This window comes from Humulus lupulus, chromosome 3 (genome assembly GCF_963169125.1).
Source record: "Humulus lupulus chromosome 3, drHumLupu1.1, whole genome shotgun sequence".
Lineage (NCBI taxonomy): Eukaryota > Viridiplantae > Streptophyta > Magnoliopsida > Rosales > Cannabaceae > Humulus > Humulus lupulus.
In genome coordinates, this window is record NC_084795.1 from 208,078,915 (window position 1) to 208,151,003 (window position 72,089).

The 72,089-nt window shown below is 39.9% G+C and overlaps 3 protein-coding genes and 1 long non-coding RNA gene across 4 annotated transcripts; 1 reads left to right on the forward strand and 3 right to left on the reverse strand.

Annotated features, from left to right (window-relative positions):
- Positions 1-34,648: 34,648 nt before the first annotated feature.
- LOC133825353 (uncharacterized mitochondrial protein AtMg00310-like) lies at positions 34,649-35,269 on the reverse strand. The gene has a single exon (XM_062258310.1). The coding sequence runs from the start codon at positions 35,267-35,269 to the stop codon at positions 34,649-34,651; it is 621 nt and encodes a 206-aa protein (XP_062114294.1).
- Positions 35,270-40,386: 5,117 nt separating this feature from the next.
- On the reverse strand, positions 40,387-43,853 carry LOC133821509 (uncharacterized). The gene is made up of 4 exons (XR_009887632.1): positions 43,685-43,853; positions 43,139-43,221; positions 41,967-42,001; positions 40,387-40,516 (listed from the first exon to the last, which is right to left on the reverse strand). It is a non-coding gene; the product is annotated as an uncharacterized LOC133821509 (long non-coding RNA).
- A 1,493-nt stretch (positions 43,854-45,346) lies between these two features.
- LOC133823386 (uncharacterized) lies at positions 45,347-49,850 on the forward strand. Its single transcript, XM_062256159.1, has 9 exons — positions 45,347-45,920; positions 46,422-46,562; positions 46,769-47,149; positions 47,563-47,667; positions 47,891-48,031; positions 48,414-48,617; positions 48,803-48,895; positions 49,041-49,152; positions 49,425-49,850. Exons 1-9 carry the CDS (start codon positions 45,438-45,440, stop codon positions 49,466-49,468), a joined length of 1,704 nt encoding a protein of 567 aa, XP_062112143.1. The 5' UTR covers positions 45,347-45,437; the 3' UTR covers positions 49,469-49,850.
- Positions 49,851-50,342: 492 nt separating this feature from the next.
- LOC133823387 (rhodanese-like domain-containing protein 9, chloroplastic) lies at positions 50,343-52,547 on the reverse strand. The gene is made up of 6 exons (XM_062256160.1): positions 52,464-52,547; positions 51,711-51,964; positions 51,455-51,605; positions 50,922-51,007; positions 50,729-50,833; positions 50,343-50,622 (listed from the first exon to the last, which is right to left on the reverse strand). The coding sequence occupies exons 1-6, from the start codon at positions 52,505-52,507 to the stop codon at positions 50,558-50,560; spliced, it is 705 nt and encodes a 234-aa protein (XP_062112144.1). The 5' UTR covers positions 52,508-52,547; the 3' UTR covers positions 50,343-50,557.
- Positions 52,548-72,089: the final 19,542 nt, after the last annotated feature.

Sequence of the window (72,089 nt, forward strand, 5' to 3'; positions counted from 1 at the left end):
TTTATACAAAGTACCTACACTAAGATGTCCTACTACATTACTAATCTGGATCTAGATTACATGTATTCATAATACTAGTGAATTGTACTGACAGTATTTATTCTAAAGATTCCATATACCTTTGTTTTACTATGAATTATTTAAATTTGTTCCCTACAATCTTAATCCTTCCGTATCATTACAAGATTGTAGTCACAATAACGAATTTAGGAATTTTCTATTCAAATAATGATAATAAACAATCAAAATATGCAAAAATTCATTTTAATTATTTACTATAAAACATTGTCCAATACATATGCTTTCAAGGGCACTATTCCTATCAAAAACACATGTCTGTACGGACACGTCAGGCGACGTGTCACCTACTAGCAAGCGAAGCATCGCCTGTTGGGCATCGCCAAAACCATAGGGTTTTAGGCGATGCAATGCCTCCAAGGAGGTGACACAACGCCACCTAGGCAGGTCAAAATTATCAAAATTGACCTTAAACACCTCCAAATATTCCCAAACTTTTTTGGCATCCTTAGATACCTCAATGTATCACTTTGGACCCAAAAAAACAATTTCTAAATGCCTATAAACAAAACTCAAATATCAAATCTTCACCATATAAACGAATTTAGTGTTTTACACCTAGCTTGTGTAAAAACACTTGGACTTTGTATTTTAATCAATCCTAACATACAACGCCATGACTGGGAGGCCAATACTAGTAGATCTTCAAGCAATTACGTCCATATGGCATCTCGCCATGAAATTCCCAACAGACACAGAAATAGGATGCATTTTTTGGAATCAAAAGGAAGCAAGGGAGTGTTATAACTCCTCGATCATTAGAGCAAAGAAGGGTGGAAAAAGCACCAGTATCATTTATGCGAACAACCCTTTAATCAAAGATGGTAAGAAGAATGAACAACAAGAAGAAAGTCTTACAAGTGTCATATTTGACACTGGTATCACAAGGCTAAATGTCAATCAAGTGGTCAAATCACTAAATAGGATGTTGTCCAAAGTGAGGAAGGGGAGATAGATCATCGCTTCGGGTATTTTTTTGGAAGAGGTCGGATCGATGGAGGGTCTCGAGGAGATCCAGATTGAGAAGGAAGACCCGACCAGGATTGTCAAGGTCGGGAAAAATTTAGAGAAAAAGTACGAGAAGAACTAGTGGAGATTTTAAGAAAGAGACAAGACATCTTTACTTGGTCACATAAAGACATGGTTGGTATTAGCCCAACTGTGATTAGCCATGTCCTGGATATAGATAAAAAAAAAATCCCACTAGTACAACAAAAAAGAAGGCTACTCAATAAATATATGTCGAGAGCTTTAAAGGAGGAATTTGAGAAGTTGAAGGAGAATCGATTTATTCGAGTAGTGTTTTATCCATCGGGGGTTTCCAATCCAGTGCTTGTCCCCAAACCAAACGGTAAATGGCGAATCTGTATGGATTTTATAGACCTTAATAAAGCATGCCTGAAGGATTACTTTTCACTGCCAAAGATCGACCAGTTGGTGCAAAATCAGGGCACGAGACGTAATCTTTTATGGATGCCTATTCTAGGTACAACCAAATTAGCATGCATCCCCCAGATGAGTAACACACCAGCATTCGAACAGACACTGGATTGTAATGCTACAAGGTGATTCCATTTGGTTTAAAAAAACATTAGTGCTACATATCAACGACTAATAAATCATATGTTTAGAGACCGAATTGGCAGTAGCATGGAAGTGTATGTCAACGATATGCTCTTGAAATCAACGATATGCTCTTCTTAACATCTGTTAAGCTAGCCAAAATGTCCTCGACTGCACATTTCTTGAGTTGGAGTTGGTCATGCCATGGTACTAAAATAAGAGATGAAGTGACATACAAGCGAAAGAAGGGGTCGAACAGGAAAGACAAATGTAGTAGCAAAATACCCCCCAAGTGAAGGACAGGTTATCCACGACCAGATCTGTTTTGAGGAAGTATTGCTTCTAGCACTTCCCAATGTTGGACTTATACGTGGTATCTGTTAAAAAGGACTAGGAGTCCTAGTGGTAGAAATGGAAGAAGCTAGTGTTGTTATGCTTTGGATTTGGTTTGAGATCGAATAGGTAGTTGTTCTCATGAGGAGTCGGCACAAGTCATCTCGTTAAGTGACAACGGATATACAATCCAGAAAGCATCCTATATCTGTTGGGAGTGAATTGAAGGGGAGCAATCTCAAAGTATTTTTCCACTCCTCAGAAGTAGTCGTGAAGAGGAAAAATAGCCCCAACCTCTATACTATATCTCGACTAGATACTAAAGGCTTCCCCAGGGACATTAGCCCACTGGTCGAGTGTTGGTTTAACTAAAATAACCCCACGAAGATCATACTTCTTGGGGTAGCTATTGACCACCCTGCTCGATAGCTCACTAGGTGAGGTGACATACCTCTTAGGGTTTGTGCCCCAAAAGCATGTGAAAAGATATTTTATTGATTTAAATAAAAGTATATTTTTATTATATTTGAATGTTATACTTATTGTTTGAATAATTTATATAAATATCAGAAAATTTAATATTCATTTATGAGAATATGATCTTGTATGTGTACGAGAGAATTAAGATCATATATAATGAATAAAATAGTCAGTAACATATTAAAGTACAAAATCTTTAATGAATGGTTGCTAGTATGGCTTACCAAGCATATGAGATGTGAGTAGTCTAGATTCATATTACTGATGTGGATAGACATCTTGGTAAAGATACTTTGTATAATAGTGATTATATATGACAGGACCGATATGAATTAATTATCTTTATAAACTTACCGTTTTCCATAAAGATTTAATTCATATCTTAATAGATGGTCATTTGTAGATCAGTCTAAATCCTGAGTTATCGTGAACTCTAGTTTATGTTTATTGAATCTTTTGACTCATTCGTTAAGGTCTCTTCATATAATGAGGCTAGTGACATTTTTTTTGGAGATTCAATATCATGAATGGTTGGGAACATGATTTTACAATAATGGAATTTATGTTTTCCTAACGAATCGAATATTGGTTCCTTGAAGGGTTAATTCTAGAACTGAATAGTTATTGAGCTCAAATCTCTAATATGATCATAGATTAATTACTCACTAGTGAGTTAATGGTACTTAAGGAACAAAAGGTAATTAGAAGGGTAAAACGATAATGTTGACAAACTCTAATTAGCGAACCAATAAATAGAGGACATGACTACATTTATTGATTACATCAATGGACTACAAGAAAAAATTATGTAAATATAATTCTATAATCACTTAGAGTGCAATTCCATATTTATAGTGGAGTAATAAAAGAATTAATAAATGAGAATATTGAATTGAAGAGTTTAATTAATAATCTGGTATATTGGAGCTTTGTATTATAAATTCATGGTCCCTGGGTCGCCTCTGTCCTACACTGTCAATGGTAAGGATGTCACAATAAATATTAATAGAGAAAAATGACTAAATTGCAAAAGAATTAATTTTCTAGGGCAAAGAGATCATTATGTGATAATTATGTAAAATTAATTAATTAACTAATTAGTTTTTATTTGAAAAAATTTATATTAGTAAAAATAAACATTAATTAGTGGTTGAATTAATATTTGGGAGAGTTAATTTTTATCGTATTATAAGATAGTTATTCAAAGTGGTAGTTTTTTAAGATAAGGTTAATTTTGACTTAATTGATATTTATTTTAGGAATAAATATGTTGTCTTAAACTAATTAAACATAGAAATGAGAAAATTAAGGATGCCACAACAGTGGCGCCACTTTAGGTGTCACTTCATTTCTGGGATTTGAATTTTAAATTTTAAATTAATTAACTCATTTAATTGTTTAGTTATTGATTTTAAATTTGATTTAAATAAATAAATTAATTAAAAGTGATTGATCAGTTTTGAATTAATAAATTTAAAGAAAAATAAAATTATTTTATTTATCTTTATAAACCTAAAAGAAGCGATTCTTTTAAGTCAGTTGTCAATTTTGTTATCAGTCTCTCTCAGAAAAGTGTTAGTAGAATTTTCTAGGCCTGAAAATTCTAGAACTTTCTACAAGACTTCTCTCTTGTCCAAACTCTCTAGATTTCATGTGCTGACAATATCTAGGGAGCCTAAATAATGAACCTGTGAATCCTATGTGCTCACACACATCCTTGTGTGTTAGATGAACTACTTGGAAGGCTAAGATGTGAGTCTTCACTTGGATAGGAAGAACGTTGATTATACTAAAAGACTCGAGGAATCTTGAAATGCTCCAAGAGTTAATATCAATTTCCTTGTATGTGTTGATTTAATGTATATGTATATGTATTGATCCTGAGTAATATTAATGATTTATTTAAAATCCCCCCTCCCCACCTTCCACTACGTATTTGATTTTATTCTATTTAATATCAACAATACCAAGACACTTGATCTTTTTTGGTACCCAACTTTACTACAACATGAGGAAGGATAAGTTATGTGACATCATCGTCAACTTTAGATGCTTCTTTGTTATTATTGGTCACCTTGTGACCAATGTGAGGGTCCTTCTTCTTCCTTTGAGCCACTTGTTTAACTCTGGCCTTCGGAGGAGATACATGTGTTGGAGGAGTATGGAAAGCAAGATTTTGAGAAGGAATTGAAGAAGTGTTCTGCTTGGTATCTTCAAACAACAAAGCTAGTAGATCGTCGTCTATTGGCATGTCACTTCCCCAATAGTCTTGCATGAATATCTGAGAAAGAGAAGGGAATGTGAGAATCTAATTTGACCAATAGAGTATAAATTTAACAAGATTAAATATATGCTACTCGAGGATAAACATTATAGTTTATTTGACCAGCAACATTTAAGGAATACAAAATAATTTATTCAATCAGTAAAACATTCATATCAAAAAGTAAAAATGAAAAGGTTTTTAAGAAAACTTTTCATCTGTCCAAGAAGTCAAAAAAAAACAGGGTTTTTTTTCGAGAAAGAAAAAATTGAATTTTAACTTCGATTTTTAGGAGAAAACTACCATTCTTTACCAACAAAGCCTATTCAAAGTGTCTAAGTATCCTACAAACTACTTTTCTGGTCTCTAAGCCTAAGATTTCTCAACAAATTCAACAAGATTTCAAGAAAGAGTTAAGAACACCACATGGTTTTTTTTACAGTTTTTGAATAGCAAAACAGACATGATTTACTGGAAAAATTACATAGAAAATAAGAGATTGTAGTTATAAAACTTACTTGGATTGAAGAATTGAGAAAAATCGACTAAAAATTTATGGAAGAAAGCTCGGATTGATCGGCAACTTGACGATTTTTTCTTAGTGTTCTTGAGGAAATAGAAAATAAGGATGAAAATAAGGAGAAAGAGAAATGAGGTTTATATACTCAAAGAGGGTAAGTGAAAATGTACATTTTTGCACATTGAGATTCTTGTAGCCGTCAGTTTCCTTTTCAACAAAAGAGTAATTATGACGTTTATTTTTCCAGGCAATAAAAATTACAAGTGAAAGGACAAGTTATAAAGGCTATTCGTATAAAAAGCATGTGCAAGTAAGTTTTTTTATGCTGATCGCATGTATATCAATATGAAGCCTTTGAAAATGATACAATATTCATTACATTAGCTTCATTTATATCATCTTACTTAATTTTATTCTCGAACATTAGCAAAAATAATTGATGTTAAATATTTAACTATCAAACAAGGAATAAAAAAAAAAACACAGCTGATGAACGAATCAGAATACAAAATTCATATAAATCAACCAAAATATATACCACTTTTATTACTTTTTTTCCCATTTATGTTACTGAACAACTCAATTGAATTACATCAACACAAACAAACATTTATGAATCTAATTTCGAAAGTATGTTCCAACTTCTACCTACATTTACTTTAATGTCCTAACTTTCCTATTGTTTTAGTACATATAATTATATATATACCCCTCCATGTTTGTTGAAAAAATACAAAAAAAAGGTTGCACTAACTTGTTGTAACAGGTCTACTACAACATTACAATTTTGAAAAAAATTCCAAGTGGTATGTATCTTGTGGGATGACATCCTAAAAAAGAGTTGTGAGATATTAAAGAACTGAGCATATAAATATATATATATCTAACATCATTGAATGATTTCACATCTAACTTAGATTATGCATAAATATAACGGTTTTGTACTCAAATCAATTAATTAAGAAAAAAATTGAGTATTAGTAAAACTAAAACTTAATTAATAAAATTACAAAGCTCAATTAAATTGTACTACTAAAGAAATAAAAAAAATTACTGCCAAAATTTTGATTTTCTTTTAAGGTAAATAAAATTTCATTAATTTGTTAAAATGAAGTCAAGTCTATAAATCTTTCAAAAGTTCAAAGAGCGATTATAAATCTCATAAAGAAATGACTCAAATGCATATTAATAAACTTGATTACAATGAAAACACACATTAGTGATCCAGAAACTAGGTAAAATTAGATCTGCCCATAAACAAAGACAAGATAATAAGTAGTCTTTTAAATATATTACAATATAGAGGTGTTCATCAAACCGCCCACGCCGCACAAACTGCACCACAATTTACTGTTTGGAACCCTTTGCGATGCGGTTGCGGTTTGTATTTTGGCCAAACCATGCAATGTGGTGCGGTTTGCTATTTTGAATTTTATAAATGCAGTTCAAATTGCATCACACCGCATTGTTATATATATTTTTTTCAATTTTACTACATTTAAACTCACTGCATATATATTTATAGTATAACATACACTATCTAGAAAATTATTATGTTTCATAGGATGCTAACAAATATTCTACTTTAACCTAAAGATATTCCTCCTTAATTAAAATATTTACTTCTACATCACATTTTTTCTTTGTTATTAGTTTGTTGTATTTTTATTGTTTTGCTAAAATTTTATTAATTTATTGTATATATTTATTTTTTTTTGCTGAAGTGAGCCTTGCGTAAAGCAAGGCAACACAGAATGACATTAAAACAAAAGCACAATACAAAGAAAAGGGTACTTCCATACAAGCCACCCTAATTTGCAACACTAAAGAAAGGAAGCCACAAAGCCACCCACAAATACAAACAAAAAGAAATAAACTGAAGAAACTAACTCACAAAGACCACAAAATAAACTAATACCACTGAAAATTTAACCTTGGTAAAGAAACCAGCTAGAGTCTAAAAAAACAGAAACGACAAACCAGAAACGGAGTAAAGCACTACACGGAACCACTAGAACCCAGCCGGATACTCTAGGTGCTTCGGAAACAGAACAAGCACCAAGTTATGGGGGGTGCCAAGCTTTGCAATTGTTGGGTTTGAATCATCACATTACTTCCAATTAGTCTCACCTTCAACGCCACAGTGGAGGCATATTTCGCGACATTATGAGCCATAAAATTCACTCCCCTTTCTATCTTAAACAGTTCCCAATGACCGAAAATAGAGCACAACTGCATGAATTTCCTTCTAATTTCTTTGAGGATAGTCACCTCTGACTGATTCCTTTTGCATAGAGCCTTGATTGCAAACAAGTAGTCACTATGAAATATGTAGGAACCTGATGGTTGAGATGTTGGTATCAAAAGAGAAAATCAAAGATACGCGGTGGGGAATGAGTCCTTTTTAATAATTATTACTACCAGCCAAGATCACACACACACACGCACACACATATATATATATATATATTAAATCACATACAATCATATTAGAGACTACCTCTTGTAGCCTATCAAGTGTCATCGAATCTTTTTGTATAAAATCAACGATCTTCCTATCCAAGTTCTAAAGACTCACACATTGATCTTCCAAACCAATCCTCAAACACACAAGGATGTCTGTGGGTACGTATGATTCAAAATGTTGATTTATGACTCTCTAGATGTACTCAACACATGAGATCTAGAGAGGTTTGATATAGAGAAGAGGAATTGAATAGTTTTCAGGTTTAGGAAAACTATCGCTTCTATTTCTAAGAGAGAGTCTGTGTCTTCATAATAACCTTCTTTATAGGTTTATAAAGATAATTAACTTATTTAAATAATCTTTATTTTATTAAAATAAAATTAATCAGTTATAACCTTATTTAATAATTTGATTTAAAACATATTTAAAAAGAATAATTAAATAAACAAATTATTTCAAATTAAAAATTCAAATCCCAGGGATAGGAAATATTCTGTGTAGCGTCACATTAGGGTTTTTCCTAATTTTCTCATTTGTTTATTTAATTAATATTTAAGGTAATATATTTATCCCAAAATAAATATCAATTAATTCAAAATTAACTTTATCTTAAAATATTTGTTTTAAATAAATAAATATCTTATTCTAAATAAGATATTTATAAATCTATCTTTATATATTATTCCAAACAAGTAGTTTTTCAAAATAAAAAGTATATAGTTTAATAATTAATTAATTCATAATTAATCAATTGCCCATAACTATCACATAATTATTTCATTGCCCTGGAAAATTAATTCATTTGCAATTAAGTCATTCTTTCTACAAATCTTTCTTTTGACATCATTACCCTTGTCAATGTAGGACAGAGGTGATCTAGGGACCATAGACCTATAATACGAAGCTCCAATGAATCAGATTATTAAGTAAACTCTTTATCCAATATACTTTTTTATTAATTCCATGAATACTCCACTATAAATATGGAATTGCACTCTAAGTATTTATAGAATCATAATTACAGAGTTTTCTCTTGTAGTCCATTGATATAATCAATAAATGTAGTTTTGTCCTCCATTTATTGGTTCGTTAATTAGAGCTGGTAAAGATTGTCGTTTTACCCTTCTAATTACCTCTTGATCCTTAAGTACCATTAATTCACTAGTGAATAATTAATCTATAATCAAATTATAGATTTGAACTTAATAACTATTCAATTCCAGAATTAACCCTTAAGGGAACCAATATTCGAACTGTTAGGAAAATATGCATTCCATTATTATAAATCATGTTCCCAGCCATTCATGATATTGAATCTCCAAAACAAAAGTCATTAGCCTCATTATACTAAGAAACCTTGACGAGTGAATCCAAAGATCCAATAAACACAAACAGGAGTTCATGAATACTCAAGATTTAGACTAATCTATAAATGATCATCTATTATGATAAGAATCAAATCTTTATGTCAAACGACATGTTTATAAAGATAATTAATTCTTATCGGTCCTGTCATATATAATCTCTATTATATACAACACATTTACTAAGATGTCTATCCACATCAGTAATCTAAATTTAGATCACTTGCATCTCGTATGTTTAGTAAACCGCACTAGTAACCATTTATTAAACATTCCTTATTTTAATATACTACTGACTATTTTATTCATTATATATGATCTTGATTCTATTTTACTAATACAAGATCATATTCTCATGAATGAATAAGGAATTTTCTTGATATTATCAAATAATGAATTCAAACAATAATTATAATATTCAAATATAATAAAATTGTCATTTTTATTTAATTCAATAAAATGTCTTTACATGCTTTTATGGCATTAATCCTAACAATCTCCCACTTACCCTCAAAGAAAGTGAGGCATCTCCCTTAATCCCATGTTGCATACATGACCCATAAACGACTTTGCAGGAAGTGTCTTGGTAAACGGGTCAGCCAGGTTCTGTTCTGGCGCTATCATCATAACAGTCACGTCACCTCGGTGTACAATCTCTCTAACCAGATGGTATTTCCTTTCTATATGCTTTCCTCTCTTGTGGCTTCTTAGTTCCTTGGAGTTAGCTACTGCTCCACTCTTGTCACAGTATAGGATTAGTGGCTTATCCATATCCGGAACTACTTCCAGATCAGTGAACTTTCTCAACCAAACCGCCTCCTTAGCTATTTCACAAGCTGCTATGTATTCGACTTCCATGGTTGAATCTGCTATGCTGGATTGTTTACTTCTCCAGACCACAACTCCTCCATCAAGAGTGAACACTGACCCAAATGTCAATTTACGACTATCTTTGTCTGATAGCAAATCAGAATCAGTGTATTTAGTAGGGTTCAACTCACCCCCTTAATATATAATCTCTCGTTCTCCTAAGATACTTGAGAATGTGCTTTACTACAATCCAGTTTTCCAAACCAGGATTTGATTGATAATGACTCACAATCCCTACTGCATAACATATGTCGGGTCTAGTACACAACATGGCATACATTAGACTCCCAACTACTGAAGCATAGGGATACTTTCTCATATCCTCTTCCTCTTTGAGAGAGTAATTCCATGTCTAGTCGGTAACTGACCTTTCTTGGAATTCTCCATAAAGAATCTTTCAAGCACCTTATCGATATAATTAGCCTGAGAATGTGCCAAGAGCTTGTTCTTTCTATCCCTTAGGATTTGGATTCCCAGAACATAGCTCGCCTCGCCCAAATCTTTCATTTGGAACTTTTTGGATAACCACTTCTTCACGTTTGACAATGTCTCTACATTGTTTCCAATGAGGAGAATGCCATCCACGTAAAGAACTAGGAAAACCACTACTTTTCTTTTGATGTATTTGTACACACATGCTTTGTTGACATTCTGTTCGAAGCCATATGTTTTAATTATTTTATCAAAGGTGATATTCCAAGATCTAGATGCTTTCTTGAATCCATAAATGGATTTTAGCAACTTACATGCCTTTTGATCTTCCCCATTCTTGATGAACTCTTCTGGTTGTACCATATAGATATTGTAATGTCCCAAATTCCCTAATATGGCTTAATACTTGGATTAGGGGGCCAGGAAGGCCATAATTTACTTATTATGTAATTATGTGATTAATTGCATGCATGTGGGCCCACTTCTTATTAGAAGGGCATTTTCGTAATTTGGCCCATTGAGGGCATATCTGTATATTTATGTGCATGTTGGTGATTTATGGATGAGATCACATTATTATGTGGATATGTTCGAGCTATTCGACATGAGACGATCTTAGAATGCAAGTTTGCAGTTTGGTCATAACGGGATTAATTTCCAAGCTCAGGGTAAGACTTGGGGTAATTTGATGCTTAGTACATTACCGGGAATGAACGAGTAATGGGTTATAATTTAATTACTATTTAAGAATATTGGGAATAACGGGAATTGGAAGACGTTAATTATAATTAGAGGGATAAGTGGGAAATGACTATTTTGCCCTTGGGTGGTTGTATAGGAATTAAATGGGCTTAGGGGCATTTTGGTCTTTTTACCATGGGATATGCTTAAGTTAGAAAGTTGTAGAAGGAAGTAGGCTGGAAAAACAAAGTCCCTCATCTCACTCTCTCGATTCTATCTCTCTCTCGGATTGAACTTTTGAAGCCAAATATGGAGATTGAAGCTTAAGGTTCTTGAGGTTTTGGAGGCTTGGAGATTAGGGTTGTGTTATAGCAATTGGCAAGAGGCTAATTCGTAATTGGGGTAAGAATTTTAAGCCTTAGTTTCTGGTTATACTCTATTTTGAAGTTATTTATAAGCTTGATATTTTGGATTGTGTAATTAGAAATTTGATGAGGTTTCAAGTGGTTTAAAGCTTGGGGTTTTGCTATTTTAATGTTGGTTGTGTTGTGGTGATGATTGGTGTTGATTTTGGGATTGATTTGAGGTAGGTTTGGCTGTGTTTAGTTTGAGAAAAAATAGGGGGAAAATTTGGGTTCTAGGTCGAGTTGTAGCCATGTTCTTGGGCGTTGCGGCTCAAGCTGTGCGAAGGAGAAGATGGTGCTGCTGGGCTATTAGAGCTGCGACGCCAATTTGGAGCGTTGCAGCTCTAATGCTATCAGAGAGGGCTTTGGGCCCCTGACTTGAGCGGGGCTACGGCTCAAGTGCTTGGGGTCGCGGCTCGAAATGGGAATTTGGCCAAAATTGGTTTTAAGTGATAGAAACTCGAACCTAAGGGCTCGGGATCGAACATACTACCCTGTTTAGTAGAATTCGACATCCCAGACATTAGGACTTGGTCTGCAAACCTTTAATTGCTCATTTTATTGATGGGATTTTATATTGGTTATGACTAGGTTCCGCTAAGGAACTTAAGGAACGATCGTTCTCAAAGGTCGTTCTTTTATTATTTCACGCTCGAACCAGAAGTAAGAAAACTACACCCAGTATGTGACACGCATGGTTATTGATGAATCATGTTGAGTGCTCTATATATGGACATTGATTGCATAGTAAATGCATAGCAGCTTTGCTTATCTGTGTATGGTACTGACTTATTAGTCAGAGAACGACAATGGTGTTTGGTATTGATCCTAAAGCTATGACTTATCAGTCAAGTTCAATGGTGATATGAGCACTGGTCGTATGGTATTGGCTTAAGAGTCAAGAACGGCATTAATGTGTCTAATACAAGCCTAAATGATTAGATCTAATCACCATAAGCATGAAATGCTTGATCGACCCCAAGTTCGATGAAAACTAAAAGCGCTTGTATAGTCTAAAGGCTAGTTACGTAGAGTCAGGGCCAAAAGGCTCAGGTGAGTGAACGTCACATGGCTTAGGGTGCGGAGCCCTAAAGATAGATTTATTAGTCATCTATTTAGAGATAGACTTATTAGTCATCTATCCAGAGATAGACTTATTAGTCATCTATTCAAAGTATGACTTAATAGTCACTTATCTGATTAGGGTGTGGAGCCAAAGTGTGACTCACTATCTGATTAGAGTTGCAAGCCCCAGAATGATTACCAGAATCATTTATTGATATTACACACATGTAAGTTTTCTTGTTGAGCCTTGGCTCACGGGTGCTATGTGGTGCAGGTAAAGGGAAAGAAAAGCTCACCCAGCCTTGAGTGGAGAGCTTAGGTGGCAATGTGTACATATGCGGCCGCTTGACCACCACGACCAAGGTGTTTCTCAGAGGAACTAAGGGTTAACCCTATTTTTGCCGCTTAGGTCAGCGGGTTGTAACTTTTATACTGTAATGACCATTTTGGATTGTAAATAACTTTGTAAACACTTTTATGGGCCCGTGTACATTTTTATGTTTTAAATAAAATATATCCATTCCTTTTGATCGAGATTTTTCACCTTAGCCTATTAATGACACCTATATGCACGTTTATAACCAAATGACCGATTTAGCAAGTTAAGCACTGTTTAAAGTTCACAATAACGCTCTTGGAGTAACCAGGACATTACAGATACTTTCATCAAGACAGCCATTCAGAAAAGTTGTCTTGACGTCCATTTGTCATATCTCATAGTCGTAGGTGGCAGCTATGGATAAGAGGATGCGAATGGACTTAAGCATGGCCACAGGGGAAAATGTTTCTTCATAATCAACACCTTCTTTCTGAGTGTAGCCTTTGGCTACCACCCTTGCTTTGAAAGTCTCTACTTTCTCATCTACACCTATTTTCTTCTTGTATATCCATTTGCACCCAATGGGCCTGACATCTTTAGGTGGATCTACAAGTTCCCAGACAAAATTGGAATACATAGATTCTATTTCCTGGTTCATGGCTTCTTGTCATTTCTCCTTTTCAGGATCATCCATTGCCTCTTTAAAGGTTAATGGATCATCCTTGTTTGTATCATAAACAATGACATGTGTCTCATGTTTGTAGCGAAAAGGTTGTTTCACAATCCTCCCACTACGACGTTGCACCGGGGTTTATTTTCTAGGAATAGTGGTTTCCTCAGTTTGTCATTTATCATTTAATGATGAAGATGAAGGTGATGGAATCTTATCAATTGTGGGTTTCTCCAAAACTACTTTGCTCTAAGGTTTATAGTTATTCATATAGCCGTGTTCAAGGAATGTCACATTTGTTGAAAAAAATACATTTTGGTCCTTGGGATTATAAAAGTAACCGCCTCTTGTTTCTGGAGCGTAGCCCACAAAAATGCACACTTCAAAACTTGAATCAAGTTTCCCTTATTTAGGCCTAATAACATGAGCGCCCCAAATGCAGAAATGGTGCAAACTAGGTTTGTTTCCATTCCACAGTTCCAGTGGCGTTTTTCTTATGGTCTTAGATGGGACTACATTCATAATGTAAGTCACTATTTGAAGTGCATATCCCCATAATGAGAGAGGAAGTGAAGAGTAGCTTAACATAGACCTGACCATGTCTAACAAGGTCCTGATTCTTCTTTTAGAAACACCATTTTGTTGTGGCATTCCTGGTGTTGTGAGTTGGGATAGAATACCATGCTCCAATAAGAATTCTTTGAATTCTAAATCCAAATATTCTTCACCTCGATCAGATCGAAGTGTTTTAAGAGTCTTACCTAATTGCTTCTCAGCCTCAACTTTGAATTCTTGAAACTTACCAAAGGTATCAGAGTTCCTAAGAATTAAGTAAGTATGACTATATCATGAGTAATCGTCAATAAAAGTGACAAAGTACTCATATCCACCTCTTTCTTGTACATTGATTGGACCACAGACATCACTGTGTACAAGCTCCAAAGTTTCATTAGCTCTATTGCCTTTCGCTGAGAAAAGACGTTTAGTCATTTTTCCTTCTAAACAAGATTCACACACCGAAAGAGTTCCAACTCTTAGTTCTCTCAAAGGTTTATCTTTTGTTAACCAGTTTATCCTATCTAGACCTACATAACCAAGTCTAAGATGCCAAAGATATTTTTCATCCTCATTTAAAACTTTTTGTCTTTTATTTCCTTGCGGTTTTGCTACTTTGAATAATTCTGAGTTATTAAGCGCTTGTTCGATTTTCATGAAAGTATTTTTAAAATCCGAATATTCAATTGCATGTCTAAAAAAAATTATGAATAATCAAATTATAAATAAAATATTCTAAAGCTAATACATGCCATAAAATTCAAAATACTAAAAGAAACAAACTAAGACATTGTTCAAACAACAATAAATTTTTCTTTTAATAATAACTAAAGAATTTTAAAATAAAAATACTTTCTTCAACGCTTTCTTGAACTAGACGCTTTCTCTCTCTTTGACTTCATGAACATCATCAGTAGCCTTCTTTGAATCGTAAGATTCAATTATCTGCATAGAAGAATAAACATTGTTAGTGGACCCTGAGTGTAAAATTCATAATGACATATCTTTTTCCACTTAGTTATAAGAATGAATGAATAAATCACATTTACCTTTCTTATTCTTCATATGTGCACTTGGACACGTTCAGAATGACATATGTGCACTTGGACACATTCTGCTATCAAGTCTGGCACCCTACTTCCTCTTCATCCATACTTCCATAGCGTTGCAGACTATTTTGGTATTAGTCCTTCTCAACTAGCTCCTAATGCAATCTTGGTCTTATCTACGTTGTACATTATCTATCACCACAGAAAATGGGCTGCTCCAGTGCCTCACGAGATCTACTACTTGTTTGACCTAAAGACAAACCCTTCTCAGTGCAACTTGGGGTATTTCCACTTCCACCATTATATTAGTGAGGGTACCAACTCCTTCTTGGAAGAGATCTCTGGAAATAGCAAGCCATTTAGATATGTCAACAACTATTTCTTTACTAAGGACGCAGAGGCCAACTACTCCAAGTTTAAGCATGTTGGGCCTTCTTATAGACCGCTCTCAACCCAGGATATGATAGTTAGGGCCAAGGCATTGATTGCCATGACCCCTGAGGAGAAGAATGTCAAGACCTTCGTTACTTCAGAGAACCTTAGGAAGGTTGGGCTGTTTCCTCATACTATAGCTGATGTTTCGGATGACGATGGTCCCGAGCCCATGAACGCCATAGACTCCCCAGGACCCATTCATGTCGAGAAGGTATCCTCTTCGCCTGTGCTACCTGGACAGGAGGGTGATGAGGTGGGTGCATTAGTCACGTACTCATCGCTTGCTCCGGACGACTTTGATGAGACTACGTTCGAACCTGAATCTCATTCAGAAGGTTCGACACATTATCACCTTTATTTTATGATTCATCTGTGCTTAATATCCTTCTAACATTTGATCTTCTTTTGCTGGCTCAGACATGTTTGGCTTTGTTCATACCCAGCAAAGGTTGACTCCCACCGAGGCCAGTCCTTTTATTCGAGTGGTAAAAAGGGCCAGGGTTAAGGCTGAGTCGGTAATGGAGGTTCCTCTCGAGGTGTCCCCTCCGAATCCTTTGGCATCTTGTCTGATTCCTTTGGCATCTACTCTTGTCGCAGAGGTAGAGCCATCTCTATCTACATCAGTTCCTCCCATTTTCACTAACGGGTGCTTCTTGTTCTGCGCCGGCTCCTTTATCTGAGCCACACCAGTCTGCTATACGGAACTTAGGTTTCCTCATGGATCAAGCACCTCATCTGGAGCAGACAACAATGTCTTTTAATGGGATTAAGAATGAGGACTTGAGCACCATTCTAATGAAGTCACTCCTAGACATTTAGAGTGTAAGTCCTTTACAATTCTCTTCTTATCTCGTTAGCTTGTGTGCTGACATTTATCTAACACTTATATTTTTTTTGCAGGCACTAATGCTGGTCTCTCATGTCCGTGATAGGTCTGTGGAGTATACCTCTATGCTCTCCAACCTTCGTTCTGAGCTTGAAGTTGTCCGCCAAGAGGTGCTGGACCTTAGGCGCATTCTCGGCTCTAGAGATGTTGATATTGCTTCGAAGGATGAAGAGATCAACACCCACTGCAGTACTGTGGAGCTCAAATAGCAGGAAGTGACCGAGTTGAATCTCTGGATAATCCAGATGGAGGGGAAACTTGCCGATCAGCTCCAATAGTCTGAAGCTGATTGCTGACATGGACTGATTGCGGAAGGATGCCGTTGTCGAGAAGGAGCAAGAGGTCAAAGCTGCCCAGGACAAGGCTCGAGAGGATTATTCAGAGACAACTTTCTCTTCCTTCTACTTGATCTAGAAGTCCAACAAAGATATGAACTTGGATTTCCTTCCCGAGAAGACACAAGCAAAGGAGCTTAGGAAATGTCTGGCTTGTGAGGCTACCGAGGCTTAGGGTGGTCTTTTAGATGATATTCCTCACCCTAGTTAGTCTTCTCTTGGTCTTTTACTCTGTCTTTCCTTTCATGCCAATGGTGGGGCACCTTGTACTTGACAATTCTTACATATGACATTTTATGCCTTTATGCTTTTTTGTTATGAGTACTCAGTGTATTGATTGAAATTTTTTATTTCCAATGCTTACTAAGTATATCAACTCACAACCCTCATTGGTTCAGGTATCAGTATACTCTGAACACATGTATTTCACGTGCCATACTAACCTTACTCTTTTATGTTTTTCATGCTAACAACCATGGTAATGTGAGTAATATGATACTTCACCAAGTACCATGAACAAAACAGGTCAGGTCGACCACCCCATGGGTGATAGGCCAACCACCTTATAGGGTTGATGGATTGGCTGACCATCCTATAAGGGACATGGCTAGGAGTCTCCTCACCAATGCCTTTTTTGTTTTTATTTTTTGCACTTTCGAAACATATGTTGAACAAATGTCCTAGAAAAACTTGAGCTTGCTTAGTACTTAAGGTCACGCCCTCATTGCTTTTGTATACCCCGATCGGTATGTACTATATGCCCCCCAAGTGATCATGGGTTTCAAAAGCCTTGGTTAGTTGCTACTTGACCATGCCTTGCTTCGAACGTTTAGACACATAGTACTATCCTTTTCATCCAATGCTGCAAGCAACAAATGCTTGTCCCTCATTGGTAGTCGGGTGATGGTTTCATACTCAGTAGTAATGATACCTATACACAGATGCAGATTGTGTAGCAAGTGTCGATCACGATCTACGTAGTCTCTCGTGTACTCGTTATAATGATTATAGACAGAAGTGTCTAAGTTGGACCAACTGGGTCTAGATGGTCTAATTGAGCCTGTAACAAGTCTTAGATCAAATTATCGATTGGTCCCTCAAGGACCAGATTCAATTATGATTCGATGATGGTGACTGGTCTTAAGACCAGTCTCTTTTTTTTATCGTATGGGTCGATAGGTTCCTCAAGAACTAGGATTGAACATGATCAAATAATGGCGACTGGTCCTCGGACCAGTCTCTTTTGTTGATCGTATGGGTCGATAGGTTCCTCAAGAACTAGGATCGAACGTGATCAAAAAATGGTGACTGGTCCTCGGACCAGTCTCTTTTGTTGATCGTATGGATCGATAGGTTCCTCAAGAACCAGGATCGAACGTTATCAAATAATGGTGACTCTCGCTCTAACTTCCAACATCCTGAGCCCACAACAGTCACTAATGCGCCTCTTGTTGGAGTTTTTGCTCACTTAGCTTAACTAATTAATTACTTTGACTCTAATTAATAATGTTTCATACATTTGATTAGTGTCTACGTGTTTAGTTTTCGAGCGTGATGAGTGCATTTGTGTTTTGGAAGTGGAATTTTTTGGACAATGAATTCCTCTGTATTAGACCAAAATGTTATTCTGATCACTTTGTACTTTTCGAGTACTAGCTACTCATTTGTTTTCTTTCTCTTTGATTAATAAAGATAATTTATAGCTAATATATACATCATGATGAGGACAATTCAAGTGACTATAATAAGGTTGTTATCCAATAAATCAGCATTGGTGACGTGGCAAATAATCTCTGGACATGTGGCTGACACCTGGAAGCGTCTGCTAGAGTATCGACCAGAAGACACAGTAGAGGCAGGGTAAGCCCCCTTACCCGCGATCAGTCTGGTCGATGGTTCCGGGTACAAGGCAACTTTTATGGGAAGATCTTTATGAATCCCGAATTTATCTCATACAATCTTCTAGATATCCGATTATTCGGGGAAGAATATCTGTAACAATCTCTTGTAACCCTCCTTGAGCCTATAAATAGCAAGAGATAGCTCAAAGGAAGGGGGCTTTTCGCTTTTTAATCATTCAAAACTATAGTAATTCTCCAAGTGAACCTGTATCGTTCTTCGGAGGTGTGTGAAACTCATTGAACCCTGGTTCTTTGATCACCCTTCTGATTCTTATATCAATATCAGTCTAAGTGGACGTAGGTCGTTACCAAATCCTGGGGCCGAACCACTATAAATTACTGTGTTTTCTTTACTTTTGTCATTGCGTTCTTCTCTATACACTAGTTTATATCAACCACGTTTTGACTCCGTGTCAGTTGGCCAAATCTTGGGTCAACATTCTGGTGCTTTCATTGAGAGATTGATTTATTGCTGTTGAGAAAACTAATGGCGAAAGCAGGAAAGAAAACTGGGCAGGCAACCGCCGCTGCACCGTCGAATCCACCACCTCCTCCTCCCCCTGCAAGCATAGCGGAAGATGAGCCGCAACTGGATTTTGAAGAAGAGGAAATGGATGACGCGACGCTGAAGAGTACTCTGGGCGCGTTGCAAGAAGAACTGGCTAATCTGAGGGCCAGTCAGGAGACCGCCGCTGAATCTATGGCGCGGCAGCAGCAGGAGATCGAAAGGCAGCGCGCAGAGTTGAGCGAAAGGCAGGCAGAGGTGGATCGCCGCCAGAGTGAAGCCATGGCAGCCCTGGAGGCAGCCTTGCTGTTGGCTAGAAATCAAGCTACACCTGCCTCGCAGCCTGGCCAACCGATGAATGGGCCACCCCAGAGGGGTCCTAATCCGAGCCCACCGATTCAGCCTTCAAGTCCGCAAAGGCCCGAGCAGCCTCGGATGCCTCATGACGATGTCCCACAGGACCCTGAGGTGCAGCCACCATCCCAAGCTGCTTGGGGTAATCCCCTGCAACAAAGGCAGAATAAGGCCGAACATCAGCCTCGCAGCCCTAGACGCCAAGGGGATGATGGGCCGAACCTACCGAACAGAGGTCGGTACCCTCCTGGCAACAGGAGAGACTCAAAGTTAGGCTCTGCGGTCCGGGGCCCCCCACGGCACGCTGATGCACAGGGACACCACGACCAGCACAGACCACCCTCTAACGCTCGGGATGGTTCAGGCAGGAACGGGCATCGAGGGAACAGCCGATCTCACCATAGCCAGTCAAGATTCAGAGATGGCCATGGATACAATGAAGCTGACTCAAGCAAGGGAAATGCCGGCGGGAAGAATGGAGAAAGAGGTAAAAGCAGGAGCCAAATACCTCAAGACGACCAGCCAAATAGACGGGATGCTGGGGGGCAGCCCAGACAAAATAATGTCTTCAACCGGCTTGGTGGTAGCGAGCAGCGAAGAAGAGAGGAGGATTTGAGAGATGTGCTCAATGATCGTCGTGAGAGGCACGGCGATAACGTCCCCCCAGCAACGGAGGCCACCGCAATTCCTACCGCAGTGCAAGCCCAGATAGACGCACTCAATCAGGCTGTGCAGCAGCTGGTCGGAGGAAGGACTTCTTACATCGACCACGATAGGAGGAAAGGCACTCCTTTCGTCCAGAGGATAGCTAACGCTGAAACTCCCAGCAAGTTCAAGATGCCTACGCTCCCAAACTTTGATGGATATGGGGACCCAATCTCGCATGTGAATAAGTTTGAGATTCAGATGGACATTCAGAAAGTGTCTGAAGACGCTCAGTGCAGGATCTTCCCTACAACACTTTCTGAAGCGGCCCAGGAATGGTTCTTTAAGTTTCTGCCTGCAAGCATAGTTTCCTGGGAAATGTTCGTAAGGGAGTTCTACGGACAGTTCTATGCGGGTCGTGTGCACCCAACCGAAGCAAACCAGTTAGTCGAGATTCGCCAGCAGGATGGAGAGTCAGTGAAGGATTACGTCCAACGTTTTATGCGAGCGGCAGCTGGAGCGAAAACAGTAGGAGACGAAGGCAAGATGATGGCCACTACCGCAGGGGTAAAACGTTGCTCTCCCCTCTGGAAAAGTCTCCTAAAGGAAGGAGTTAAAACAACCCAGGAGTTCTTGGATCGAGCTGATCACTACATCAAGCTCGAAGAGGCCATTGCTGATGATGGAAAACCCTCGAACAAGGGTAAGAAAGCCGCCGACCCCGCCAAAGCCGCCAATGGTTCTAAACCTAATGGAAACGGCAAAGGTAACGGAAATGGCAACGGTAATGGCAAGAATGGTGGGAAGCGGCCGTATAACGAGCCCTCCACCTCCGACAACAAACGAGCCAAGGGTAATCGTTATGAACCTAGGTTCACCAACTATACTGCCCTCGTTGAGTCTTGGGGAGAGGTTTACCATGCCACAAGCTCTAGTGTGCCTTACAGAAAACCTGGACCCATTCGAAAGGACATTTCGAAAAGAGACACTAGCAAGTTCAGTCGTTACCATAACGACTACGGACACGACACTAACGAATGCAACCAGTTAAAAGACGAAATCGAGTTCCTTATTAGACAAGGACACTTGAGAAGGTGTGTACGGGCCTCGGGAAGTTCCCAATGAGAAGCTCTAGGTGGCAACGAGCAGGCGTCCACACGCCAACGCTCGCCACCATTACAGCCTGCCCCCATGGCTGGAACACTCTTAACCATCTGTGGAGGCCCGCACCTCGCGGGAAATAACGGAAAGGCCAGAGAACGATATGCTCGGACTCTGCGCCACGACCAGGACATCGAGATGATGACTGTGGAGGACCGTGCACCAAAAAAGGCTCGGTCAGAGGAGGATGAGATGACCTTCTCTGAAGGCGATGCCCGACACATCCGGTTCCCACATTCCGATCTGCTGGTCGTGGACATCCAGATGGCCAATATGATGGTAAAGAGAGTACTGGTCGATACAGGAAGTTCAGTGAACATCCTGTATAAGTCAACACTGGAACGCATGAAGCTGTCCGTAAAAGTCTTGGAGTCCTGCAATCAAACAATATATGGCTTCTCTGGAGAAGGACTCGCCCCGGCCGGAATGATCAAGCTTCCAGTAACGACGAGTACAGCGCCCGCGACAAGGACATTACTCGCCACCTTTGTAGTGGTCGATTGTCCTTCGGCGTACAACGCCGTTATCGGAAGACCCATACTGGTCGGTCTACGGGCCGTCATCTCTATGTGGCATCTAGCCATGAAATTCCCAACAGACGCGGGGGTAGGACGCGTCTTAGGAAACCAAAGGGAAGCCAGGGAGTGCTACAACGCCTCAATCACAAAGGCGAAAAGTGGAACGCCAAGGAGCACTACCTCAGACCAATTGCAGATGGCGGTAGATACGCAAGCCCAATCAGGTGGTGAAGTCAACAAATAGGGTGTTGCCCAAAGAGAGGATGGAGATTTGGATCCTCGCTTTGGGGATTTTGAAGAAAATTTTGGACCCATCGAGGACCTGGAGGAGGTCCAACTCGACAATAAAGACCCGACCAGAGTCGTGAAGGTTGGAAAAAATTTAGAGCCTACCACAAAGCATGCGATGGTGGAATTCTTGCGTAGGAACCAGGAAGTTTTCGCCTGGTCACATAAAGACATGGTAGGGATAGATCCTACGGTAATCAGCCATGTCTTGAACATAGACAAAACTTTCCCACCCGTGCAACAAAAGAGAAGGCTGCTCGATAAAGATAGATCAAGAGCCTTGAAGGAAGAAGTCGAAAGACTTAAGGAGAATGGATTCATCAGGGTAGCGTTTTATCCCTCGTGGGTCTCGAATCCGGTACTGGTCCCCAAGCCTAACGGCAAGTGGCGTACCTGTGTGGATTTTACAGACCTCAATAAAGCCTGCCCAAAAGACTGCTTCCCACTCCCAAGGATCGACCAGCTGGTCGATGCGACTGCAGGACATGAGGTCCTCTCGTTCATGGATGCATATTCAGGCTACAACCAAATTAGCATGCATCCCCCTGATGAGGATCACACCAGCTTTCGGACCGATACGGGCTTGTATTGCTACAAAGTCATGCCCTTCGGACTGAAAAACGCAGGTGCAACTTACCAACGACTAGTCAACCACATGTTTAAGGAACTGATCGGTGTGAACATGGAGGTATATGTGGATGACATGCTGGTAAAGTCTAAAAAAGCAGAAGGACATGTGAGGGATCTACAAGAGTGCTTCGATGTGTTGAATAAGTACCAGATGAAGTTGAATCCCCTCAAATGTTCCTTTGGAGTCAGATCAGGGAAGTTTTTAGGGTTTATAGTAAACTCAAGAGGAATCGAAGCCAACCCTGACAAGATAAAAGCCCTGATCGACATGAAGTCGCCGGAGAAAATCAAAGACGTACAAAGTTTGACCGGAAGGATCGCTGCCCTGAGTAGATTCATCTCCAAATCAACTGACAAATGTGTCCCTTTCTTCAATCTACTCAGAGGCAATAAGAAATTTGAATGGACGGGAGACTGCGAGCAGGCATTCCAGGCCTTAAAAGCTCATTTGGCGCAACCTCCCATCTTGTCAAAGCCAATCGAAGGAGAAACTTTGTATATTTACTTGGCGATTACTGAAGTTGCTGCTAGTGCAGTACTAGTACGGGAAGAAGAAGGCATACAGAAAGCAGTCTACTATATCAGCAAGCGGCTGATTGGTGCGGAATTAAGGTATCCTCCAATTGAAAGGTTAGCATATTGCTTAATTCTGGCCTCCAGGAAGTTGCGTCCTTACTTCCAAGCCCATCCTATCACAGTTTTAACCGACCAGCCCCTTCGGCAAGTCCTCCAAAAACCTGAGGCGGCTGGAAGATTGTTAAAATGGGCAATCGAACTAGGACAGTTCGATGTAACTTATTCACCGCGAGCAGCAATAAAGGGACAAGTCTTGGCCGATCTTGTTGCGGAGTTCATCGAACTCCCAGGTAGGGAGCAGTGCGATCAGCCTGAAGCGCCCGTACCTCAAGACATAACTCCTTCGTGGAAGCTATTCACGGATGGTTCGTCCAACGAATCCCGCGCTGGAGCGGGAGTGATATTGATAACGCCGGAAGGGCATCGATTTCACTGCGCAATCAGGTTCGACTTCGCAGCATCAAACAATGAAGCGGAATACGAAGCACTCCTCGCTGGACTGAGAATGGCCAAAGATATGAGCATAAGGACGCTTGATATTTACAGTGACTCTCAGCTAGTCGTGAATCAAGTCCTGGGAGAATATCAAGCGCGGGGCTTAAAGATGATGGCCTACCTGAATAAAACGAAAGATTTGCTGGCCTAGTTTACAAAGTACACCCTCCAGCAAATTCTGCGAGACCAGAATTAGAATGTAGATGCCTTGGCTAAACTCGCGAGCGCAAAGGATGCTGATACCTTGAACATAGTTCCAGTAGAAAGACTGAGTAAGCCAAGCATAGAAGCGGCCGAGGCCAATATGGAGATTCGTATAGAAGATACGTGGATGGCGCCATACTTGGAGTATCTGACGAATGGCACACTACCAACAGATAGAAACAAAGCCAGAACTCTGCAAAGGCGGGCCGCTAGGTACATACTGGTCGATGGCATTATGTACCGAAGAGGATATTCGATGCCACTACTCAGGTGCGTTACACCAGAAAAAGCTAAGGAACTCATGAGGGAGGTACATGAAGGCTTCTGCGAGGATCACGTTGGGGGGCAGAGTTTGGCAAAAAAGATTCTAAGGCAAGGCTACTTCTGGCCAACAATGAATGAGGATTCGATAGGGTATGTACGCAGATGCGACAAATGTCAAAGGTTCTCCAAGATTCCACGAGCAGCTCCAAATGAACTAAAACAGATGCAGAGCCTGTGGCCTTTCGCGGTATGGGGGATAGATTTGATTGGATCCCTGCCCACAGGGAAAGGTGGAGTAAAGTACGCAGTTGTGGCAGTTGATTACTTCACCAAATGGGCCGAAGCTGAACCACTCGCGACCATCACGACCAAGAAAGTCCTTGACTTCGTCATCAAGAACATTGTATGCCGGTATGGTCTGCCCAGGAAGATAGTTTCAGACAACGGGACCCAGTTTGACAGTGACTTATTCACCGATTTCTGCGAAAGGCATGGCGTTATTAAAAGTTTTTCTTCAGTCGCACACCCCCAAGCGAATGGGCAAGTTGAAGCCGTGAACAAAACTCTGAAAGACACCCTGAAGAAAAAACTTGAAGAAGTTAAAGGAGCGTGGCCAGAGAGCTGCCTGAAGTCCTGTGGTCGTATAGAACATCTCACCGAACAGCAACAGGCCATACCCCATTTTCCTTGGCCTATGGATATGAGGCCATGTTGCCTGTCGAGTTAGATCCCCCCTCACATCGGCGTTTGATTTACGACCAGGACCAGAACACCCAGCTAATGATGGAGTCCCTAGACTCGATCGACGAAATACGAGAAAAATCTCAACTCCGAGTTGCTGCTTACCAGCAAAAAGTCGCCCGGTACTTTAACTCCAAAGTTAAAGAATGAAAATTCAACGTCGGTGACTTGGTACTACGACGAGTTTTCTTAAATACCCGCGACCCCACTGCTGGAGTGCTCGGACCTAACTGGGAAGGACCTTATCAGATTGAAGAAGTCCTTCACCCAGGCACCTACAAACTTGCATGCTTAAACGGAGATCTCGTTCCACGTTATTGGAATGGAGAACACCTGCGCAAGTATTATCAATAAACAGTCCTTTTTAAAGGACTGGCTTGTGTAAAGATTTTCAATTTTTTTTACAAGTTTTGCAAAGAGGGTTAGCCACGCTGTATGGCTAACTGCTCGTATATGTAAGGTTCTATTAAAGAATCACTCGTAAAGACATGTTTAGTCCATTTTTAATACGAGATTATAAGGGACTGAGCTCAGCCAGTCATTCTTGCCAACCTTTGTGAATTTATATTTACAAGTATTTGTTCATTACGTGTGTTGTTTTGCTGTATTACAAGTATCAATTTTCATACGAACAGAAATGTTCGAACAGGCCATGGTCAGGGCAAGTGACCAAGGACCTAAGGCTCCTCGATCACTTGGGGGGCATATAAGGCACATCGATAGCAAAGCATACTCTCAAGGTATGTAAACACATGAACAAAATAAGTGAAAGCATGCTACAGTACTTAGAGTATTTTTCAAAATTTATGTTTTGTTAAATCATGGCAAAGTACTATGCTAAGTTCGGTCATACGGACAAATGTTATAATAAGTAAAAATATTATAGCATCAAGATTTAAGCTTTTACACCGCAAGCATCGCTGCTTGGATGTAACTGTTCAGGTAAAAGGATTTACTGCCCGTGCAGCAAAGTTTAAAAAGAAACTATTGTCTTTACATCACGACCCTTAGGTCGTATATCCAAAAAGAAGAAAAAATAAATGAGAAGAATTCAAGAGGCATTCGGGGCCGGAGGGTCCTGGGCAGCATCCTAGTTAGTCACGTCCTCGACAACTTCTTCTTCAACACCAGCGATGCTTGGAGTGGCAGGGGTTGCAGCTCTTGCCTCCTCTTCGACCAGTTGGGCAGCACATCGAGCCAACTCCGCATTTCTGACTTCCTCTGAAAGGTAACTAAAGTCAGCACCCTGATTGTGTTTCCAGAAATTGTAGAAACATCGGAGTGTCGTCCTCTTGTACTTTTCCAGATTTTTGGAGTTGTCAAGCTCCAACTGCTTCACCTTGCCCCCGAGAGTGAGAACGGCCTCGTCCTTGGTCTTGAGTACCTCCCCCAGATGCTTGATTTCGCGGAGATGAGCTTTGTTGAAATCTCGGTACTCCTGCCTCAACTTGACCGCTGCTTCCTTCGCAGCTTCAGCCTCTGACAGCTTAGTCACCACCGCATCCCTCTCTCGGACCACTGCCTCCAACTCCTTGGCATGCCTAGCCTCAGCAGCCAACAGCTCCTCGGCCGCCTTCACCTGATACCTCTCGATGGCTTTTGCCTCGGCCTACTCGAGGTAAGCCTAGGCTCGGGTACGAGCAGTAGTGGCAGAAAGTAAGGCCTGTGTACAAAGAAAAAGGAGTTAGAACTTATCATAAGGACTAAAAAACTAAAGCTTGAAGAGTAAAGAAGTACTTACGCTGGAGATTTTGTTCAGAGCCCTATTCAGGATCTGGTCGACTGGCAGCTCTTCAGCTTGGACCATTGCGGCCCTAACACGGTCGCCTTTGCCAATGCGATCGAGGCGGTCCCTGGCAGATCGAATGGCGCGGCTCATGAGTCTGGCCCCATGAGCCTCTTCATGAGAAAGCTGCTCTCTGGCAGGTGCGACTGGAGGGTTCGACGAGGCAGGAGCGTTTTGCTGCTCGGAAGGAACTGGAGGAGGGGTAAGAGTTCGCCCAGTAGGCGCGAGACTTTGCCCAGTTGGCGTGCCCTGAGGAGGGTCTTCTGATCGACCCTTCTTGGCTAGAGGGCCTCGACTGGATTCACCAGTTCTCTTCTTAGGCTTCCGTTGGAGTTGAGGAACTTCCTCTTCGTCCTCAGCCTGGTACATGTCGAAGATGTTGGGAGTCGACATATCTGCATGCAAGTAAACACAAGAAGTTAAGGAAAAAAGAAGCAAGTGAAAGTAGGCTATACAACAAAAAGAAGGTAATAAAGTAAATACCCAAGCTACAACTACTGGTCGCTACACTATTGACTCTATTAGTCATATACTCATTATCTGGCATGAAGAAGTCTGGCCCTAGATTTGGAGCATATGTAAAGTTACCATCCCCGTCAAACATATGACAGGGAATTGGCAAACCATTTAAAAGCGAAATAACTTTACCATTGTCATCGGAAGATTCTCCCAAGTCAACAATAGGCTCTTTGGCCTTTTCTTTCCCCTTGCCTTGGGGAGCAGAAGGCCTTTCTGCGGAAGGGCTACCCGTGGGTTCCCTGATCGTAACTCCTGTTGGCCTCCTCCTAGGAGGAGGCACAGGAGGTTGCTGCTCGGAAACCCCCTCTGCAGTGGCTTTGTCCGCCACGGACCCTTTATTTTCATGGCGAGGAGCCAGGAGGCCAGACGACCTCAAGTTCTTTTCAGTTATCAGGGTCTTGACACATTTTGCTGCATCAGACATCCTGGCCAAAGTGTTAGACCTCAACACCATGTCTGGTGTTGGGGTCGGACGTAACCAAGGGCCTGAAAAAACAGATTAAGTCTGAGAAAAATGAAAGGGAACACTCTATGTTAAAGTATCGACCAGTCGAAGATAAGTTCTTACCTCCTCTCGTGAAGGCCAAGTTGTTACTGGTTATGTCTGGAGTAAGGAAGTACTCCTTATTGTAGTGCCCCACGTTTGATATATGGGTAGTGCCACTCAAGAACGTCCGGCCGGTCTCCTGGTGGCAGAAGTGGAAAAAGCCCGTCCCGTTGTGCTGTGGGTTAGACTTAAGGTCAAAAAGATAGTTGACCTCGTGGGGCGAAGGTTCTGGCCATTTGTTAAGTTTATACAGGATATAGAGTGCGGCCAGCATCCTATATCCGTTTGGAGTTATTTGGAAGGGGGCGACACCGAAATAATTGGCCACCCCGACAAAAAAGGGATGAAGAGGGAGATAAGCTCCCGCCTCAATGTGATACCGGGACCAGGCGCTGTTCGCCCCTCCTGGACGATTAGCCCTCTGGTCTGCGGTAGGACGTATAATGGTTATCCCCATAAGGGGGAATTTCCTGAAGCAGTTAGCGACCATTCGAAGGGTCACTGAACTGGCTGGGGAAGTATACCACTCGACATCAGGCGGATTCCGATGACGAGGGCGAGCCCTAGTTTTGATATTAGGGTCAGGAACGAGATTTTCTCCACCGCTGGTCGAGGGAGCCCTAGCCTGCGAATCAGGCTGGGCAGGAGAAGTAGGGTTGCTTTCAGACTCGGGCCTTTTCTTGCCAGAAGACTTGGAGCGGGCCATTTGGGAGGAAGGACGGGGTCTGGAAGGAGATCGTGAGAAAGGAATCTCGTGGACGCGTACAGCTGGTTGTTCTTCTCCCTCGAGCAGCTGGGCAAGAAGGTCATCGTCGATGGGTCTTTCACCTCCCCACAAATCTGGCATTAAAGTCTGCAAACAGAAGAATGGGGAGGTGAGGAAATAGAACTTTAGAAAGCTTTTTAGAATAACGCTGGTCGAGTATAAAAGTTAGGCTTTTATACAACAGCATTCTAACAAAAAGCTAAATCTTTCTACACGAATAGTTTGAAAGACGGATCAAAGGGTGAAAGTAAAAAGTTTTTCTGAGAAAGATTTTTCAACTCCCCTTAGGGCGGGAAAAATTTATTTTTCAACTGGCTTAAAAATCGAAATGTTACTTCGGTTTTACGTCCTAAAAAGCATGATCCTGGATTTTAAACTAACTCGTAAATCTATTTTTCCTACAAAACTTCCTGTCTACAAGCATCTTAAACCAGAAACAAAAAGACCTAAACGGTACACCATCAGAAGCATGCACCGTGAGAAATTAAAAGCATGAGGTTTCGAAAACTTACCAAGAAAAGTGATCATGAAGGTGGAAGAAAGGTCTTCGGAGATTAAAGAGCCCGCGGTCTGAGTCTTGGAAGTGTAGGAAAACGGTCTCCGGAGAAGGTTAAAGCTCTGGTTTTTAGGGTTTTCTGCAAAGATAATGGCGTGCGTAAAAAGAAAGAAGAGGCTTCGACGGTCTTATATAAGTATTCTCTGATATTAAAAAAGTGTAATCATTAGTTTTCCTTTTTCTAAGTATGGGGAAACGGGATGGCCGTCGAAATCGTTTCTGGGGAACTGAAAAGACATGATTAGACAGAGGTGGTTTGCTTTTTTCAAGAACACACGAAGGGTTCTGACACGTCAGGAGGGGTTACCGAAGAGTCGTTCGTTCAAAATTTATTTGCTGTTCGTAGTAAATAAACTTTGGGGGGCAAATGTTATCCAATAAATCAGCATTGGTGACGTGGAAAATAATCTCTGGACACGTGGCTGACACCTGGAAGCGTCTGCTAGAGTATCGACCAGAAGATACAGTAGAGGCAGGGTAAGCCCCCTTACCCACGATCAGTCTGGTCGATGGTTCCGGGTACAAGGCAAATTTTATGGGAAGATCTTTATGAATCCCGAATTTATCTCATACAATCTTCTAGATATCCGATTATTCAGGGAAGAATATCTGTAACAATCTCTTGTAACCCTCCTTGAGCCTATAAATAGCAAGAGATAGCTCAAAGGAAGGGGGCTTTTCGCTTTTTAATCATTCAAAACTATAGTAATTCTCCAAGTAAACCTGTATCGTTCTTCGGAGGTGTGTGAAACTCATTGAACCCTGGTTCTTTGATCACCCTTCTGATTCTTATATCAATATCAGTCTAAGTGGACGTAGGTCGTTACCAGATCCTGGGGCCGAACCACTATAAATTACTGTGTTTTCTTTACTTTTGTCATTGCGTTCTTCTCTATACACTAGTTTATATCAACCACGTTTTGACTCCGTGTCAGTTGGCCAAATCTTGGGTCAACAAAGGTGTTTGGAGAATAAAATGAGGGAAATACTTGAGAGGGTTTAACTTCATGCTATACTTTCAAAGTATTGCAAAGCATTCCTCCAAGTCTCGAACATGCCCTCCAGCTTCTTTGGACTTGACCAACATGTCATCGACATATACCTCCATATTTGTGCCAATCAAGTCTCGGAACCTGCCATTCACTAAATGCTAGTAAGTGGCTCCTGCGTTCTTCAAGCCGAATGGCATCACCTTATAACAGTACAATCCCTTGTCTATTCGGAAGCTGGTATGTTCCTCATTGGTAGGGTGCATACATAATCGATTATACCCAGAATACACATCCATGAATGAGAGTATTTCATAACCTGCAGTTGCATCGACCAGTTAGTCTATTATGGGTAGTGGGAAGTAGTCTTTGGAGCAGGCCTTGTTCAAATCTGTGAAGTCCACGCAAGTTCTCCACTTCCCGTTTTGCTTTGGGAACAGCACAGAGTTTGATACCCAATCTGGGTAGTAGGCCTCCCTTATAAAACCATTTTCCTTGAGCCACTCGACCTCCTCCTTCAGGGCTTGAGATCGGTCTTTGTCAAGCAGTCTCCTTTTTTGTTGCACTGGTGGGTAGTTCTTGTCTACATTGAGGACATGACTTATCACCGATGGAGAAATTCCAACCATGTCCTTATGTGACCAGGAAAATACGTCCTGGTTTTTCTTCAAAAATTCTACTAACCGTGCCTTAATTTCCACTTTTAGGTCCTTCTCGACTTTAATTACTCTAGTCGGGTCCTCCTCATCTAGTAGGACTTCATCCAGATCTTCGACTGATCCTACCCCCATGACGTCATCCCCAAAGCGAGGATCGATGTCATTTCCCTCGCTTTGGGAAACTTGCTATAATAACAAATCTTCGTTAAAAGGAGCCCTCGACTCCAGTAGAGTGTTTCTTTCAACGTCAACTTCAATGTTGACAACCTCATCGGTTCCTTCTTTCTCTTCGCAGCAGGTTACTACCATGTTGTTTATGCATGGTCCTTTCTTTGCCTTGACCACTGACGTATTATAGCATTCCCATGCCTCCTTTTGGTTACCATGTACGCATCCTTGCCCTGTGCTTGTGGGGAACTTCAAAGATAGATACTGTTGCGTATAACGCCATCAGGAGGGGTCTCCGAAGCACTACATTGTAAGCCGATGAGAAATCTTCCACCAGGAACTTTGTCATCACAGTCTCGTGCCTAGGGGCATCCCCCACCGTGACCGGTAGTCTATTAGTTCCAGCTGGTGCTAGGCATTCTCCCGTGAACCCATATATCACTTGGGAACACGATGTCAGGTCCTTGACCGTGAGCTTCATCTTCTCGAGGTATGTTTTGTAGATGATATCTACTGAGCTTCTCGCATCCACCAAGCATCTCTTCACTCGGACATTGGCGATTTGAATGGTAAGGACCAGAGGGTCATTGTGGGCCCCCCACATATGGTATCTAGTGTGAAGTCTATGACTGCTGGCTCCAGTGGTGGACTCCTCTGACTTTGGAATTCTGGATTCCTGCTCGGGGTTTCAGTCTTGACTCGGTACCTCAAGAGTTTTCCTGATCGAAGAAGGAACTCTATCTCATCCTTCAATTGTTTGCACTCGTTTATGGCGTTCCCATAATCATTATGGAAACAACAAAAATTATTCTTGTCTCTCTTTCCTTCTGAGAGCAAGGGTGGTGGCTTTCAGTATAGTACCTCCTGATATGTTGCCAAGTAAATCTCAGCCCTTGATGTAGTTAGGATGGTATAATTGGTGAACCTGGGCTGGTAGGGCTGATGCTTAGGTTGTTTGTTGGATGGTCCTGACTTAGCTTCCTTTTCTCCACCCTACTCGACCCCTGAGGTATTCCTCTTCTTACCGTTGCCCCCATTGCCGCCCTGAGGGTTTGCATCGTTCTTATCTATCTTGACAGTGGTCGAATGGTTTATCCCTTTTTCTTCCTTCATGATAGCATCATCTAACTTCATGTATTTGTCTGGTTGATCCAGGAACTCCTACAATGTGTTGATGGGGTTCCTGTGTATGCTATCCCACAAGGGACTACAATAAATTATTCCTGTCGAGATGGCAACAAACTTCCCTTCATCTCCTATTGTGGATGCTCGGTTTGCCTCTCTCATGAATCTTTGGATGCAGTCTTTGAGGGATTCATCTTTCCTTTGCTTGATGTCAGCTAGCTAATTGACATAAACTAGTTGAATCCATCCAGCACTGAAGACCTTGTAAAATTCCTTCCTGAACTGCTCCCAGGAAGTGATGGATCCAGGTTTGAATTTCCAATACCATTCTCAGAGAGAGTGGTAGGGAATACCCTGCACCTATAATCATGCTCCACATTGAGTAACTCCATCTGATCCTCGAACTTCCCAATGTGTCATACTGGGTCCTTATTCCCAGTGTATGTTGGGAGTTTCAGGGTCTTGTATTTCGGTGGTGGTTGAGCAGCTTAGATAGTATCACTGAAAGGAATCCCACTTCTATGTGCCAGCTCGATATTGGAAGGTTTCTTTGTCAGGCCTTGGACAACCATGACGAGTGCATCTATTTGAGCCTGCACTACTAGTGGGATCACTGCTCCAAGTGGGGTAGACATCCCTGGTACCCCTCCTGTGCGCTGGTCCTCCTGTTGATGACTTCCCTCAGATCCTGAGGTTGTGCATCTTTCTCGAGCCTATCGAACACGGTATTGGTGTTGTTCATCGGTTCCTTTCCCTTGCGAGACAGAGGGTGTAGGGGTGGCAGGTCTGCCTTGCCCTTGTCGGTGCGACCCTGCCCCCGAGCCTCTTCTCCTACATGACTTTGAGATTTTGAGCGGCCATTTCCATTTCTGTCACGCCTCTCAATTGTTTGACCCTTATCTCCTACATTGTTTCATCTATCCCCCTAGGAAGGGGCCTTCAAGTTGGTAACACTTCTACTCTGAGATGAAGTGTTGTTCTTCTTAGCCATGGAGGAGACAGTCTTGGACTGTGCCTCTTCATCCTGTTTCTGGGAAAGTGGCTCTGAGAGCGTCCTTGGGGTTCGACTCCTCCCTTAGGACTCCCTGTTACTGCTATCTCGCATTCCTGTGCCTTGGCATGAGCCTCTCTCACCGCCTGAGTAGCAGCTTCAGTGTTAGCTCAAGTTAACTGAGTAGCTGCCTCTAGGGCCACAACAGCCTCCTGGTGCCTCCGATCAGCTTCCTGCTCCCTCTGGATCATCCTCTGGACCTGCTCATCGATCTCCCATCATTGTCATTCCATAGTCGCCCTCTGGAGGGAAATTTCTGTAGCAAAGGCCTCCTACCTTTCCAGAAATTGTGCCATCTCCTCCTGGTGAGCATCCCAAGGATCTTTAGCATCAGGTTAGTCTCCAACCTCCACCTGAGGTTCATTAACAAGATCGATGGGATCCTGAGTGGTGGAATCCCTAGGAGTTGTCTTCTTTGTCTGACTGGATTTTTGAGGCATCGTAAAACTGATGAAAGTGTGTTTCTTGATTTCGTCCTCTCAATGAAAGCACCAAATTCTTGACCTGTGAAATTGGCCAACAGTCGTATGTATAGTATACGATGCCTTTTGAACGAAATAAATATAATAAACGATAGAGTACGGCTATCTTAAATAAACACACTAAAATTTTATAGTGGTTCAACCCTGTTCTGATGAACAATGATAACATAATCCACTTAGCTTTTAGTATTGAATCACTCGACAATTACACTAATGAACAAAAGTATTCACTCATTTCTAATTTGCCCAGAATTTTTCCCTTGATTTCTTCAGATCTGAAAAATTCCAGAAAAAGCGATCCTCTGAAATGAAGCCCTGGGTCCTTTATTTATAGTACCCAGGGGCTGTTACATGATCGGTAATACTGGGATTGTGGTTTGGTACACAATTATTAGGTAATGGAGATACATGTCCACCTCCCCGTGATTATGAGATCGTGGGTTTCTCATTGTTTCTCTAGATCGTGGTAGATAATGCACGATTTAAACCTCTAGAAAAATGTTAAGTCTTGGTTGGTCAATGAGACCTAGGTGCTAGGCCCGATGACCATCTGGGTGCTGGACCTGTTAATCCTCTAGGTGCTGGACCTATGATCTTCTGGGTACTGGACATGTTTGATCTCAGTTTGAACGAGTGCGAGTATTTCTCAGTGAAGTGTACTTGGGAGTTTAGGCCGACCACCCTTAGGGGTAGGGGTCAAGCCGACCACCTCTAGGGGCTAGGGCCAGGTCGACCACCCCTAGGGGGTTTAGGCCTGATCGACTTCCCTATAGGTCCTAGACCTATCTTTTTTGCTCGTTGGTCTTTTCTCAATACTTCATCATTTTTCCCTAATTTGTGATGCCACGTGCCGCTCTCTCATTCGCCACATCATCCTCGTATTTTTGAGGGATAACACACCATGTGTCACATCCAAAAGAGGGGTAGGCCTATGAGGAGTCGTTGTCAGCTAGTTGTCAAACCAGATAGAAGTTGTTTTCCCATTTCCAATTCTTCTGCAAACTCCTTTCTGCAGCAGGCTCACAGATTTCATAATTCCCTTCCAAAGCTGAGAGTCAAATGGTTTGAAGTTGTAGGTAAGGAGGTTCCCATCCTTCAAGTATTTGGCTCGAACCAAATCATGTCGCATACCATTCTTCTTTGAAAGAATTTCCCACGCCCTTTTTCCCATGAAAGCTTCATTGATGGATTTAGATGATCGAAATTCCAACCCACCAAACAACTTAGGACGGAAAGGTTTTCCCCAAGAAATTGTCTGGACTTTCCTCTTTGTAGATGTGTCACCCCACCAAAATGATCTCAAAGATTTGTCAACTGATTCTTGGATGGAACATGGAATCGACCCTAATGTTGCCACATACAACACTAGAGATGAATCCACAATTTGAACAAGAGTTGTTCTTTCCGCTTTTGATAGTAGATTGGCTTTCCAAGCTAAGACTCTTGAGTTGACTCTGTTGAGGATAAATGACATGTCTCTCAATTTTGTTTTCATCATTAGGAGAGGAAGCCCTAGATGTGTACTATCATTTTTCACTCTTGGCATTTGGAGGAGATCTGCTAGCTCCATTCTTTTACATGAGGAACACCCTTGGAAAAGTAAATTGTCGATTTAGGTTTACTTATCTTTTCCCCAGACCAAGAACGTAATTTCTCTAGGCAATCCATGAAAGACTTTGTCTATTTTTTTTTCAGTAGCTCTACCGAACAACACTATATCGTCTTCAAAGAGAAGGTGGCTTATTGCAGCTGCCTGTCTAGCCATGTGAATCCCTTGAATTTTCTTGATTCTTTCCTCTTTGAGCAGCAAACGAGAAAGTAATTCTGAAGCTATAATAAATAGTGCTGGGGATAGCGGGTCACCTTGTCGCAAGCCACATGTCGAAGTTATTGAACCTGCCTTGCCCCCATTGAGGAGGAGGGTGAAGAAAAAGATGTATCACATTTCATGATCCAACAAGGTACTATGGAATCCTTACTTAGAGAGTGCCGTTTTCAAGAGGTTCCATTCCAATCTATCATAGGTCTTTTCCATATCTAGTTTAATGAGTAGGTGACCCTCTTTGGATCATTTGGATTTCATTTAGTGGATAATTTCATGGACCACCATTGAGATATCTTGGATAACTCTCCCTTTCACAAATGTCGATTGCATAGGAGAGATAATATCAGATAGTATGGGACAAAGCCTGTTACTAAGCAATTTAGATATAATTTTATAAGCCACATTGCACAAAGATATTGGCCTATAGGAGTTCCCTGAACTCGAATGATCTTTCTTTGGTAATACCACCAAGTTTGCTCTATTCAAGGAGGTGGGTAACTCAGTATGAGAGAAGAAAGACTTCACCATTTGTATTACATCATCACCAATAGTTTCCCAGTGAAGCCTGTAGAAGGACCCTAGCATATCATCGAGCCCCGGAGCCTTGTCTATATCAATAGATTGCACAACTTCTATTATCTTAGTGTCACCCGATATTTCTATAAGGATCAAGTTTTGAGCATGAAATATATGAGGAGAGATCAAACCTTCCAGGTCAGAAGGAAATTTCGTAAGCGGGGCAATGAAAGTATCCTTGCATTTCGCTTGAAAACAATCCCCTATACTCTTTCTTGAAGATAGCCAATTCCCTTGCTGATCCTTAATAGTGTGGATAAAATTCTGTCTTCTTCTAATAATGGCTGACACATGAAAGAAACACATGATTTTGTCTCCATCTTTCATCCATGAAATCCTTGACTTTTTTTCCAAAGGATTTCTTGTCGCCTCAAACTTTCATTTAGGGCTGCCCTTGCTTCATTTTCCTACATAGGGTTCGGGTTGCTAGCACATTCGGTCCTTAGAAGATTAGATTTTTCTTCAGCAATTTGAGTGGCTACCTTTTTGAATTGATGGAGATTCCATAGTGTTAAGTCTTTCTGATTGTTGCATTTTCACCTCAATATTGGTCATTGGATTAGGATGACTGACAGACTCCCATGCTTTGCGAACCACCCAAATGCATCTCGGATCTCTATACCACATGTTTTCATATCTGAACACTTTGTCTTTGTCACCCAGGGATTCCAATAGGATTGGGCTGTGATAAGAAGATGTTGTCGGGATGTTAGTTACTACTTCTTCTGGGAATGAAATTCTCCAATCAGATGAGGCTAGGTAGTGGTCCAATCTGGCTCTTTTCAAAGAACTTATACCCATTGGGTTGGTAGTATTATTCTATATGTCCTCCTAATCCAGGACCGTTATACTGAGTACTTTAAATAGTGTCAGACTTGCTAATCAAGTCTATTAGTTATAAACGTGTAACTAAGGTTAATGACAAGGGTTAGAGTTAAATTTTTGGTCAAAAGGAAACGTTGACTTTTCATTAAAAATATTTGTGTTCATACATGGGATCCCAAAATAATATAAACAGATGTTTAAACAGGTTATTATAGTTCAAAAGTTATAACCAGCCGACGTAAGCGGCTAAATAGGGGTTACAACCCTAGTTCATCTGAGATACCCTCGGCTGTGGTGGTCGAGCAGTCGCATATGTACATGTTGCCACTGAAGCTCTCCAACTCATGGCTGGTTCAACTTCTCTTTCCCCTTACCTGCACCACATAGCACTCGTGAGTCGAGGCTTAGCAAGAAAACTTAAACATATGCATGAACAGTAAATACATATTCCCAGTTGCATATCTAGCATGCCTAGCAATAATAACCTACTCATGCATGCATACAATTACAAATAAATGACTACCATGTCACAACAGGGCCCATTTCCCTAAATAAATGATTAATAAGTCATACTGGGGACCGTCGCCTTAGGATATGGGACTAATGAGTCACCCCGGGGTTCGTGCCCTATCCTCTGTATAACCAGCCTTGGAGCTGGCCCAGCATACCTAGCACTTTAATTTTCCACGACCAATGGGTCGGACAAGTGTATAATGCGCTCCTTATTAAGCATAACCATATCGACCAGCGCTCAACGCGCTATTGCCGCCCTTGACTTATGAGTCAAGGCCTTTCAATCAGATAATGCAAACAAGCATACATCATTTAACAGTTATCCCAATACAGAGAATTCAAACATGCTTAATCGATTAATCACTAACATAATCATAATCATGTTCATTCTCAGGGGCCCGAGCCCTATTCATAATCATATTTAACAACCAGATGAACAGATAACCAGATACTGATAAGCATACTTCAGATAATATAACTATGCATACATATTAATCATACATCTTAACCAATTAAATACAAATACAATAATGACCATGTTCCTTAATGGGGTCAGGCCTTAACCCTGCAGATTATCACATTTAAAACGTACTAGGTGCAGTTTTCTTACCTCAGGTTCGAGTGAAATGTATAATAAGAACGCCCTCGAGCACGATCCTGGTTCTGAGCCCCTAGCGGTAACCTAGTCACAACCATAATATAGAATCATATCAATATCAAGCGATTTCTTGACCGAGTCCTAGCCTCTGGGGCGTCGAATTCTACTAAACCAGGTAGTAGAATTGATCTTGAGCTCTTAGGTTCGAGTTCCAGTCACTCAAAACTTTCCTTGGCCATTTCTACCTATGCGCCTCAGGTCAAAGGCTCCCAGCCCCTCCATTTCCTAGGACATGCACCCTGACTCAGACCTGCTAGGTCATAGCGAGCCTCTGCGAAACAGAATCCCTTGGGCCCTGGGTTCACGCTGGTCGACGATCCATAATCTTTTGCAAATCCTCCATGCTCTTGAAACAAAACATGAAGAATCTATTGTGGAGTTCATTAGAGGACCATCCCTCGATGGATGCCCAAGCCATCTTCAAAGCTACCTTCATGATATTCTGTGAGATCCTTTTTTTAGAAGATTTTCCCAAAAAGGAGATTATCGTGGACATAGGTGTTATCAGATGGGGTTAGTTCCATCTCCATATCCTCCATGGATATTTGAAACACCTCATCAAAACACTCAAACAGTTTAGGGGCTTCCATAGATTGGCAACCCATGATGAGAGAGCGGAGCTGGAAAGCAGCACACACTTTGTTGAAACGAAAACTTCAAGGCCTATAGAGACCTTTGGCTAGACAAATTGCTTGATAACTTGGCAATGTCTACTCTGGACTAAACCAGAAAGCTCACAGAGAGCACCAACCCAAACATTACTTTGTTATTTATTAGTTAAAATTACATGTTATGTGATCTAAATCATCCTTTCTATCATGACATTTTTCCAAGTCTTTTTTGAAAGAACTCTCTCTCTCTCTCTCTCTCTCTCTTTTGTGTAGTCCCATAACAAATATTAATTGTAAAGACATTTAGAACTTTCTCCTTGCCATGGAAATCCCTTTGAATTCATTATTCTCTCAAGGATACTTCTCTATATATTTATTATTTTATTAAACATTCTTCAGTTATGAGCTTTATTATGAATATTTATTAATTATGATGTTTAATTGTTAAACTATTTGGCGATACGTATAAACCGCCCACATTACACCGCACCACATTGTATTTTTGCGGTGCAATTTATGCGATTTGAGGTTTATTCGGTGCGGGTTGCGGTTTGGAAAATTGCTCAAACCGCATATGCAGCGTGGTCCAATAAATTTGCAAAAAACCGCACTGCCCGCACCATGAACACCCATATTACAATATGGTGACAATACTCAGTACTGATTCCACCACCACGAACAATCTGAAAACAAGAAATTTTTCCTTATAAATATATACTAGGTGTTGCCTAGTTTTATTTTAAAAAAATTATTAAATATATTTATTAAGTTTTTGTGATTGTCATAAATTTTAAATAAATAAATAATATTATATATAAAAGAATGACATAAACATATTAAAAGAAAAATTTAACCTAAACATTGTTTATGATTTTAAAAAATATATATATAATAATATTTTAGATCATAAACTACACTATTTAACATATAAAACATTTATGATATTATTCAAATCACACACTTATAATTGGAGAAGAAACTTGTTTATTCTTGATAGAAGATAATTGTTATTCTAATTTGTTATGTAGTTACACAATCATACTATTTGTACACATACGACACCTATATATAATGTATTTATAATGTTTGTTGTTATTTAATATGAATATATATTTTTAGTTAAATCTAAATATTGTTTATGTTTTTTTTAAAATGATAGTATTTTAGATCATAAACTACACTATTTAATGTATAAAATATTTATGATATTATTCAAATCACATATTTATAAATTGAAAAAAAAAACTTGTTTATTCTTGATAGAAGATAAATGTTATTTTAATTTGTTATGTAGTTACACAGTCATACTATTTGCACATCACTACTACGAAATTGGAATTTCGCGACATTTTTTAACTGTCGCCAACGCTTCGCCGATAGTTTTTAATAGTCGTTGCTCTCTATAACAACAGTTATTAACTGTCCTAGTTGCTTTTTGCACTAACAATTAATATCTATCGCAGTTTTCCTATGTCATTAAAAATTATACTAGAAATAATGAAAAATTTCTCAAAAATACCCTTACACCTCTATCATTGCAACCATAACACCTATCAAAACAAAATACCAGATTAACACCAATATCACAATTACAAGTCAAAAAATGAAATTGAAATTACACTAATATAAAAAAAGATTTACAATACATACAACATAATTATGAATATTAAAATAAAAAATAAATAAAATGCTCAAATAAGAATCCAATAATATTAAAGATTCAACATTCCAACTTAGAGATTCAATAATACACATTAAATACAAACAAAAATAATTAAATTAAAAAAATCCCCAAAGTGACTCCCACTCCTGCACACAAAACAAATCATGAGAAAATGATTCGAGAAATTAAGTCTTGCTTAATAATAAATATTAGGGATAATTGAGGCATAAGTACCCAATGTTTGGGTTTTGTACGCAGCATAGACCCAATGTTTATTTTTAGTGGCAAAAGTACACAAAGTCAGTAAAACTGTAATTACGTCAGTCTACTCCGTTAGGCAGACACATGTCACGTTTTTATTGGTCCAAATCATAATTATTTTTAAAATATTATTGAGTTGGACCAATTACGAAGTGACACGTGTTGGTCCAGTCATCACGAAACGGAACCTGACGGAGGAGGCTGACAGAATTACAGTTTTACTGACTTTGGGTACTTTTGCCACTAAAAATAAACATTGGGTCTATGCCGCGTACAAAACCCAAACATTGAGTACTTATGCCGCAAATATCCCTAAATATTAAGTTGCAATGTTTGGTGATTGTCATCTTTGTTTTACTTATAGAATTAATATAAGACAAAAAAAAAACATAATTTAGGTGAAAAAAGTAAAAACCAAGTTTGTAGAATTAATATAAGACAAAAAAACATATTTTAGGTGAAAAAAGTAAAAACCAAGAGGGTGTTTGGCACCTTAACTAAAAAGCTGTTTTTTGTTTTTAAAAACTAAAAACTGTTTTTTGAAAACAAATTGAGGTGTTTGGCGTTGTTTTCAAAAAATAGTTTTTAAAAACAAAGTAATAAAAAACAAAAAATTTTGAGAACATCAAAAAGTTGTTTTCTGTTGTTCTCAAAAAAATATTATCTATCTTTTTTTAATTATTATTATCTAATATTTTTTATTGTCACATCATTTTCTCTGTCATTAGTTTCTCTCTCTTCACTTTCTCTCACATCACTTTCTCTCTCCTCATTTTCTCTCTCATCATTTTTTCTCTCTCCCCATTTCCTCTCTCATCACTTTCTCTCTACTTACTTCTCTCTTTCCACTTTCTTTCTCATTACATTTCTCTCATTTTTTCTTGGATCAATTTCTCTGTTTTCATTTTCTATTTCTTCAAATTTTCTCTCCTTACTTTCTCATTTCTTATTTTTCATTATTTTTTTTTCAAATTATTTTATCTCATTATTTATTACAAACTTTTAAAATATTTTTCTCTTTATAAATATATTTGTTGATTTTTTTATTTAAAATTAAAAAATAAATAAAACTAAAAAATTGTTTTTAGAAAACATTAACCAAACACATTTTGTTTTTTGAAAACTACAAAAACAATTTTTTGTTCTCAATTCTGAGAACACAACTTTGAAAACAAAAAACTGAAAACAATGCCAAACAGGCCCCAAGTTTCTCACAAAGTAGTGATAATTATCTAGCATTCAAACATACCTCAATCAACAACATATGTACTAATAAACAATGGAGGTGTATTATTGAAAGAGGTAATTCATCAAACAAAGAAGAACTTGTGTTACCTTGTAGAATTTCTGAGGGTACTTTTAGGTAAGACCTGCAAGAATAATGCAATAATCAACTTCATAAAATCTTTGCATTAAACAACAAACCATGAACAAATCATTTATGAGATTACAATAATAGTTTCTATGAAATTGCAATGAATGATTTATACAGAAAACTCTGTTCTAATCAATTTCTGGGAGAACAAAAAGAAGTCTATGTTAGGTTGCATTACAAGTGTGGACGGCTGACAACTAGAACCATTTACTTAGTTGTTAGGGGAATTGTTGGAGAGGACAAATGACAAGCTTATAGGTTAGTGGTTAGTATAAAAAATGGGACAGCTAGATGACTCACAAATAGGGTATGTAATCAGTGTTTGAGGCTAAGTGGAAACATGGAAAATTAGTGAGTGAAATTGTAGAGAATGGTAGATCTCTTGGGACATTATAGGACCATCGAAATGCCTATGATGATAAAACAAAGAAAAAAAATCGATATAAATGCATAAATTCACAATATAAAGTATTGATGAGGTTTTTAAAAGTTGCTAACTTAGCAGCCATTGCATTCTAGGTACTGAGCAAATGTTATTCAAATAAATAAGATGATAAAAACAATCACCAAAAATAAAATGAACTGCTCAAATCTGAGCCGAACTTTAATACAGAAATCCAAAAATTTCTTAAAAATAAGTCTATTCTAAGACAACAAAATGTGAATCCTATTGAGTAGCTATCTACCTGTAAAGAAAAGGATGGATTTACTTGTGACATTGTACAATAGAATTCACGTAGCACGTGTTTCCAAAAATAAATAAGCCAGTACAATGACTCTGGAATAAAAAAAAGCATTGGAAGAGAATATTAACTCGTGATGCAGATGAGAAAGAAATGGTATTCCTAGAAGCTTGATAAAAAAAAAAAAAACAGAGAAGTAACAAGTATTGCACATAAGAGGACTTTGAAAAAATTAATGGCAAGTTTATGTAGTAGTCCACCGCGGTTCAATATTCATTTATAAAGTAATGATGTAAACCAATACCACAAACATACACATCTTCTCCAACTAAACCGCAAATACATATATTTCAAAATTTTCTTAGCTCCACTACTAACATATATATATATATATATATATAGAGAGAGAGAGAGAGAGAGAGAGGAAAAACATGGTGGAGGACTCGCACCTCATCTCCCCTAGCCGAGAGAATAGATTATCCATTTTAGTGTAGTCCAACACCGTGAGCAGAGGAGAGATGGTCCCCGTGTCCTGTGGCCAGACCAAATGAAAATTCGGAACTGTATAGCAGCCATTTTTTATAGCACCACTTAAGGGTTCAAACAAAAATAAAGCACTATAGTAACCATTCTTTACGGCAGAAACTTAAAGACTCCAAAAAAAAAACATACAACAACCATTTATTAATTCTTCTTAAACCAAACAGAGGAGACAAGCACAATATCAAACATGATTTATGTCTTTTATGAGCAAAACACAAATATACAAACACATGGATAGACAACATCTGAAATGAAATCGAGAGATTCAAATTATACTACCACAAATTTGCATAAACAAAGAAGAAAGGCTAGGATTTGTACCGAAAATCTGAAATAGGAGAGAGAAATACTTGAATAGGATAAAAAAGAAAAAAGAGAGAAAAAAAAACATAGAGACCATGGATGTGAGCTTGCAACCATAACAAAGAGAAACCATGAATATGAGCTTGAACCTGCAAAGGGAGTGGAACCGTCAGACCGTGCGTGGAGGAGAGCTACGATGTGAGGGAGAGGAGGTTGGAGAGAGAGCGCAGACAGTGGGAATGAGGGAGAACGAAGTTTGAGAGTGAGACGTGAGATAAGATGAAGGGTGGCGAGTATAAGGTTTTTTCTTTTGTCAAGTCTTTCTTTTGGTGAGATTAATGACCCAAAACAAAATGGCGGGATACCAAAATTTTCCCACTAAAAAAATGATGCCTCTTTTTTCAACAATATTGTATATATAAACCATTTAATTTGCTATATTGTTATAGCTTTTTTTTTTAATAAAGTTCATTTGCTATGTTATTAATATACTTATTTCTTGTAGTATAGTTTTATCAATATGTTAAAATAAATTTAACTATATTTTGTCAAAAAAAATTTAGCTATTATTCTTTATATCATAATTTAAATTTAAATATACAAATTATTATCAAAACATATAAATACAAAAGTGAATAATATTAGAAAAATTTAGAAAGAAAACAAAGTCTATTTTTAAAAGTTGTTAATTAATACATACTTTTATAAGTATATTTACATAATTTAGTTTATTTTTTAAATTATATTTTATAAATATATATTAAGTTTTTTTTATTTGGATTTTGATGATAGTTTATTCTGTTGGTATTGGACTTTAATTAACTGTCGGTGTTGGGGTTAATAGCGACAATTTATAAATATCGGTATTGATTTTAAATAAACTGTTAGTATTGGAGTCAATAACGACAATTTTTAATTGTTAAAAGCAATGACGACAATTATTAATTGGGGACATTGGTCCCTATGCCTACATTTTTTAACTATAAGCGTAGAATTACACTGAGCAATTATGACAGCCGTGTTGTGTGTCGGGAAAATCCAATTTTGTAGTTATGTATACACCACACATTTATATAATATTTATAATGTTTGTTATTATTTAATATGAATGTATATTTAGTTAAGTTATATCAAGTAATAAAAAATCACATTTTCTTTATAAATATAAATAATAAAATATTTAATAAAAGTTAAAATTATATATTATATGTAGTCTTATATTTAATATTATTATAATAATATTTTATAATATTTAAATTATATTAATATAATTAATAAATATCTATTTTAATTAGTTTTAAAAATATATATTCTATTAAATATTTATAATATTTTGCTAAAATTAAAAAAATTAGTTAAAACCATAAATTACCTGTATCTACGTATCTTAATCTCATTTAAATTAAAAATATATATTATATTTTAATCTCATTTGCAGAGTGAGAAAATAGTAGTATGTTAAATGTGTCTAACATTTGTTAAAATTAATAAAAGGGTTATCTCGCTCAAATAATTACCATTTATCCAATATTTCTCATACAAAACTCATAAATAATAGCAATTAATGATCGAAAAATGAAAAATGGCAAAAAACATTTTCGAAAGAAAATTAAAATAAAAAGGAAAACGAACTATTTTTCACGGGTTTCAGGTGAAGCCACATGGTTATTATAGCACATGCAAGCCTCTACATAAGAAATTTAGAACAACCAAATTATCCAATAAAATTTTCCCACGTAATCAACTTTGGTGGATTCAACCACACTAGATTCCAACCCAACTTCCTCTTCTTCCCCTCTCCTTTTTCTTTCTTTCTCATTATTCATTTCTGGAAGATCTGTAACTCACACAAATCGTTTTCTCTCTCTAAAAATAAAGGTCTAGAGTTTCTCTCTAGAAGCCATGAGCGACCTCGTTGAGGCCTCTACTACGACGTTGTCTGAGCCGAAGGACCCGACCTCTCTGATTCACCCGCGGCGGGAGCCATTCGAGCATGGCCTTCTCCCAATCCCCAAGCTGATCTTCACTGACCCGACCCAAACCCTAATCCCACTCAAACAAAAGCTCATCGAACAGTCCTCGCCGAGCCACCGTGTTGGTTCGGCCGCCATATCCGAGGCTTTTCAGATCTCCACTGACCACGCCCGACTCGTCCTCGACACACTTGGGTCGATTCTCCATTCCGACTCCGACCCGCTCGTGAAGGCCAAGCCGGATGAGATAGACGCCATCGGGGCTGATATCCATGATCTGGTTTTGTTCCTCTACATACAATCCTACAAGAGATTGCTTCCCAGGACGCATAAGGACTCGGCTGCTGTAGCTGATGTCTGGCCTTCCACTTCAGCTTTCGATGGGTACTTATCGGCTCTCTCGCCATTGCAGGTAATTCATATTGTTTAGGTTTCTCGTTTCACTCGTTGATGGGTTTAGATTAGTTTGACATTTGTTCTCTTTTAATCAGTGCTGTTATTATTATTAGTTTTGAGTTTTGCTTGTTGAGTTGGGAATTTTGAGGAATTTTCCAAGTTGGTTAATTACGATGACGGGACATATGTTTGAATGCAAATTTTGACGCTATATTTCTGAAATTTGAAATGGTTTGCTTCCAATAAATAAATTATTTTTTGGAATAGTAATGGGTTGGTTTGACAATGTGCTATGTTAATTAATCTTTTAACTTAGAATTATGGATCTCTATAGGGTCTTATTGCTTTGAACTTGGTTTGGTGAATTGATTTATATAAACTTTCATGTATCGGGGATTCTGAATTTTAGTTGAACAATTTATTACTTGTGCCTTTTTCATTGTTTTTGATGAAGTAAATTTCGTAGTATTGTACTATTTTCAATGAAGTAATTGGTCTCGTGTTTCAAACATGGCAGCTTGTGCGTAGCAACAGCCGTCGGTTTGTGCCATCACAGGCTGATGAAGAGGCGCATCAGTTATCATATTTGCAGAAGCATTTGGCTAATATTCTCTCTCTGTTAGTGGAGCCTGTGGAGGGGGAAGGAGAAGAATCCCTGGTTTGTAAAATCTCTAGTTACTATGTACCTGTTCCTTGTATAATGGTTTTCTGAGCTTTTTTTTAAAAAAAATTTCCTTTCTTTTTTTAGCTTTCTGCAAAGTGAATATAAGATTTATTGATTACTGTTTTAGGTGTGGTAAATGATGATATTAATAATAATTGCTTCATCATTTTTAATTTTCTGATATATTGCTATCGTTGTAGGTTTTGACAATGGATAGGTTTGAGCATCTTGGGTTTCTTATTCAATTTGGTGATAAGGGATCGGAGGAAAGCCACTTGAGCCAATCTGCTCCATTTTTTGCAAATTCAGATCCCGATATGCCCGCTGTTCCTGTTCCTGCTGCTCAAGTCCATGACTGGATTTTGCAGAATATAGCTTCTACCTTGGAACATATTTCTGACAGGAACAATCCAAAAGATAATGGGCTTAGCAATGCCTCAGATCCAGATGTTGCCATGACTGATGCTTGCGCAAGTTCAGTCAAGGCCTCAACAAGTACCAGAGGTCCTAGTTTTGTTGAAGGGATCTCTAAAACATCTCTTGTCAAGCAACCATCTGATCTTAAAGGTTCATCTGTAAAGGTTTGTTTGTCATACTATTTTTCATTCAGTTACAACATAATATGCTGTCTGTTAGAAATATATGGATGTGTATCTATATGTGTAAATATATATGTTGCCCTTGTCTTTTTCAAGAGGCATGCTGACAGTGAGAGGCAATAGAACCAAGGGTTTCTAAGTTGTTGAACTTGAATTTCTGCTTCTGCTCTTGTGTGGTGGAAAAAACTTTTCTTAGCAGTGTAGCTGATAGAACTCATGAATCAAGGTTTTGTCTCCATGTGAGCTTATTTAATTAGTGAGGTTTTTTTAAAATGATATGTAGCAAATGTAAATGCTTCTTGTTATGGCACTAGTCAACGTGTTGTGCTCTATGTCTATAAGTGTAAAATCATTCTCTTTTAGCTTTGTCTAAGATATGTTACATACCCTTGCAGGTATTAAATTGTCATGATTCTGTTATCTATGTCTTAGCACCTTTGAGGTATGCTACCGTCTATGGTTGCTCTGATGCTACTATAGTTATTGGAGCTGTTGGAAAGGTAAAATATATATTTTCTTTTTCTTTCATGAATAACTATTGAAGTTATGTACTGATAGATCGAGAGGAGTACATTTCCTTGAGCCCTACCCATTTTGGGAAGTATCTCTGCATATGCTGTTCATGATTCTCTCTCAACTTACTCTTTAGCTTATTTTACTTGGATGAATGTGAGAAGTTACCAAAATATATGTTGATTGGATGGATCCCTTGGTGTTCTACAGGCGGTAAGAATTGAACACTGTGAGAGAGTTCATGTGATTACAGCTTCTAAAAGAGTCTGCATTGCTAACTGCCGTGAGTGTGTGTTCTTCCTTGGGGTGAACCAGCGTCCACTTATGGTTGGTGATAACCATAAGTTACAGGTCAGTGTTACTGTTCTTGGGTTGGTTGTGGGTTATATAACTAGTTCATGTCTGAATTTCTAATATTTTAAAATTACTTCGTTTTCTTTCTTTTTTGATTTTCGGATGAATTACTGTACCTCTATAGTTCACTTGTATTTTACTTCAAAAGTTTGGGTGTATTCACTGTATTGTGTGTGTTTTGTGGTTAGGTTTCCATTCACAATGCTAGGTTCCATTTTATTATGCAATCTATCTTGAATTCGATTCCTTGTGAATTTGTTATGGAAATAGGATTTTATTCTTTAAAAGCTATCGTAAAATATTGGCATCTTATTTAGCATTATATTTGTAGTGATCAAATTGAATATCATCATTTGTTTTGACTCTTGATTATTATCAGGTAGCACCATACAATACATTTTATTCTCAGTTGGAGGAGCACATGTCTCAAGTTGGTATTGAGGCTACTATCAATAGATGGGATGAGCCTTTGGCCCTTGGAGTGGTTGACCCACATGATTCATTATCTCATCCAGCAGGTGTTTCTGATGTTCAGGCTGAGTCAGCAACGCGCATAGACCCTGATCAGTTCACAAACTTTTTGGTATATTATTAGTTGTCAGCAGTGTGTAATGTGTTTGTTTTTTGTAAAGGTTGAAAGGATGATCTAAACTTATAAACCACAGTTATTTTTGGTTGGGGGAGGGGATGGGAGTGGCTGCCGAGATTTTTATTTATTTAAATTTGAATCATATATTATAATATATACCCTTTTTCTTTGATATGCAGATTCCCCGCTGGTTTGGTGGCGAATGCCCAGGTTCCACGAAAGACAACCCATTTCCTTTGCCAGATCCTTATTTGTCATCTCAGAGTAGAAATGTATGTCAGCTCAGCAAACTGATCATTGTTGGATTATAATTTATTGGAATGAGGTTGCATGTTAATATTGTGCCAACAACTCTGCTTGCAGTTTAAATTATTTCTTGAAAATTGTCCAAGTGTAAATTTCTTCATGTGCTTGCAGCTAAAGACTTTAGGAGAGATAAAGCAACAACTGAGAGAGGCACCTCTTGAAGAAAACCGGAAACGTGAATTGTCATGTGCACTCCACGTGTATTTTAAAGACTGGTTATATGGTAATGACCTTACCATGATCGTGCTTGTAGTGTCTTTCATGCACAGAGACAATTGGTCTGATAGCCCTGGACTACATTCTTATTTTGAAGTTGATGTTACCTTTTGATTAGGATTTAGAGCTTGCAGGTTGTGACTAATCTCTATGGTTTTGACAGACATTAATTAGTTTATTAATCTCCATAAATAAAATGATGAGTACAATTGTTTGTATATAATGAATTCATTTTCAGACTAAGTTCAGAAAATTGAACTAATTTTGTTTATATTTCAGCATCCGGAAATATCCGCCAGCTTTACTGCTTACAAGGAGACTAATAGGATTGAATGGCGGTGAAACAGCTAGGATGGTACAGAAGTTTTCTGTTTTCATCTTTTTAGTCCCCTTAAAGTTGATCTTTTGCCATTTATATGGTACCGCATGTAGATGAAAACCAACAACGCATTTCAGAATGGTGCCATCTTTTAAGCATTTGCAGTATTGCAACTTGCGCAGAGTGGAATTAGAAGTACATTTCCTAATCTCGTTGTAATATTTTTGAAAGAAGGTAAATTACAGTAATATGTTGTTAATCTTGATTCACAGCCATGTGAAATTTATTCTCTCCCTTTTTTTTTGGGTCTAGAATGTTGGTTTTTCAATTCTTGACTCTCCTCCACATTTGCGAGGATTTATTCAAGTTAATGTTCCAAGAGTAAACTAGATGTTTGTGGTGATTTAAATCCTGGAAGCGACATTTTATTGTTACTTTAGGAAAGGTTTATTTAGTCTTTAGGAAGAGAAACCCGATTACGAGCAAAAACATCACTTTAAGCCCCCCGCCCCCCTGCGTTTGGTTTGCTGCAATGAGTAGTGTTGTACATTATTAAACGTAATTTTTTTAATTACATATCGCATAGCATTTTCATTGCAACAATTGATTTAGGATTCATTTCAATACAGTGAGGCCAATTTTTCTAATCAATGTTAATTAGTAAAGATTTCTTCCCCACTTTGATTATGTTTATTTTTATTTTTTTTCTAAGTACAAGACGTGTGCTTTATCAAGGAAACGCAACTTGGATCCTCCTGTCCCCAAATACCAATAAGAACTAGAAAGTAATTTAAATTTAGCTAATGAATTAGCCACGCCACTCTATTCTATTAGTGGTTGGTGTATATTTATTTGTACGGTTATAAAAGATCAAGCCGAGCAATATAATTTGACAGATCATTTTAGAAATAACATTTTCTTCACCATTCAGGTGACAACAATAAGGATAAATGCACATTAAAAATAACAATTTAAGTGGAAAAAGTTAGCTATTTTTTTCAACATGAACATTCTCAGACATTATTTTGTCGATGTTAAAAAATTGCATATTCCTGTCATTTGTCAGAGTGAGAAATCATCTTATATTATAACCTCAGCTTGATGGGGGAAAGAGTTTCTCTGCTTGATCTGGGAAGAATGTTATAAAAAGATATGCACCTGAAATTTGATTAAAGAACAAAGAAAGAGTGAGACGAACGACAAGTTGTTTACAGAACTGAAACATATAATTCTATAGGAAGCCGGGTGGTTTAAAAGGACTTACAGACAAGTACAGTTCCAAGTACAGCTGAGATTTTTCCTTGAATAGTGATTAAACCAGCTTTACCAGCATTTTGCAACTCAGTGGTACCAACGGTATCAAATGTTTCTACAAGGCAAAAACTTTTATCATCTCTAATGATCTTTTCTAACAAACACCAACCAGATTAAGTGAGATCGGTTGATCTAATTCTTACCTGGTTTGACAGTTTGAAGCCCAGATATTATGCATGCCACATTTTCGAACCCGGCTTGCTCTAATTTATTAGCAGCAGCAGTAGACCTTGACATTAAAAACACACAGCATCCTGTCAAATTTGGTTTCCAGTTTAGGCATAAATGACTACTAGTCATTTAGAAGGAAGGAAAAAAAAACTAATTCAACTGTTTTCAATATTCAGTATCATAGTTTCTATTCTGAACTTGCTCAAAATGAAAGACATAATACATGATTTTCAATTTTCAAATCTACTTGCGCACATTAGGAATCAATTCATTTTTTGAAAATTTTCTACCACTGATTTTGTTCTGCATATTCATGCATCTAATTATCTACCCTTGTAATTTTTTTCAGCACTCTCTTTTCCACTCATCAGGCAACAATTTTGTATCTCACAAAACACTCATTAGTATCTTTTTTCATTATTCCTATACATCAAGCATAGTGACATTATATTGGCTTTGAGAAATTGTTTCTGAGTGATAAGAAAGAGAAGCAACATTGTCTGACCTCAATCCTTCTTGACACACAAGCAAGAGTTTACTTCCAGGTTGAAACTTGCTTTTAACAGATTGCACAAACTCAGAATTGGGTTTAGTAAATGGCAACCCAAAAAAGAGACCTGAAAAGTTGTTGTGCAAAGTCCTTTTCACAATTGTGCCTACAAAAAGAATTAACAAAAAAGGCGAGGCAGAATGTAATAAGATACAAAATCTTTTGATATTCTCTTGAGATACATATAGGATACCAAGTGGAGAGTATATACCCAAGTCATTGTCTTTGTTTTCAATAAATAGAGGCACATGATAGCATGATTTGATATGAGCTCTATCAAATTGAGACTTATCCCGGACATCCAGAACTGTATATCCCTCAACTGCAATGAGTTTCTTAGCATCTTCAGCATTGACATAATTCACTTCTGCTCTAATGCTCAAAGCTCTCCGGCGAATCGGTTTTCCTAAGAGTATTCCTCCTCGATGAGTAAGAGACACAAATTCCACTGGAGATGTCCTGAAACTGCTGAGAACAAAATCAACCCAACTTTTCTGTTCCCACATTCATTAATTTTAACCCAATTTCAAACTCTGTTGAACACAGTTGAATGACAAGTTTATAGTTCACAAAATGAGAGCATTACCAATTTTTTCCTAAAGCTTCACTTTGAGAACTCTAAAAGACAAGAAAAAATATGACATTTTTCCAGTTTTGGCGGTAGCTAACACGTAACTGTAAATTATTGATCTTTCTTTAAGCTTTACTCTCTTGAATTGTCACAGCTCAATAACCCTTTTAATTGAAGATACACTATAAGTAGATGGTAGTATTGCAATAAAAACTTAGCTAGTTCGAGGGCTCAAAACCAAAACCCATCAATAAAAAGAGTGTTTCCAGAATCTTTAATTTATATTTTTTAGAGAAAAAGAGCCAGATTATATACAACACTATGGAAATAACAGAAAATTAATATATAGCATACAATTTATACACCATAAAATAAACATTCAAATACTTTTACCTTGTGGAAGAGAGAGTCGTACAACAAGTGCCGATTCCTGCCATATTGAACTTGAAGCTCTTTCTCTCTTTTTCTCTCACTCTCTGTCATTGTGATATATAGCCACGAAAGGGCCAAGTAATATGGGAGAGGGAATGGGATTCTGCCACGTGGCAATGCAAAGTGGATATATTTCTCGAGTCTGTTATTGCTGGATGCTGATCCTCACGTGATCTTCGCGTGAGGGTCTTTGATTAAACAAAGGGATTTTTTTTATTAACGCAGGTAATTAAAAATTAATTCAAATCTATATTAAATGCAAAAATACGTTTTTGAGGAATACAACCACACCATAAAATGATTATGTTGATTTGATGGAGTTAATTTATTTATGCAGTTGATTAGATTGCCGCAAAAAAAAAAAAACAATTAATTGATATCAAAAGGTTGATTTGGTAGTATGTGTTGTGAAAAGGTTGTTGCAATAATATTCATAAAATAATTTGGTTGCTTCATAATTTGATATGGTTGTGAAAGCTGGTTGCTTAAAGTAAGAAATTATGTAACTATAAGCAACTCATAAATTTCATAAGCCCCATAAAACTCCCTAAGAAACTCTATAAAGTTGCTTAGAAATTTCAAGGGTTGTTTATGAGAATCATGAGTTGCTTAACATGTTGGTGTCTGGGTTGTTTATCAAGTTCTTTTTGGGATTGCAGGTTGCTTAAGAGTTGCTTTAAGGGTTGCTCAAAATTTGGTGATATTAAGTGTTGTACCCTAAAAATTAGCACGAGCCTGTAACGACCAAGATTTTCAAGACTCGATAATGCGGAAATATAAATGTTTTCATTTAACAAAATGTCTCAAAAACCCATAGAATTTTTTTTTTAAAAAAGTCGTATGGCCGTACTTAACATTTAGTTACAAACATGTTTTATAAAGAGTAGAGTGAGCCTAGTTTAGGAAAATTACACAACATTTCCAAAATAAAAAGGCTTCCCAAAAGGTCGGTTCACATGTACATTTGCAAGGAAGACTCCAACGCTCACTGCTCTGCCTTGCCCTTGATCTTACCTACAACATGAAACAACTAGGTAAGCGAAAACGCTTAGTAAGATCAACTTTCAAACAAAGCATGTAGAGAATTAGGGTTCCGGACCCATCCGAACCCTACACAATCAATTTCAAGAACGCTAAAGCGTCCTGACAAACTTATGGTCATGCCTGATAACCAAGGATAAATTAATTCATAACTAGATAAAAATCCTGCACTCAAAAAAATCCCAGAACAAGCTGATATATTATATCACAACTATATCTTATCAACAATTATATCCCTGCACTCAGAAAATCCCAGAGCAAGCAGATATATTATATCACAATATAATTCGAGACCAACGCTCGACAATTTCCAATAATTCAGGCGTAACGCACCCTCCAACATAATTGCTAATCTGTAAAAGAGAACCGAGTCTCCACACTAAGATCTAGCCAATAAATATTCTCATCAAGGGTAATTATCGTGTTACCCAGGGCATCGCTACTTATCCAAGAGTGTAATCCAATTTACACAGTTTTACGAAGACTTCTATGTTAATCAGTGGTGCTGGTGAGCAGTTGCCTCTAGGGTGTTCAGCCTCACTCAATCTTGTTAACCCCTAGTATCTCTAGGCACTCTCACTGAATGGCCAATATTCACGGCTGCTATCTGGGAATAACTTATCAGAGCACTTGCTCGGATTCTAACCGTCCAATGATTAAGTAAGCATGAGGGCCCCTAGGTCCCATTTATTTTGGCGCCCCTAGGTTTAACCAGCTTATCCTCATCTCATGGCCACTCGTCGCGGTAATGAACCGGACATAAATAAAATCAAGCAGTGTGACGGGGATCAACCGTCTAGGATATGACAGACATCTACCGTTCATATTTTCTAAATCAGCACTCACTAGACTAACGTCTCTAAGCAACTTTCTATGACAGTCTATATATGTGCATGTATCCCTATACTAACATACAAGACAATAATCATTTCATGTTGCAGCCATACAATATAAGTTGACTTACCTGGAGTCCTTAGCGCTCAGCAGGTTTTCACCCTCCAACGTTCAGTCCAGTTACGCTTACCCAATACTGTAGTTATCCATACAGTATACTCGGATTAATTATGGCACTCATAATTCATTATTATTATTTTGGGCAGTTTGGTCATTTTAATAAAAGTCATTTGTAAGGATTTATAATACTTATTTGGTTTTAAACCTATTAAGGAAAGTCATACAAAATATTCAAGACTAAACCCTAAGTCTCGGGGAGGCCTATCCTAAGGTCTCGATACCTAGGCTCGGGTATCACAATGGTATTTTCCCACAATCCGCTAAAAATCTTATTCTTTCAAGATATCGCTATTAACCCGCACTTTCGACTAGTCGGTTAAAATATGTAAGATTTTAGCTGGTATTATATCCAGAAAATACTAATAAATTCCTTAATTATTTTAAAAGAAAATAAACTCTTAAATTTTCCTTTTATTTTTCTTAAGGTTTTAATATCTAAAAACCGTTTTAAGAAAATTGCCTAATTTGTCTTAATTAGGAAAACCGTTAAAAATTTATCATCTTGACTAATTAATTTTCCAAAATCAATTAATCAATTTTACATACTAGAAAAATAATTCATTTAATTATTTTCTCAAAATATAGGGTTTTAAACCCTCTTTTAATTTATTAACTATTAATAAATTAAATCTCTTATTTTTAGAAAGAATAAAAACTCTTTAATAAAAATAATTCATTTAAACTCAAAGGGGTAATTTTAGTGAAAATATGATTTCAAAACTTACCAATTTATATCTTGAAATAAGCAAAATTTTACTTTTTACCTTATGTTCCAAAATCTCATTTTTACACTAAGTGTGAAAAACATATTTTTCACATTTTTAACTACATACTTCGTTAGTTCATAACTTAAAATTTACTTACCCAATTGTTACCAAAATTTCCCAATTCCATTTTTGTTATGCCATTTAGGTCTTTGTAAAATCTTAGGTCAAAATGAGCATTTTTAATTGGTGAAATCATTTTCCAACAATGAGGTAAAAATGACCTTATTTTCAAGTCCTTATTTTTTCCAAACTTTGACAGTTAATAACTTTCAAACCGTTCAATATTTTCTTACCAAATTTTACAGTGGAATAATAGGTTATGCCAGAAATATGTCCACAAAAGTTTAGAAAAAACTGGGTTCATTTGCCCTATACAGTGGCTGTCCAAACTTGGTTCCGAAAATAAGAATACGAAAAAACAGTTTTTTACCTAAACTTTGAAATAGCATAACTTACTCATTTCTAAACATTTTTTAGTGTTTCAAAAGCTCAATTTTATGTACACAATCTCAAAAACATCACAGTACAATTTAATTTTACAAAAACAATATACAGTGGCTGCTTGACCCCTTGGAAGTCACAGCTAAAAACATGTTTTGTTTTAGGGTATCCCACAAAACCCTTGGGGGTTTTGGTTCCCATTTTCAAAAATCAATACACATGCATCATAAAAATTATTAAACAACTACCATAACCTTATTACATCACCAACAAGAAACTTTAAGCATTAAATATACAAAATAATGCTTAAAACTAAAAACCCTACAACAAAATCATTAAAAGTAAACTTTTTACCTTTTTGGTGTTCTTGCTTAAGGTTTGGACATTCCTATTAGCTTTGACTCCTTCAAAACCTTTCAAAAACCCTAACCAACTTCCCCCAACAACATAGTTAATTAGCTATTTGAAACTCTATGCTTAAAACTTTACAAAAGTCTAGATTAATGAAACTTTACCTGGAAAATACTTCCTAGACCAAGACTTAGCCTCCAAGTTTCCTTGGTGTTCTTGAGGTTGAATATTGAGAGAACACTTTGAGAGGTCTTCAAAAATCAGATGAGTGAATGAGAGAGAGTGGTGTGGTCGGTTGGGGAGGGTTGGAAGAGTTTATCACACTCTAAAATTCCTAAAAAAACACTCAAGTGCTTTACTCCCACTTGCCCACTTGACATTATCCCAAACCTTTAAATAAATGGGATTTAAACTCAATTAGTTAATAAATGGGATTTCAAAACATCACATGGCCGGCCACCCTTGTTATATATGTGATCATTTTTTTTTATAAGGTTAATAAATGTTTCATAAGAAGAAAAGTCCAAATTGGCTTTTGACACCTTTTTCACTCTTATTAAGTTTTAACCACCAAACTTAATATTAATTAATTAAATTAAATGTCTCTCACATTTAATTTAATTAATCACATAATAAAATTTAACCTAAGGTCCATTCATGGAATAAAATTCCCCATTTCGGCAAAATTAGACATTTAACACAAAATGCCTTAAAATTTCCATTTTCTTTTAGGTTTATTATTTTTGACCAAAATTTAACTTTTATGAATGTATTTTATGCCCAAAATATAATTTCCATGATTTTTCATTTTATTTTCTGAAATTTTTACCCGATCAGGGTTTTTGTGTCGGTCTAGGACCGAAAGTCTTATCTTGACTTTTAAAATCACAAAATTCATATTTTGGCTAGCAATTACTCATGGAATACTTACAAACAAAATATAATATTATTTAAAATAATATTCTTAACCCGGGGGAAAAATCCCGACCCGAGTCGTTTAAAGGTACCCGAAAACGTAGGACGTTACAGAGCCTAGTCACTCAGCTCATGTATAGCTGGCAGATGAATACGTGGAAAATCAGCCAAGTAAAACCTCTAGTTAACAATGATGTGAGCAGCTCGAGTTGGGACCTGACAACATGACATACATGTTATTATTAGACCGCCTCTTAGGATAACAATCCAGTTCAAGAGCTATAATGGCCAGATCCACCTTTGGGCGCTTTGAGCTTAATCCGAGCTAAGGTTTAGATAATCTTTGATCACCAGCTCGGATGAGATATTTAGCTCGTGGAAACCTGGTCAGAATGCATACTGAAGGATCCCAAGAGACTCGGAGGCTCCTTATACACTCATTAATGCCCAGGATATATTGCATATCTATCATTTATTATCCGAGATAGCAGGAATATATTCTATTTTGTTATCAAATCATATCCCAGTGTATGGGAATAATTTGTATTAAATGCATACCATATTTATTCACACGGTTACCCATACCTGTTCAGGAAATTCTCCAATAAATATCAGAGATAATGGACAGGGAAGTGGACTGTCTTTTTGTATTACTGAAACTCTGTAGAAATTGTGAGAGAAAAGCAATAATACTGTCTCATAGACTAGGTGGATTTTAACCATTGAACCATGTAAAAGTTGTGTGAGTACGAAAGAGTTCTTATTATCTTATTACGATTTACAAATGAGCACTAATATCCTTATTAGATTTCTTAATCTACTATTGGCAAAAAAAACCGCTTCAACAGTTTGGTGCTTTCATTGAGAGGAAGTTAGTGCTTTACAAGTTTCATTCGACATTCATCATGGTGCTTACTCGATCGATGCATGAAAATGAAATGGAGCAGCCTGGTGGGCAGGAGGCCCATCATACGGCTATTCCCACTGAGAGGGGCCTAGATGTTTAGCAACGTCCTGTGAAACAACTGGTGGGCCAAGATGAAGCTGGGAGTTTGACGTCACTCCCACCAAATCCTAATCTAGGATATTTGACCACTGTCGAGATGGAGAATGCCCAATTAAGGAGCCATCTCGCAAGGGAAAACAGACAGATCGAGGAGATGCTAACTTGTTTACCCCCTCTTGCAACCGACATTAATGTTGGGAAGAGGCAAAGTGGGTCTCATAAGTCCCACAGGAATAACCGGTCTAAACCTAGTTGTTCTGTCAAGACCACCACTCCGAGATCTGTACCTTCAGAGTGAAACCATCGATATGCTCAACCCACTGGTCACCACAGGAATCATCATCAGCATGTCAGTCAGCCGGTCAGAACTGTGACCCCCAACTTCGTGCATTCTACACAGATTCCCAGGAATGCTCACAACAACCTGACAGGGCGAGCTGGGACAAGTTCACGAAGACAAAACGCCCCAGGGAATCCACCTTTGCCGTGAGCAGAAGCCCAGGCACAGAGGACTCGTGACATTGGAGTAGAACCAAGGCAGGCAAATTTGGTTTGTCCTGATGGAACGAGGATAGCCTCGCCAATAAGGCATCCGTCGTCGCCGGTTAGACATCCTATACCACCACGTCCACAACGAGATGCTCTAGCTCGTGGGAATAGTAGGAGAAATCCTCCCCCGTCAGTAGATACTTACACCCCATGGGCACATGCTGAGAATCCAGGCCCTTGATCTCAGTCGCGGGCCGTAAGTTTTTCAAATGGAAGTTACTGGATGGGGAGCCAGTGTGGAGGCAGGTCTGAAAGCGATCTGAGAAATCACTTGAGCTCAGCGAAAAGTCCTTGGTACGATCCACAACCTGACCTGCACAATTATTTGAACTCACAAAGAAGGTATTCAGCTCACAATGAAGATATGAGTTATACTTTACATGAGGGAGGTCCGTCTATCGTACGCGATAATAGGAATGTCCCACCTAACCAAGCTTCGTCTTGGAGGGACAACAACCCATCAAACGCAATAGGATGGGAGCTGTTGAACAACCCCTAGATAACCTAGAGACCAAGGACCTAACCCTTGAGCGACTGGCCTTGATGGAGGAGCAGATGAAGAAGCTCTTATCTGGAAAGGGGATTGATGATTGTGACTCTAAAGAGGAGCTCGAACCTTTTGCTCCAAACATTGCAGCAGCTATGTATCCTATTGGCTTTACGATGTCAAACATGTCGACATTTGATGGAAACATAGATCCATCAGACCACCTCAGGATGTTCAACACAATGATCATGGCCCACAACGTTGGGTTCGATCTAAGATGTATACTGTTCCCTGCGACTCTTGTTGAACTTTCCACACAATGGTTTAAAAAGTACAAGAAATATTCAATAAGCTCATGGAAGAAGTTGTCTTTCGAGTTTAAGAGAGCATTCTGAGCTTCACAGGCAGCTCATGTAGAGGCTGATTCATTGGCCAATGGTAAACAACAGCCTGGTGAATCCCTAAAAGCATATTTGAGCAGATTCACCAATGTTACAGCACGAGCTAGGGACGCTGATGAAAATTCCAAGCTCATGGTGATGAAGACAGTAATCCTAGTGAGAGGCGACCTACGACAAGAACTCCAACGAAAAGGAGTTAAAAGTGTAGATGAGTTCTTGGCCTAAGCTCAGGAGTGGATAAACCTGGAAGAGGCGCGATCTGCTGTCGTAGAAACCAGTCAGGCCCCTATCCAACCTGCTGGAGTGGTGGCAGGTGTTGCAACTACGGCTCAACCTGTTACTCATAATAACCAAGCTGGAAACAATAAGAGGAAGAAGAATGGCGAGGGCGACCAGAACGACACGAAGAAGAATAAGTCTGTGGAGAAATTTAAGCCTGTTTATGCAACCTACACTGACCTAATGGATACCCGGCAACTTATATTCCTGGATAATTTTAATCGCCTCCCGTGGAAGAAGCCAGAACCTTTAAGGCATCAGAGGGCGAAAAGAGATCCCGCAAAGTTTTGCCGATTCCACAATGATATCGGTCATAACACCGATGATTGCTGAAAACTGAAGGATGAGATTGAGATTCTCATTCAGGCTAGACCATTATCCCAGTACACCCAAAATTGGGTTGTTCCCAATCAACCTACCAGGCAGAATTCTTATCCAGCTCCGGAAGCCCCAACAGGTCAGCCTAGAGCTTAGATAGATTAGAACCGAGTGGACCCTCCCCCAATAGTAGGAGGAGATATAACTACTATTGTCGGAGGACCTCATTTGGCGGGCATGAGCAGCGAGGCCCAAAAGAGGTATATAAATGAGCTGAAAACTCATAACAGTGTGGAATTTGTCCCAAAGCAACTGTTATCAAAACAAAAGCGGTTGGAAAAACAACCAATCATTTTCACGGAAGAGGATGCTAGCCACGTTCAATTCCTGCATAATGACCAGCTGGTGGTAATTGTGCAGCTCACCAATAGAAGGGTGTGCAGGATACTAGTAGACAATGGAAGCTCAGTCAATGTGCTTTTCAGGTCCACCATGGAAAAGATGGGATTGTCCGTAACTGCTCTAAAGGCGACCTCAATGACCCTGTATGGATTTTCAGGTGAAGGGACGACAACCATAGGGATGATCAGACTGGTGGTTACACTGGGAGAAGAGGCACGAACTGTTTCTAAAATACTTGAGTTTGTGGTAATCGATTGTCCGGCTGCTTATAACACGATTTTGGGATGACCCGCACTGATGGCTTTTGAGGCCATCATCTCGATCCGACACCTGGCAATGAAGTTCCCCTCAACCTCAGGGATATGCATAGTAAGAGGAGACCAGCTCGCTGCCAAAGAATGCTACAACATTGCTATGAAGGGAAAATCACAACTTGGGCAGCAGGAGATGGTCATAGGTGAAGGAGGTGAGGAGTCCCGGGTAATAAAAGTTACCCGTGGGATGGAAGAACCTCGAGAAGGGGATGATGAGGTTGCCCAACTGGATGACATTGATCCATGAGTAGGCAATGATAGATCTGAGCTCAAAGCAATAGAAGAGCTCGAGGAAATAAATATCAACCCAAAAGCACCTTCAAGAATTGTCAAAGTTGGAAAAAATCTTGAAGCCGAAAGGAAGAAGAAGCTGGTCGAATTCCTGAGGAAGAACCTGGATGTCTTCGCCTAGTCGCATGAGGATATGGTGGGAATCAGTCTAAGTGTAACAATGCATACTTTGAACTTGGACAAGAATGTGCCTGCAAAGTCCCAAAAATGAAGGCTTTTGGGGACAGTACAATTTGAAGCGTTAGAAGAAGAAATAGCTCACCTACTTAAATGCGGATACATCAGGGAAGCAAAATATCCGATCTGGGTTGCTAACCCCGTGTTGGTCCCGAAGCCAAACGGGAAGTGGAGAGCTTGTATTGATTTCTTCAATCTCAACAAGGCTTGTCCCAAGGACTGTTTCCCACTACCAAGAATTGATCAGTTGGTAGACGCCACAGCCGGTCACAAGCTCATGTCTTTCATGGACGCGTATTCTGGATATAAGCAGATCGCGATGAACCCTATAGACCAACAACATACCAACTTCATGACTGAGCATAACGTATATTGCTACAAAGTTATGCCATTTGGGCTGAAAAATGTCGTTGCTATATACCAACGGTTAGTCAACAATATGTTCGCTAACCAGATCGGGAGAAACATGGAGGTGTATGTCGATGATAAGCTTGTTAAATCAAAGACTGCCAGTAACCATGTATCCAACCTGGAAGAATGTTTTGGCATATTGAGAAAATACGACATGAAGTTAAATCCTCCGAAGTGCACTTTCAGAGTTGCATCAGGAAAGTTTTTGGGGTATATAGTCAACATAAGGGGGATAGAGGTAAATAAAAAAAAATAAGGTCGCTGTTAGAGATGCCTTCACCTAGGTCGTGTAAGGAAGTGCAAAGCCTAACTGGAAAGGTGGTGGCCTTAAACTACTTCATTTCAAAATCCACTGACAAGTGTCTACCATTTTATAACTTACTCAGAGGAAACAAGAAGTTTGAATGGATCGAAGAATGCAAAAAGACATTTCGCGGTCTGAAAACGCATCAAGCTGAACCCCCCATACAATCAAAACCGACATTCGGAGAATGTCTGTTTCTATATCTGGCCATGATAGAAAATGTAGCAACCCGAATTTGCTAATAAGGCTTGGGGTCTTGATTAGTGTGCCTGGAGGGCAATAATTGTTATACTGTATTAATATATGTGAATTTAAAGAATATGTGGTTAGGATGCATGTTTAGTTGAATTAAATATGCATGTGGGCCCCGTTTGGATACTAGGGGTATGTTTGTGATTTTAGCCCGTTGAGGGTATAAATGCGATAAACATGATATGTATGTGATATATCTGTGTAGCACGATCCGAGACAGTTCTGGGGAGCAGTTAGCCGGAAAGTCACGACGGGGTTGAGAATCCGACTCAGGGCGACTCAAGGGGTATTTTGGGTACTAGATGTCTTATGGGGTTATCGGGTTATAGAAATAAATATTTGGAGATATATTTGAGGTTAGAATGACTAGGAATGAATACTGGGGAAATTTACCATTTTTCCCTCGGGAACGTTTTGGTACCCCGAGTGTAACGCCCTACTTCCTTAGAGCCGTTACTAAGTGAGTTTTTAAGACGAAACAGTGTGCAATGAACTCGCTAACCGAGGTTTTGAACAAAAGTGTGACTAATTAAAAGTTAAGGCTGTAATCTTTGAAAATGCGTCGTTTCATTAAAACTTCTATCATTAAACATTTGGGATCCCAAAATAAGGTTTGAAAACTAATTACATCTTGAAATAAGGTTACAGTTAAGAAATCATAAAATCATAGATTATTACAGCCATTTTCGAATAAACCCCCAACCAAAGCAGTCGGGCAGGCCAAACATGTACGCGTCGCTTCACGCTCTCCGTACTCATGGTTGGTTGACTCAGTCATTGCCCTTACCTGCAACACAGAGCACCCGTGAGCCGAAGCCCAGCAAGAAAACTCATGCAGAACATAACATATGCAATGTATACAGTTTATCATAACAGATAATCCACAAATAAACAAGTCAACCATTAGACTAAGAAAACACGGCCATGCCGCCCCAGAGCCTTACCGAAGCCTGGGGTATCGGTTCTCACCGCGAGGATAACTCATGTATCCCTTGGGTCCCACCCTGAATATAAGCATCCCATGTGCTGTGTGTTACTTTCGGCCCCACAGCCGCCCCGGCCTACGCCGCACTCGGCCCTTGCCGTTCATTTCATCATAATCACACATATAGTACATTCAAAATAATCATTCACACACATCATGATTCATTTAAGGTTAAACATTTGCACACAACACAATCTGGGGCCATGCCCTGCAATCATCTCATCATGCAACATGCAATATAGGGCCATGCCCGGCAATCACACTATGGGCCCACGCCCTATCCTACGGGTGTTATAGTTTTCTTACCCGCATCCCTTGCTTTCCGATGCACTACGGTCACGAGCACAGTCCACTAGCACGAGCCTCCCCGAAATCCTAGTCACAACACACAAAAGACACTTTTAACAACCTTAAATGAGCCTTCAGGCCAAGTTCTAGTACTCGGAACGTTGAAATTCACCAAACATGGTAAAAGACTCAACCCCGAGCACCCTAGGTTAAATTCCCAAGCCTAAATTCTCAAAATCCCAAAATTCCTTAAGCGCCGCGGCATGGCCCCCAAACAGAGCCACAAAATGCCCAGAAACAGGTAAGGGCCGCGGCCCTACAAGGACCATGCCGCGGCCCGCCCTCCATCCTCAGCACAACTTAGCCTTCAAGGGCCGCGGCCCTCCAAGAACCATGCCGCGGCCCGACCCTTCGAACCCAGAAAAACCCACCATTTTCAAGCTTAAAACCTCACCTTAAGCCATCCCAAAGCTCCCAAATCAAAACCAATTAATAATCACAACATTAGGATGGTTTAAACAACACAATTCCACCAAAAATCCAACCTAACACTCACCAAGATCCCAATTCCAAATTTCTGAAATTTCAAACCTAAAACTCAAAACCAACCATGGAAATTCTCAATTTCAACCATCAAACTTTAATTTAAACCTTACCTCAGATGTAGAATCATTTCCCAAAGGATCCCATGACCTATCTTCAAAGTTTCAAGCCTCAAACTCCACCTTGAATATCAAAATCCATAAACATTCACAACCCAACAAAATCTCAGAATTTAACTTGAGAAAAAGAATTAATTGCTTACCTTTACCCTGATTTGTTCTTGATTAACTCTTGAGCTAAACCTCCAAATCCCACCATCAATTTTCAGAAATTCAAGCTTGATTTCTCCTAAGATTTCTGTGGATTTCATGAAAGAAAGAGGAAGGAAAGAAGAAGAGGAGAGGGTGGAGGCTGGGTCGGTTTCTCTAAGTCTCCAAATGGTTTATTTGTTTTGTTTTTATAACTTAAGCTGGTTACCTCAAGGTTCGGGGTACCAAAATATCCCCGAGGAAAAAATGGTAAAATCCCCCAGTATTCCCGCCTAGACATCCTAACCTCAAATATATCTCCAATTATTTATTTTCATAACCCAATATCAAAATACTCCTTGACTTGTCCAAAGTCAATCATAATGCCCCGTTGTGACTTTTCCCCGCTATCCAGCTCTAGGATCGCCTCGTGCTGAAAGTTATAAATCACGGATATACCCACATACCACTGTGGCCTCAACTATCAACACATATTAATACAGTTATGCCCAACATGGCCAAAATTACAATTATGCCCTTCTAACACAATCCGGGCCTACATGCATACTAATATACATAGTCATGCATCTCAAATAATCAAATAGTCACATAACACGCTTTAAATCATAACCATGCATTTAACTCATAAAATCACACATAAATCCCAACATGCCCTCCTGGCACACTAATCAAGGCCCTTAAGCCTTATTAGCGATTTTGGGTCGTTACACCGAGCCTTGAGGTAACCATATAGACTTAAGTTAAATAAAACAAACAAATAGGAAACCCCCAGACTTATTCTAACCGACTCACTCCCTCTCCCTTCACTGGTTTTCTTACACTCTTGGAGACTTAGAACATCTTCGAGAAAAACTAGCCAAAGCTAAGGAATTGGGCTGATGATCTTGAGGAATTAAAGATTGGAACTTAGAGAATCTGCACAGAAATATAACTCATCAAGGTAAGCTCCTAATATGTGGAACTATGTTAATTTGCAGCTGGTTTTAAGGTTGAATATTAGAGTTTTTCATGTTGGAGGGATGATGATTCAACTTTGATTTTTATAAGGTTTTGGCTTGAGTTTTTTGTTGGGTTTTTTTGTTGAATCTATGGTATAACCATTGTGATAATTAGTTAGGATTGTTGGTTTGATTTTGGGGATAATTAGACTGATTTTTGAGGTGAAAATGGTGTTATTTTATGAGCTCGAAGGGTTGGGCCGCAGCTCTGTTCTTGAGTGCTGCGGCCCTACGAAGCTGATGAGCCAGGGAGGCTCTGCCTCTGGGGAGCGTCGCGGCGCCATAAGGCAGGGCCGTGGCTCAAATGGGCATCAGAGAGGTTTTAGCATCTGTTTTGGGGGCGGGCCGCGGCGCCGGTTCTTAGGGCCGCGACTCAAAAGGGAAATTTTGGCTGAATGGAGGTTTTAAGCGCGGGAACCTAACCTAGGGTGCTCAGGATCGACTCCACCACCGTGTTTGGTGCACTTCTTGTACAACCTCATGGCCTCTCCCAAGTCCAAGGGCTTCTACTATTTGTAAAAGGCCAATAACGAGCTCCCCTTGATAGAGGGCTCAGTGTCCAATACGGGGTCTTGGAAACAAGAATTTTTCTTCGTAGAGGGCCCTCTCTCTGTCCGTGAACACTTTCGCGCCACCCCCAATAAGTACCCTGGTCCTCCTTTTCTTCTTGTTAGAACTTACTGTTTTGTATTTATGTTTGCATTGACAATGGCGTGGACCATGCAGAGCAATTTGCTGTTCCCTCGGTCGTTGGGTCGGAGGCGGACGCCGTGAAGGACCTCATTAATGCTGACCCCGCCATGAAGAAGGCGGCATTCTTATTCACCATGGAAAATCTGAACCTCCACCAGTTGTCCCCGGTTTCAGACCCCAAGTTCCTGTGGTCGATTTCCGGGTCAAAGAAGACTATGGCTGCGCCAGCTGAGCCTTTCCCAGACAAAGGTGAGGTTGAGGAGGAGCCGGGGGAAGCCCCCCTTGAACGCGGGGGACCCCACCAGCGATCCTTGTCCCCCGGGGGATGCCCCCCTTATGACTCCTATGACCAGGACATGGCCTTCCACTCTCGAGACCAGCATATCGCACCGGGGTGTTATGTTTTCCCTGACCCTGAGGGCTATGACACCTTCCCTCAGGCTCCTCTCGACCCTGGACCATCAGGGAATTACTACGCCGACCTTCCGGAGCCTCCCTCTGATCTACCAGAGCCTCAATTTTCCACTTTCATTGCGCCCCCTCTCGCTTCGGCGAGCGGGTCATCTGTTCTCATCCAGCCAGGCACCCCTGGTGCGGAGGGGGAGCTCTGGGTGACTCGGATGGCAACGTCTTACGGGCAGCGATACACCCAACTTGCCTCGAGCCTCCCCGTATCTGACTGGAATGGCCTTGGGAATGTGACTCAGTCAGACCTTGGGGAAAACCTAAGGTGCACCATGACTTGGGTGAGTTCCCGCATCTCGCGTCGGCCCTATTATATATAGGTGTTTATGCATATATTTTTTGTTTTTGTCACTTATTGTTGTTGTTGTTAACTTTCTTGTGCAGGTCTATACTGTGGCTCTGCGGTTTGCCGACTCGGCTGGCAATCTTTCTGCGTCGTGCACCGAGAGGGACCGTCGTGCAGCACGGGCTCAGGAGCTTGAGAGGGAGCTTAATGAAACCAAGGCTAAGTTGTCAAGGGTTCGGACCAAACTAGCCAACTCGTTACTAAAGAGGAAGAAAGTGGTTGCCGAGGCCAAGGAGCTATAGGGCCAAGTTACCAGCTTGGAGAGCGAACTCCAGGGGGCCAAGGCCATCGCGGCTGCGTCGCAGCAGAGAGTTACCCAGTTGGAGGTTGAAGTCGAGGCTATCAGGGCTGAACTCCAGACTGCTAGGGCCAATGTTGCCATGTTGCAGAAGAGAAATGCTTCCTTGGAGGCGGAGAAGACTGCCACTGAGCACAGGTCCATAGACCGTGCCCTTTACAACGTGTGGAGGTAGGATCCCAATTTTGATTTCTCTTCTTTTGGTGAGCACGCCGTCGCTCGAGCGGCCATGTGGAGCACTCGCGGTAGGAGGCCCTGCAGTAGTTATTTCATTACATTTGTCAGCTAGCCCACCATGGGTGTACGCTCTCTTCCTTTTTTTTTTTTGTATTTTGGGCCTTTGTAATATGATTTTCATTACTACTTTTCTTTTGTAACTCTTGTACTGTCTTCAAAACTTTCTTTTTCAATGTATATATACATGTGTTGCTATTTATCTTTTATTCTACTGCATTTGAGGTCCTTTTGAGCCTGCATGGTGGGGTTTGGTTGGTTCCCCTCTTTTATTTACCAGGCTGGAGGTCCTTTGGAGCCCATGTGAAAGGGTTCACTGGGACCTCTTTTGGTGCCTCTTGATTACTCTTATAAGGATATTTTGACCCCTTGGGTCCTAGCTATCCTTTTATATATTCTTGCATGCGCTTATTATTTCTTTGCGAGAAGCGTCCTTCTCGTCGTTATTCATAGTACTATTTTTGCAAGGGTCTCTTTTAGGACCCTTTTTGGCTAGACGGCTTGGTGGCCGCTCTAGACTTATTATTGTCGTTACTATCTTTTTTTTTGTAAGTCCCTATGGCCTCCTTGGTGTTCACAAGGGTAGCTAATCCTTGTGATCCCAGGGGATGCCTTGTAAGGACTTCGTTTAAGGCCCTGGTATAGGGGGTCCCTCTGGGATCCCCCGTTAAAGGGTCCTTTTTAGGGTCATGGTCCCTTTTGGGTCCTCCTGCTCGTTGCTTGCTTTATTTTCACGGGCCACTTCCTCCTGATGGAGGGACCTTTTTAGGATCCTCCTGGTGCATAGGGTCCTCCTGGTGCATAGGGTCCTTTTTAGGGTCCTCCTGATAGGGGGTCGTTTTTAGGATCCTCTTGGTAGAGGGTCCCCTTTAGGAGCCTCCTTTTTAGGAGGGCAAGGGGTCCTTTTTAGGATCCTCCGTTTTAGGAGGGCAAGGGGTCCTTTCTAGGATCCTCCGCTGGGGGGTCCTTTTTAGGAGCCCTTTTTAGGTTCCCCCTGCTAGCTGTATGTTTTTGCCTCCTGTCCTGCCCCCCAAGTGCTTGGTGAAAGTTATTTCGGCAGGCACTTAGGCCGACACCCGCGTAGCGAAGAAAAGTAACACACGAAGTTGCAAACAGTTTCATTCATAGAGTTATGGCTACAGCGATACATATAAGATTCTCATAGAAAAAAAAAAAAAACTTACACCTACTCAGGAGGTTATCTAAGTAACCTCTTTGATTCTTCTCTACCATACTAAGATAACATGCAACATTTTTGAGAACTTATCCTTCTAGCACTGGGCGTGGGCACCTTACTGGTAGTACTTCCTAAGGTGCTCCGCATTCCATGCTCGAGGTATGATGGTGTCATCCATGCGCGCTATCTTATAAGTGTTCGGGGGTATGCACTCAGCAACCTGGTATGGCCCCTCCCAGTTCGCCCCAAGCATTCCTGCCCCTGGGTCTCGCGTGTTGGGGAGTACCTTCCTTAGCACCAGGTCGCCAACTCTGAAAGTTCTCTCATGCACCCTCGAGTTGTAGTACCTTCCTGCGCGCTGCTGGTATACCGCCACCCTCATTTGTGCTTTTTCCCTTCTCCCTTCTAGCATGTCCAGGCTCTCGGCCAGAGCTACGCAGTTGGCCTCGTCTCCATACATCTGTACCCTGAAGGAACTCACCTGCATCTCCACTGGGAGGACAACCTCGCACCCATATGCTAAGGAGAATGGGGACTCTCCAGTGGTCGTGCGAGGGGTGGTTCTGTAGGCTCACAGCACATTCGGCAGCTCTTCCACCCAAGCTCCTTTCATTTTTTCTAACTTGGTTTTTAGGTTCTTTTTAAGAACCCTGTTAATGGCCTCCACCTGCCCATTGGTCTATGGGTGTACAACTGCTGAAAAACTCCTCTTTATCCCCCTTCCCCTACAATATTCCTCAAAGGCCCCCCCCTCAAACTGGGTGCCGTTGTCAGAAATAATTTTGTAGGGCACTCCGTATCTACAGACAATGAATTTGTTGACGAAAGAGGTGATGTGCTTGGCAGTTATCTTCACGAGTGGCTCCGCTTTAACCCACTTGGTAAAATAGTCCACAGCTACCACTGTGTACTTCGCCCCTCCCCTACCTGCAGGAAGGGCGCCGATCAAGTCTATCCCCCAGATAGCGAAGGGCCAGGGGCTGGTCAGGCTAATTAACTCATTTGGGGGCCTCCGAGTGTAGTTAGCGTGTTTCTGGCATTTGTCGCATTTCTTGGCAAAGTCGCTTGCATCTTTTTCCATTGAAGGCCATTAGTACCCTTGTCTTATGGCCTTCCTAGCCGTTGACGGTCCGCTCTCATGGTTACCACACTCTCCTTCATGTATCTCATGTAGTACCTTTAACGCCTCCTCCTTCTCTACACATCACAGAAGTGGCATTGAGAACCCTCTCTTGTATAGAACCCCATCTGTCAAGGTGTATCTAGCTGCCTTGTACACCAACCTTCGGGCCTCTTTCTTGTCCACAGGCAAGGTTCCTTCCTCCAAGTATCTTTTAATCGGCTCCGCCCACGACTCCTTTGGGATACTAATCATATGTACGTCCGCGCTTACGATGTTGGGTTTGGGTAAGTACTCCACGGGTATCGACTCCAGGATATCCCCATCCTTGGTGGAAGCCAGCTTCGCGAGTGCATCAGCATGGGAATTCCTTTCTCTGGGGATCTGCTCTATCCTATAAGCTGCTAACCGTCCCAGATAGCCTTTCACCCTCTCTAAGTAGGCTGCCATCTTGGGTCCTCTCGCTTGATATTCCTCCTTCACTTGGTACACCACCAACTGAGAGTCGCTAAAAATATGAAGGCGCGTCACTTTTAGCTCCTGGGCTAAACGCAAGCCAGCCAGGAGCGCCTCGTACTCCGCCTCGTTATTAGAGGCCTCGAACCCGAACCGGATAGCACAATACATCTTGTGTCCCTTGGGTCCTGTCATCATGATACCGGCTCCAGATCCTCCTTCATTGGACGCCCCGTCCACATGTAGACTCCATTCCTCAAGATCGCCTCGTCCTTCCTCTATGTCAGGTTGCTCCCCTTCTTCACTTCTTCCTCCATTCGGCTGACGGGTGAACTCCACTATAAAGTCTGTCCATTGATGGAAGCTCTTGGGGTATACACGATATCGAATTGACTCAACTCGATCGACCATTTCATCAGCCTCCCCGAGGTCTCAGGTTTATGCAGGACCTGCCTTAATGGACTATCCGTGAGAACTTCAATTGCGTGCGCATGGAAGTAGGGCCTCAACTTCCTCGAGGCCACAACCAATGCATAGGCCAACTTTTCAATCTCTGGGTACCGGTTCTCCGCGTCCACCAAGCGCTTGCTGATATAATACATGGGCTGTTGCTGTTTCTTCTCCCCCTTAATCAAGGCTGCGCTTATGGCATGTTCAGACACTACCAAGTATAGGTACAACTTCTCGCCTTTCTCAGGTTTCGCCAACAGTGGTGGCTTCCCCAAGTGCTCCTTCAGCTTGATAAATGCCTCTTCACATTCCTCATCCCAAGCGAACTTTTTGCTTCCTTTGAGGATGTTAAAGAAGGGGAGGCACTTATCGGTAGACCTCGAAATAAATCTATTAAGGGTCGCCACCCTTCCCGTTAAGCGTTGCACTTCCTTCTTGTTCTTAGGCGGGCTCATCTCTATCAGGGCCTTTATCTTGTCAGGATTGGCCTCGATGCCTCTGGAGTTGACCATGAAGCCCAAGAACTTTCCTGAGGATACACCGAAGGTGCACTTGACGAGATTCAACTTCATTCGGTACTTCCTAAGTGTGTCAAACATCTCACCAAGGTCCTTATTGAGCTCTGTTGCATTCTTGGTCTTTACTAACATATCATCAACATACACCTCCATGTTCCTTCCTATCTGGTTAGCGAACATCTTATTGACCAACCTTTGATAGGTGGCACCCGCGTTCTTCAACCCGAAGGGCATCACCTTGTAACAGTAGAGCCCTTTATCCGTAATGAATGATGTATGCTCTTCATCTGCTGGGTTCATTGGAATCTGGTTGTACCCCGAGTAGGCGTCCATGAAGCTCAGTAATTCATGCCCTGCCGTCGCATCTACTAACTGATCTATCCTTGGGAGCGGGAAGCTGTCCTTAGGACAAGCTTTATTCAGGTTTGAGAAATTGACCCAAGTCCTCCTTTTCCCATTTGGTTTTGGGACTAGTACTGGATTCGACACCCACACAGGGTAAAATGACTCATGGATAAACCCATTGGCCTTCAGCTTGTCGACCTCTTCCTTTAAGGCCGCGTACCTCTCTGGGTCTAGCGCCCGCCTCTTCTGCCTAATGGGCCTCACTTCATGGGAGATATTCAAATGGTGACACATAACACCGGGGTCTATACCCACCATATCTTCATGACTCCATGCGAATACATCCAGATTATCCTTCAAAAACCTTATCAACTCCTTCTTCACGTCACTCTGCTGGCTTCTTCCTACCTTCAGTTTTCTCAATGGTTCTTCTACTACTATAACCTCCTCTACTTCCTCCACTGGTTCTGCTCTTGACTCCTCCACGACTCGAGGCTCTAGCTCCTGCGGACTCCCTGTGGGCACACGTAGCGCCTCATGTATCACCATGGCCATTGGTTCCCGCGGTTTCACAGGTGCGCGGAGTGAGGTGTTGTAGCACTCCCTTGCTTCGTTCTGTTCTCCCTTCATACTAGCGACCCCTCCTGGAGTTGGGAACTTAACAACCAGGTGATATATAGAA

What these genes read in the sequence shown, in the direction of transcription:
- LOC133825353 (XM_062258310.1), bottom strand. Translation starts at nt 35,269, where the DNA reads ATGGAGCTAGCAGATCTCCTCCAAATGCCAAGAGTGAAAAATGATAGT.
- LOC133823386 (XM_062256159.1), top strand. Translation starts at nt 45,438, where the DNA reads ATGAGCGACCTCGTTGAGGCCTCTACTACGACGTTGTCTGAGCCGAAG. An exon ending in GGGAAGGAGAAGAATCCCTG is followed by an intron (nt 46,563 to 46,768) that starts GTTTGTAAAATC and finishes CTATCGTTGTAG; the next exon opens with GTTTTGACAATGGATAGGTT. An exon ending in GTGATAACCATAAGTTACAG is followed by an intron (nt 48,032 to 48,413) that starts GTCAGTGTTACT and finishes GATTATTATCAG; the next exon opens with GTAGCACCATACAATACATT.
- LOC133823387 (XM_062256160.1), bottom strand. Translation starts at nt 52,507, where the DNA reads ATGGCAGGAATCGGCACTTGTTGTACGACTCTCTCTTCCACAAG. An exon ending in GTGTGTCAAGAAGGATTGAG is followed by an intron (nt 51,008 to 51,454) that starts GTCAGACAATGT and finishes TTTAATGTCAAG; the next exon opens with GTCTACTGCTGCTGCTAATA. An exon ending in GCTTCAAACTGTCAAACCAG is followed by an intron (nt 50,834 to 50,921) that starts GTAAGAATTAGA and finishes TTTGCCTTGTAG; the next exon opens with AAACATTTGATACCGTTGGT.